At 41.0% G+C, this 72,089-nt stretch overlaps 3 protein-coding genes across 3 annotated transcripts in view; 2 read left to right on the forward strand and 1 right to left on the reverse strand.

Annotated features, from left to right (window-relative positions):
- APELA (apelin receptor early endogenous ligand) overlaps positions 1 to 7,664 on the forward strand; it is a 9,618-nt gene extending 1,954 nt beyond the window's left edge. Inside the window, exons 2-3 of the mRNA XM_050946735.1 lie at positions 326 to 415; positions 6,330 to 7,664. Of these exons, the coding sequence (XP_050802692.1) occupies positions 326 to 414 (89 nt within the window). The 3' untranslated portion in view covers position 415; positions 6,330 to 7,664. The remainder of the gene's footprint in view (positions 1 to 325; positions 416 to 6,329) is intronic.
- Positions 7,665 to 12,765: 5,101 nt separating this feature from the next.
- LOC127047777 (E3 ubiquitin-protein ligase TRIM39-like) lies at positions 12,766 to 18,726 on the forward strand. The gene has a single exon (XM_050946518.1). It carries the CDS (start codon positions 13,590 to 13,592, stop codon positions 15,012 to 15,014), a length of 1,425 nt encoding a protein of 474 aa, XP_050802475.1. The 5' UTR covers positions 12,766 to 13,589; the 3' UTR covers positions 15,015 to 18,726.
- A 5,101-nt stretch (positions 18,727 to 23,827) lies between these two features.
- TMEM192 (transmembrane protein 192) lies at positions 23,828 to 56,947 on the reverse strand. The gene is made up of 6 exons (XM_050946634.1): positions 56,841 to 56,947; positions 52,120 to 52,266; positions 41,018 to 41,282; positions 37,900 to 38,034; positions 29,874 to 29,976; positions 23,828 to 25,756 (listed from the first exon to the last, which is right to left on the reverse strand). Exons 1-6 carry the CDS (start codon positions 56,883 to 56,885, stop codon positions 25,633 to 25,635), a joined length of 819 nt encoding a protein of 272 aa, XP_050802591.1. The 5' UTR covers positions 56,886 to 56,947; the 3' UTR covers positions 23,828 to 25,632.
- Between the last annotated feature and the right edge of the window lie 15,142 nt (positions 56,948 to 72,089).

Consider the following 72,089-nt stretch of genomic DNA (forward strand, 5'->3'; position numbering starts at 1 on the left):
AGGGATGTTTTTAACCCAAAAAGGTGGCGGGGGGGAGGGGAGCGAAAGGCTGTGAGGACAATTAGGGCGAATATGGAAGACGCGGTATGGTTCAGTGAAAAGACTTTTGATCTTTCTTTCCGTTGCTTTGCTGCTTAATATCCAATAGCACTTGCCAGAAATTCAGCAGGGGAAAAATGCAAAAACAAACAGGTTGGTGTAGGACATCAATGCCCGCAGTGATGCCTGAACAGCAGGTTCTTTTGCATGCTGAGTATACACAAGTGTAATTGTTGAAGTTTTCGATTCAAACCGTGTGGTTTCAATTCCCGCTTCTGCCTTTCAGCTAACCTGGCCCTGCGCAGAAAGCTGCACAGACACAACTGCTCCCACAGGCGTTGTATGCCTCTCCACTCCAGAGTGCCGTTTCCCTGAGGTATCTGAAATCCAACCTCTCTTTGCTAAAGTCAGGAGAGTCTGGTAATAAAACCAGGCGCCGAGGATGTAATTATCAAAGCTTCCCAATACATTTCTTTGGAAACACTGCTGAACATGCTCTCCAGAATAAGCACATTTCCAAATTCTGCTTACATTTCAAAACAGTTTACGCTGCATTTTACTAACCAAACCACAGACATGATTTCATTTGGTCTCCAGTCCTTGCGATTTCTTTGTTCTGAAAACAGGGCTTTGAAAAAGCAGTGGGGAGGAGGGGAGGGTATGCTTTATTTAAACTCCATGGCAGGATCCCAGATGTGCTAGAATTATTGGACTTGATTACAGTGTTTTCAGTATGGCAGATTCTGCACAAGAAATTAGCTCGTTTGGATAACGTGCTGTCCCACATTAGCGTTCCCTTATACTTCTCCTCTAGGCAAATTCCAACTCCCTCCCCTCCTTACACAGGCTGAAAATTCTTGAATCTGTTATATCTGAAACGTTGCTGGGCTAGAAACACTTCCCACTGTACTATTGTAGTTCTGAGTACATCTCTCTATGTATTAAAAGCTAATCCCCAATGTTTAAAAAGGAAGTGCGGGACAGTGATGAGAACTTCAGACTAGGCACCAAGAGTACTCGGTTATAGCTGTAACTGATTTGCTGTGTGAGGTGGTACAAGTCACTTGATCTCACTTACTCTTTGCCCTATGTTCACCCCTCACTAAAATGGAGATACCACTTACTTACTTCAAAGAGGATTGTGACACTTAATGTCAGCAAGGGGCTTTGAGATCCTTGGATGAAAGACTATGCATGAGAAAAACATTAATGCTCTATAGCAGATTACAGAATGTGCATTCAAATATGTGCCTATTCAAACGCATTCCTGTGACTCCAGAAGCATACAGGTAGCATATGTAAATATAGTAGGGTAGGCATCAAAAGGATATCAAGACTCCCTTTCAGGGAAGCATGGAATTTAAGAATGAATAAAACATGCAGTCAATAGTTTTGCATCTTTTAAACTCTTTGTTATAGTAAAGATAATGTGCTAGCCCTAGGCATGTCAGCATAATTAATAAATAAATGACAGAATCTATACTAGGAGGAGCCAAGAGGTTTCAATTTGCTAAGTAAGCATTTGACTGTATAAAACAAAGACCAAAGCAGAGCTTCTGACAAAGCCATGAATATAATTTCTATTTTGCATAAAGCAAACACACACCACTCCCAAAGCTACCTATCCAAGGGCATCCTTGTTTCTCTGCTGCTACCATGACCAAGTAGCAAATGGCTACGCTGGTCTATAAACACAATGGTATGTGTATATGACATACATAGAAAAAGCACAGAAAGCTGGAAAACTGCAAGCCTAAGGAATGATTAAGAGATATCTTCAGCATAACCCCTGATTTACTGCCAGGCTGCATTGAGGCAATAACTAAAATATTTTCAGGATGCAGGTTTAAAAAACATGCTCATATTAAAGTGTTTAAAGAGAGATCTGCCTAACTGGTGCTTCAGTATTGAGCACCAAGGCCAACCTGCCTGCTCATTTCAAAGGACAGAGTCTGAGACAAGATCCCTCATCAGTATCAGCATAAACATAACCAGCTAAGCAATCAGATCAGCTCACTCAGCAGGCAGGCAGGCGCTAAGTGAGCTGAATGTAGAGAGGGATAGTAGAATTTAGTTTAGGAGCAGGGGGTTTGTTGAGTCACTCCTGAATGACTTGCTTCAGTTCTGATTACGACAGTGGACTCAACACCCCTTCCCCCCAACCCTGCATCTATAGGCTAGAGTCTGTGCACAGACTTATTTACATTTTCTCTAATTTGCCCCCAAAATAGTATATCATACATTTGGCTTCAGATTGCACTGTCTGGGTGATAAATATGCACTTATTCTGGTTTTTTCTTCCCTTCTTCCCCGTACAGTATATCAATTTGCCAGACTAAAAGCTATTTTCAAAGTTATCTGCTTCGTTCAGGGAGCTGATTTCTAGTAACAAAAAGTCAGTGACATAGCAAAAAAGGTACTCATTAATGCATACCCAATTTTATAGGCGTTTAGCTAAAGATTGTTATAATTCTGTTCTGTCAAGCTGTTTAGAAGTCCTACAGGGCTTGATTTTGGGAGGAGGAGGGATTTAGCATCTGCAGCTCTTACAGATGTCAACTGGAGCTGTGGGTAACTGCTTTTGAAAAAAAAAATCAGGCCTTATATCCTAAGGGGGCTTTACCGTTGAGTTCCAGTTCCTTTCCAGTTTTAAACTGGAAATTTATTTTTGCGTATTTACTACAATTGTAATTTAGCATCTTTATTTACAGTGGCATCTAGAGACCCCAACCACAATCAGGACCACATTGTAGCTGGATATACCTATAGTAAGAGACAGTTCCAACCCCAAAGAGTTCAGTCTAAACCAGGGGTGGCCAACCTGAGCCTGAGAAGGAGCCAAAATTTATCAATGTGCATTGTCAAAGAGCCACAGTAATACATCAGCAGGGCCCCCCCCCCCCAAGCTGCCCCCTACTCCCCCCCATTCCCAGCACCTTCAGCCCACTGGCAAACCCACTGATCAGCACCTCTCCCTCCCCCCACCACCTCCTGATCAGCTGTCTGGGGGAGGACAAGGAAGGGGGGGGGCAGAGCCAGGGATTGAGCAGTGAGCACCCCCTGGCACATTGGAAAGTTGGCACCTGTAGCTCCAGCACCGGAGTCTGTGCCTATAAAAGGAGCCACATATGGCTTTGGAGCCACAGGTTGCCCCTGGTCTAAACAGACAAGAAAGACAAAGCAAGTATTATTATTCCCATTTTACAGACAGAGAATTGAGGCCTGGATACACAGAGAGACTGAAGTGATAGATTGCAACCTAACCTTAGGTGTCTTGAAAATCACTGGGATATACAAGTTGCAGTGAGGCACCTAGGCTCCCTATACAAGGAAGCGAGAGAGAGAGAGAGAGAGAGAGAGAGTTGCTTTAGAATGGGATCCATAAAAGCCAGCATGCTGGGCAGCAGTCGCCTAAGCTAGCCAATGGGAGGTGGTGACAAGAGGGGTGTATCCTAAGCCCTGCCCCAGACAATGTTCAGCACCTAAGTCCAGCTGCAGGAAGGAATCTAGCTGGTGATCCACAGCTGGACACCTCCTTCCTGGAATCAGGCAAGTTAGGCCTTGAAACAGCCAGTTCTTGCAACACCCAGCTTAGGAACCTGCCTGCCTCTACACAAGCTTGTGACTCAACCAAGATGTGGAAGACCCCACTTTCAATTCTCACCTATGCTTGATGAGTTGAATACTGTAACCACTGGCCTGCAGAATGCTTCACCTTCTCTCTCTCTCTCCCTCTCCCTCTCCCTCTCACACACACACACACACACTCATATACACACTCTCTGACCCAGTTAATATTTAATTTCAATGGACAGGCCTTAACAAGAGAGACCCACATCAGAATATCCCACAGTTTATTGGTTAGGGCATTCTCCTGAGAGATCCTTGTTCAAATCCTTTTTCCTCATCAGGCAGAAGGGGGAATTAAACCATGGTCTCCCACAGGCCAGGTGAGTGCCCTAACCACTGGACTAACAGTTTTAAGGGAAGCCACTGCTGTCAGCATCTCCCCCCACCTTTTTGCACAGAGTTGGGGCCCTACTAAATTCATGATCCACTTTGGTCAATTTCCCAGTCAAGGGATTTGAAAAATCATGAACTTCATGATTTCAGGTATTTAAATCTGAAATTTCACAGTGTTGTAATTATGGTTCTCCTGGCCCAAAAAGGAATTATGAGGAGGTCACAAGGTTATTGAAGGGGGGCTGTGGTGCTGTTATCCTTACTTCTGTGTCACTGCTGGCAGCAGCGCTGTCTTCAGAGCTGGGCAGCAGGAGAGTGGCAGCTGCTGGCTGGGAGCCCAGCTCTGGAAGCGGAGCTATCGCCAGCAGCAGCACAGAGGTAAAATAGGCATGGTATGGTATTGCTACCTTTACTTCTGTGCTCCTGCCTGCAGAACTGGGCCCTCAGTCAGCAGCCACGACTCTCCAGTCACCCAGCTCTGAAGGCAGCAGCGCAGAAGTAAGGGTGGCATGGTATGGGATTGCCATTCTTACTTCTGCACTGCTGCTGACAGGACACTGCCTTCAGAGCTGGGCACCCAGCCAAAATCTGCCACTCTGCAGCCACCCAGCTCTGAAAGCAGTGCAGAAGTAGGATGGTAATACTGTGACTCCCTAAAATAACTTTGCAACCCCCCTACAACTCCCTTTTGGGTCAGGACCCCCAATTTGAGAAATGCTGGTCTTCCCTGTGAAATCTGTATAGTATAGGGTAAAAGCACACAAAAGACCAAATTTCAAGGGGGAGGGGACACCAGATTTCATGGTTTGACATGTTTTTCATGGCTGTGAATTTGGTAGGCCATAGCTATCAGCTACACTTAAAATGCTGCAGCTGCGCCGTTGAAGCACTTCAATGTACACTCACTACTGTGACAGAAGGGGTTCTTCAATTGCTATAGGTGATCCACCTCCCCAAGAGGCAGAAATGAGGTTGACAAAAGAATTCTTCTGTTGACCTAGCACGGTCTATACTGGGGGTTAGGACAGCATAGCTACGTTTCTCAGGGGTGTGGATTTTTTTATACCCCTGAGACATATAGCTATGCCAATGTAAGTTTCCAGTGGAGACCAGCCCTTTGGTGTGCTCTAAGTAAACCACCAGATCAGGCCCTGCAGGTGAGCTAGAACTATAGGCACCTATCTTCCCTAATTTGAGAATCGCACTGGGGCTTAGATGGGAGATAGAGAGGCACCAGGATGCCTAAGGCAGCAACGTGCATGCCCAGAGGCAGAAACTTAGGCACCTAGGAGACTTTTTTACAGCAAAAGTTAGGCCTGTGTGAACTTAGATCCCTACAGAGTTAGGTGGCAGCCAAGTGGGGATTTTGTGGCTCACAGTGGTGCCTAAAAGTAGAAGTTAGGTACCTGAATCTCTCTGTAGATCTGGCCCTAAGCGAGTTCTCCACTGTGGTACAAAAATCTGGGGCAGAACTCAACCCAGATCTTCCAAGTCTCACTCCAGTGCCTTAAGCACAAGACCATATTTCTTTCTATCTAATGAGCTGTTATTGCAAAGCTTACCATTTGTTTTCTGGAATCTGAGCTGTCACAGGAGACAGTTGTAATGTATCTGGGAATTCAGTAGTTGGGATCTATTAGCCCTTCCTAGCAGACCACTTGAAACAAAATTATGAGACTCACAGGCTCCTCCAAGCCTACACAAACAGGATGGCTGTTGAATGATTTACTTATTTAACAGATTTAAACAAAATGAGGCCCACTGGGTGAATATCTACTATTTACCTGATTCAAATGAAGCAGAATAAGCAAACTATGACCACTTCATCTAAGGATATTGGCTTCCATTACAAACACCCTGTTCAACCAGTACAAATAAAAAACAAACCACCAAAGAAAATAATTGTTTGATTAACCTTGATTTTCTGTAGTAATCACGTCCTCTAATTAAAAGGAAAACACTATTGGGAATGTGGCACCAGAGTGAAAGAGAAACTTAAATAAAAGAAAGCCATTCCTTCCTGGGCCAGAGGTCAAGAATGCATTTGATTTTTTTTAAATCCACACACTTCACAGCTCCTTGCAACCACACATCAGCAGAGGTGAGGTGCCTAATTCTTGCAATCAAAATAATGAGATGAAATTCTGGTAACTTACAAACAAAAACAAAAACTATGGTGGCCTTGTAAAGTCAATACACTTTCTCTGTGTCAAAATGTAGAGAGCTACTGAACATCCATGAACCTCTTTAAAGATTAATGGAATTGACAGTGCAACGATTTTAAATCAAGTATGATTTTTGCCTTCCCAAACCATACTTTCTAACAGAAAGAAGAATGAAAGAGGAAACCAATCAAGAAAATGCGATGTGATAGCTGCAGCATTCTAATCAGTGCAAGTGTCCATGTAAAAGCCATCACCACATTCAGAACCTTATCAGACTCCTCCTGGAACAACTTCACACGAGTTTCAGATTTCTCTAAGTTGGGAAAAACAATGGAATCACAAAGGACCCCTTTCAGGAACTTGGGAAAATCAAGAGTGCCATAAAAAGATAAGTCATTCTTTCTACATACCAACAAATAGCCATGTGGGTAACAGCAAAGCATTGTAGCTTTGAACATTTTCAAATATTAGACCAACATTATACCACTGAAAGAGCTAATATAGTTATTATTTACCGTTCACATATGTCTGTGTATTTCTATTTAGATATAATACCTAGTAAAGAACATGAAAAAGAATGGTGAAAAATATTTAATAGTTACATTTTTTGGACAAATATATGGGTTTTAATGTTTATGGTAGTACTGGATGTTTATATGTAGACATAATTATGCAATTAACTTTACTATACTCCTAAGAAAAGCATAATGTATCTATCAGAAAGTTGTAAGTGCTAAACTCTCTTAGGAAGCAAAAATCTTCGATCTAGATTTTAGAAAAGAATCCTGAATGTCTTAGCTCTGTTTTAAGTCATGTTGCATACGATAAAGACATAGGTCATGATCTTTGATGGTTATTTATGTTTATAAAATACCTATGTGCCTGTATATTTTGTAAAAAACTAATTATGCTCTTCAATTAATGTCTCATTTTTAAATAAACTTTGTACAATTTGTTTTTAATTTTATATTCCTTATGTGTAAAGGGTCCTGCACCCAAAGAATTTACCTCATTTCTTTTGTAAATTTCAAAAGGGGTCAATGTTAAACTTTTCCTACTCAATTTCTGACATACAGTTAAATAAAAATCAGTTATTCACTTGATATTACATTTTCAGCAGACTTTTTCCCTCATTTTTAATTTGCATTCTGAAAGTATTAAAAATAATTCTAGTAATGTTGATACATATAAACAACTTATTATGAGATTCTTGCATTTAACCTATAGGACAGTATAGTCAAAGCATTATACTGCATCATGTCCCTTGATATGATAAAACAATGTGATTTGCGTTGGGATGCAGACATAATTCCACATCTCTAAGTCTGAAATAAATGTGAGTCTTTTAACTGTCCTATAAACTACACTGGACCTTGAAAACTGACATTGTCCTGTAAATAAAATGAAATGTCATTGCCCTGTTTTAGGGCAAGCAGCAACTCAAGCAGTAAAAGAGGTGGTCCTATTTCCAAATTGAGAGCAAAAGCCAAAATCAGCATTAACTCATTCCTGGAAAGGATGAATACTACAAGTAAATAATATGGTGCTTAATAGAGTCTAAAATGGAAAAAAAGTGGTAGTAGCCATTGAAGTCAACAGGAATTTTGCCATCAACATTAGTGACAGCAGAATTGGAACTTAACAGGCCTGCTAGTCAATTGAGCCTCAAATCACCCTTGACTTATGTACAGGGGTTTTGTTTGTTTGTTTTTTTGTGGTTTTGTTTGTTTTGTTTTTTGTTTAAGGTGCACTTTCACTTGGAATATACACATGCAAGCCCATTTAGACCAATGAGCTTTTACATGTGAGAATCTGATATCACCCACAAAAATAGGAGACATTTGGCCCCCAATCCTGCCACAACAAACCCACATGAGTAATCCAACTGAACTGAATCAAATTATTCATCTGCCTGGGTGTTAACAGTATTAGAGCCATTGTGTATGTATACACCTGCAGGGTTGCACACACACAAATGGAAGCTGCTGAAAAAAATCAGAACTCAATTACAAAAGGAATTAACCTAACTTGAATTTTAAAAAGCCTTAATTAAGTAGTGCTTAGTTCTCAAGCTGCCGCAGTCAAAATGTGGGTTTTTGAAACCTAAATAAAAAACCCAAAATAGAGAAGGAATCTGAGATTATGTGGGACTATTTAACACATTTTATCTCCAACTCCCTTTCATCAACTCTTTAAATTACATTAGCTATTTAGAGTGAAATTCAAAATGATATAAAACCAGGTCAGCAGGAAATAGGCTGTGGTGAGAAACAGCAGAGCGGTATGTTCACAAATGATAAACAATTCACCTCTTCCCTTTCCAGTATAGAAAAAGGAAATTATAGAAGAATAAGTCTGGTAATGCTTCTCTTTTGCACACACACACACCCTCCCCCAGATGTCTTAAAGCTATACACAAATTCTGTTCTCGGCCACAGTACATTTATCCCAGTGTAACCTAGAGCAGAATTTGACCCACAAATGCTAGGGTTAGTAAGCGAAACTCAAATATTTTAACTTCATAGCACAAGTGAAACAAACTGATACAGACCAGTACTTTGTAACTGATCTCCTGCTAATATTTATCTTATTTCTTTCTAGTAACAGCAATCAATATATTTGTCAACCATAGCACAATTCTGATACAAAAAACATTGTAACATACCTTTTTATTCAGGAGCAATGCCTAAGTGCTTAGCAAAATCAAGTAATGATGGTGCTTTTTTGCCTAACTCTCAGAGTTAGGCTGTTGATAGACTTGTCAGCTGAATGGCTTTATTTCTTGATTACTGTTCATTAAAGTGGGTTAGTCTTGATCAGATTAGAGTCTTGAAATAGTAGAGATTTGGTAAAAGATCATTTACTGCAAGAGATCATTCAAGATACATTAATAACTGTTTAGGTAGAAAAAAGTTATGTCTTCACAAAGACATAACTGTACACCAATGTCTACTGCGGCGGGAGGGGGGGTTGTTTTGCTTTACCTAGCATACATACATGACAGCTCCTTTGAGCAATGAATATCCCTTGTTGAATGTTTAGAAAGTGCTGAACAGATCTGAGCAGCACCTCAAACTATAATAAAATAACAAACAATAATATTAATACAATATGTGCATTTTGGTGCAACTAGATTTTGTATGTACTTTTTGCATGGTTTTTATAGCACTATTTTTTCTGGAGAAATAAAGACATTTTAAAAAACAATAAAAAATCCTGAAAGACACAAAGCTTTTATTAACTGCAAACCAAAATACATACTTTGTAATTTACTTCATAGCCACCACTTCAGTGTTAATGATTAATTCTTAATGTTTATGTTCATACTATTCTGGCTGTGATCCTACAGATCATACAATTTAAGGCCTCAAACCTGCAAACATTTATGCATTTGAGTAGCTGCATACACAAAACTAGTGCCAATGAGTTCTGTAGCTACTTGTGTGCAAGTGTTGGCAGGATCATGCCAAGTAGAGTTGGGCTAAATAGTTAGATTTCTAATTAACAAGTAGAGCGCAAAAGAAGTAATTCATTAGATGCCACTCTTCTTGCCCATGCCTTAAGCATGGAAACTATGCCCCCACACTTTTTTGTGGAGGTTTTTCTGTCTTGGCTAAAATATTAAACCCAGAGCACGACCACTGCAGTCATTAATTATTCTAGTGCATGTTTCACAAGAGCACAGGTGTTCACCTGGCTGTTATGAATAAACTCTAATGACATTTTGCCTAACCAAATACATCCTGTGTTTTCAATTATGCACCGTTAAACAGCTGGCATGTATGGTCCCAAAACTGCCTGCACTTCAATAGCAGATGAAATGAGCAGTGTACAGTTTAAATGAACAGAACATTCTGGAATGAAGAGTTCTATCTAAACGTAAAATGCAAGAGAAACAAAAAGAAATGAACCAGCTGATTCAGCATCAAAGCCAGGAGCTGTGGTGTTTATAAAGCAGTGATTCAGTATAATTAGTATTTCTCCACTACAGAATTTTAGATTGTTTTCTTTTTAGTTCCTCATTTGGTGGCCAAACTAAAGATGACCAGACATCTTGTTTTATACTTTCAGAAAGTCATCCGGGTTTGTGCTGGATGGGGAAAGGTGGAATTTCCCCTTTCACTGAAGAACACCAGACAAAAGAATACTTTTACAGCCATTATTCTATCATGTGGCTCATTGGGGTAGTATACTGCACTTAAAACTAATTCCTCTGCTCAACTGACAAAGGGGGCGGCAGGGAAATCATGTTACTGGATACCCAAAATGATATTAACTATCGTAGGAATATACAATTCTTCTAGAGGTAACAGAAGTATGAAGTTGATGTACCCTAAAGGTTCAGAAACAAAAAGGCAAATTAAAAGAAACAAAAACACATTTTTTTTTTAATTTAGTGACTTCCAGGTATAACACTCAAATTGGCAAGTATAAGAATTAAAAAATCTTATCTTGGGGTTTTAGATCTATATTTAATAAAAATTACAGTATAAAATTGCCTTTGAGAAGGATTTTATACAAAACAGTGTAGTATTCCTTAGAGCCAAATCTTTAAAGGTATTTAGGAAAATAGTGGGATTTTCAAAAGCATCTAGATACTTTTGACCAGATTTTTAAAGGTTATTAGTGAATATTTCGGAACCCAAATTCTACACACAAATTGCAACATGTAAAAAAAAACCCGGCACATTAGGGTGCTAGACAGAGGTAAGATAATCATTGACAAAAACAATCTCCGTTGGTGAATCAAAAAACAAAGTTTTGAGACCAACCCAGGAAATTAGTCAGCCTTAAAGTGACACCATCCCAAAGAACAAACCTGCGCATGGTGTCACCCTACACCCCATATTCTTCATAGACATATGCTTCTGATATGAATATGGCATAGCTAAGATTGTTTTATGCAAGATGGGTCATGTAAGGCATCATTGGAAAGGCTATGATTTACTGAATAGAATTATCCTATTTGTATGCAGGTATCATTTCTGTATCTGAAGTTAGGTATTGACTATGTAACAATTTACAACTGTTTACACTTGGGGAATGCCTACCAGACAGTACGCAGTCAGCCTGGATGGGCCATTAGGAAGGACAACAGGACTTTGAAGATGCTAATCTCCCTCCTTCCTGAGAAGTTTCCGGGGATGCTGCTTGAACAGTGCAGGATCAGGTGATCATATCATCTGGTACTGAACACCATCTTGGACTTCTAATTTTTCCACTGAGACAGTGAGAGGTCAAACTGGGAAACAAAGGAATTCCGCCATACGCAAATCCTATTTAAGGCTGGGGACTGAGTTAATCTTCGTTCTTCTCCACTGCCTCCCTACCCAAGAAGGAAGACTGCTGAAAACACCTGAAGAAACAAAGGAATTAAATGGGAAGTAGGGGCTGAGCCCAGGCAAAAAAGATCTAACCTGTGAAGGAAAACCTGGAGATTTAAGCTGCAAGCAGTGCAGTTTACCTTTGAGAAACTCTGCAACCTGCATAAAACAACATGTAGGATGAGAATTTGCTATTATTAAGCACTTGATTTAGAGTAATAAGCTTAGTTTGTGTGTTTTGTTTTATTGGCTCAGTAATCTGCTTTGTTCTGTTTGCTATTCCTTATAATTTAAAATCTACCTTTTGTAGTTAGCAAACTTTGTTTATTCTATAACTAGTTCGTGTAATTCATAAGGGGGGGGCGGGGAAGCATATCTTACTCCAAATTAAGGGAGGGAGCGAATTTAATGAGCTTATGCTGTATAGCTCTGTACAGCGCAAGACAATAAAACTTGGGGTTTACACTCCAGAGGGTGTGGGCACTTGAGTGCAAGGCAATCCCTGAGCTGTCTTCCCACACAGATTCTGTATGATGCTACAGTGGAGAGTGTCCCCACCTGTGTGTAAGCAGCAGGACAGGATGAGAGCCCAGGCTGGTGGAATAGGCAGGCTCAGTGGAACCCCAGTACGTCAGGTGGCACCTTAGAAGAGGGGACCACCCACCACACACGAGGAAAACCACCACGCATTTAGAATTAAAAACTAATATAGCAATATAAACAGGAAGTGTTATACCAGAACTACTGTGAAATGTGATTGCTGAAGCTCCCAGTAACTTCAAGGATTCTTACTAAACCTATGTACAATTATATTCATCCAATAGTCAAAAATGTAAATGATGAAGTGCTAAGAATAAGAAATGCATTTTAAAAAGTAAACAAGTTAAAGGAGCAAAACCACAGTTACAGTGCATCACGAGAAAAAGGCAATCAGAACAGCAGCTCAAACGCATTTGGGAATTGCTGTGACGCTCTATGCAGTCATGGGAGCTGATAAAGGATTCTTGTAAACACTAACGCCATGTATAAATGTGAAAATGTTTGGACGGGGAGGGAGACTGCATGTAACTATTTCACTGGTCTCCTTGAAAGCTCCAGCACCACCTCTGACAGTGAAGAGCTGCCTTGTCTAGACACGGGGGTGCACACAGTCTGGGGAAAGGGGTGCTGAGCTGTGCCATCCTGCGAGGGTGAAAAGACGCCTCTGGTCCTCATCGTACGTTTGCAACCACTGTAGCGAGATTGCCTCACCAGCTGGGTAACTTATCCCCTCTGCCGTCCCCAGTGCCTCGTTCACGGTCCCGCCTGCTTGCGTGTCTACTGTGCATTCACACCGCCCCTTGGCCCCTCTGCCCCCCTTCTAGCCCCGCGCACAGTAACGCCCACGCACCAGTGCAGCCGAAGTTACTGCGCAGGCTCCACCCGCCGCCCAAAGCTGCTCAGTAACAGCCAATCAGCAACGTGCGGTAGCAACAGACTGTAACATTCCTCCGGCAGCCCCCACTGAGACTACAATTCCCAGCGTTCCGCTGCTCCCGGCAGGCAATGCTCTGCCGTGGGCCCGGCCGGGGCTCGTGCCCGTTACATTCAGATCTGTAGTCTCCGGCGCACGGAAGGGTCACCGTTGTAATCTCCTCCCCGCGGAAAGGCGCACGGCTGGGGAGTGCTCGTGACGGGCGGCTCCGTTCCAGTCCCGAGCGGAGAGGGCGTTCTTCGGAGCAGCCGGAAAGACTCAGCTAGGCTCGTCTCCGCCTTTCACAACTTCCGCTGCATTGGGAAGCCATGGAGGAGGGAAGAGGTTATCTCTGATTGGCTGAAGGGAAAGCGAGGGGCGGGAAGAAAGACCGTTAACCCCGGCCGCTCTCCATTTTGATTGGATACAGGGCCCGAGGCCGACGCGGCTGCTGGGGTGGAAAGTGCTCTTACTGGCTGCGGCGTCTCCCGGAAGGGAGGGGAGAGGTGTTGGGCCCAAGGAGACGTGAGCGCAGGGCGCGAGCTAAACCGGGGAAACTCCGGGACTCGTCACGTGCGGGGCCTGTCTCAGGAACGGTCGGTCTAGGGCCGTTGGTGAGCGCGCAGGCGCTCGGCGGGGCTGAGCATGGCGACGGCCCAGGCCCTGGAGAGCCTGCAGGTAGAGGCCAGCTGCTCCATCTGCCTGGACTACCTGAGTGACCCCGTCACCATTGACTGTGGCCACAACTTCTGCCGGGGCTGCATTGCCCGCTGCTGGGAGGAGCTGGAAGGCCACTTCCCCTGCCCAGTCTGCCGCCGGCGCTTCCACCTCCGCTGCTTCCGTACCAACCGCCAGCTGGGCAATGTGGCTGAGATCGCCAGGCAGCTCCGTGCCAAGCGTAGCAAGCGCCACCGGCGCCCCCGCCCTGATGCCGCCAGGGCTCTCTGCAACAAGCACCATCAGGTCCTCAGTCTCTTCTGCGAGAAGGACCAGGAGGCTGTGTGCGTAGCCTGCCGTATCTCCTGCCACCACCGTGACCATGCCGTGGGTCCCCTTGACAGGGCCGCCCTGGCCCATAAGAAGAAGCTGCGTGCCTACCTGGCTCCCCTGAAGAGACAGGTAGAAGATGCTCGTAAATTCCTCTCCAGTGAGCAGAAGAAGCCAGCTGAGCTGAGGGAGAAAGTTGAGAGCCGGCGGCAGAAAATTGCATCCGAGTTTGAGAGGCTGCACCAATTCCTGCAGGAGGAGCAGCAGGCCGTGCTTCGGCGGCTAGAGGATGAGGAGAAGGAGATTCTGCAGAAGCTGAGTGAGAACTCTGCCAAGCTTGCCGACCACAGCACCAGCCTTAGTAAGCTCATCACAGAGATTGAGGAGAGGTGCCAGCAACCAGCCATTGACCTACTGAAGGGAATCAGGAGCACTCTGAACAGGTGTGAAAACATCAGGATCCCCAAGGCCATCTCCATTGAGCTGAAGAAGGACAGTTGCAATTTTCCATTGCAGCACTTTGCCCTGAAGAAAATGATAAAGAAATTCAAAGCAGATGTGACGCTGGATCCAGAAACAGCTCATCCTAATCTAATACTCTCTGAAGACCGCAAAAGTGTGAGGTTCGGAGAGACCAGGCAGGATCTGCCTGACAATCCTGAGAGATTTACTTACTATCCATTTGTTCTGGGCTCAGAGGGATTTGTCTCAGGAAGACATTACTGGGAGGTGGAGGTGGGAGATAAGACTCAATGGACTTTGGGAGTTTGTAGGGACTCTGTGACTAGGAAAGGGAAGATTACACCATCACCTAAGGATGGATATTGGAGACTCAGGCTGTGGAATAAAGATGTTTACACAGCTCTTACTTCCAGTCCCACACCCCTAGTGTTGAGAGTGAAGCCTAAACGGATTGGGATTTTCCTGGATTATGAGCTAGGAGAGATTTCATTTTACAATCTGAATGACCATTCTCACATCTTCACTTTCACTGAAACTTTTACAGAGAAACTCCGCCCTTTTTTTTATCCTGGAGTCCATACAACTCCTCTGATAATCCGACCAGTTACAGAGTGGGAATAATGAAATCAGGACATTTAAAAAAAACCTGGTTTTCTAAATTTATTTTATTTTAAAGTGGTCATCTTCACTTCTAATAATGAACTGAAGACATGGTGGTTTAAGGCCAGAAGGGACCATCAGATCATCCAGGCTAAGTTCCTGTATATCCTAGGCCACCAACTCCACCCACGACCCACACATTGAATTAAAAAAAAACAAGAGTTCAAAACCATTAGAACAGTTGTTGACCTTCTCACAGTAATTTCTTTCTACGAACTGAAGGCATATTTTCTTTTAACTAATGGAAGAATTGGCTTGTTAGCTGCTGGTAGATATCCCCTTCTCCTCCAGAGTGGAGGGGAGAATCCAGGATATCAAGGAGTAAACTGATACAAGATGACATTGTCTGCAAGTTTTATAAACAACACTGATGTATAGAAAGTTACATGCGTTGATGCTAGTATGGCTCTTTTGTTAGCGGAATGATATATGTTAACTTTTGCTGGGAGTGCAAACAGCAGTTAAAGTTGTATTTAGGCTTCCACTATAAGTTCTTGTTTTCAAATATTCATGATTTTTTGTGTAAAGTTCAGGAAAATCTGTCAACTTGTTTTTTAACTTAGGAATCTTGGGGATAAAATGGCTTTTTTCTACCCTAAAACATGGTATTAGTTTCGGGTGATTGTCAAATGGTATAATGGAGTTTCATGTGTTTTACTAATTCTAGACCAAATTTGTTCAGTTTAGAAGCTAATAAAATGGGTTTTTGTTCATTTTTGTGTCAGTCCTGCAGACTCACTCTTAGCACTGACAGTCAATCTGTCTTTTGTTTAGGCATAATCAATAAAGATTCTGCAGATTAAATTATAATCCTATTACAGATCCAGTTCAGTTATCTTTAAGAGGTTTGTATACATACGTAACTGAAGGCAAAATTTGTCCCTCCAAGTGAAATTTTAACAAAACTGTTTCACCATAATCAGACTGACATTCACAGCATCAACCATTCCTCTTCCCTCCTACTCCCCCCCCCCCCCAAAAAAAAAATCTTACAGAAAGTTCTGTGCTTAGGGTAAACTGAAAAAGGAAAAAAAAGCAAGAGGATCCAAGTAGCCTACTAGGGCCTGTCAACATTTGGAAGCTTATGAAAATGCCCATTCTGGAATAATTATTACCGAGTAGTAACTTTGGTATAAACTGCTATGTGGATACTCTTTTTCCAGGATTCATCCCTCCTCATTCCATTACTTTTGATGAGGTGGGGATCTCCACATCTGATTTGGAGCTACAGGAATGCTATGACATTATTTATGGATTCCCCCCCAAATGAAACTGAACGGAAAAAACCCTAAATCAAAGCAGCAGTAAGGTCACAATTTAAATATGCACAAAAGTATAAAGAGCATGCTGCCCCTGCCCCTCAGTTCTTTCCTCCCAGAAAGACATGGACATGGAATGGACACGTGCAACACATCTCAAAGAACACAAGGGAAGGTAGATAATTTTTTTCTTCAAATGATTTTACATATGCATTCCCCTGTAGGTGACTCACAAGCAGTTTGAACTGGAGGTAGGCTCAGAGTCTACTTGAACAAGAATTGTAGGACCCTGCGTCAGCATCTTTTATTGTGTCTAGGTTGATAGGAGATGGCATAAGAGGAGGCAAACGTATGGACTAATGACCAGATTGCCAACCTACAAAGGTCCAATATGGGTACAGAAAGGATGTGGAAGCTGCCTGCAACCTGGTTGAGTGAGCCACATCAGCCAATCAGTAGCATAAATGAATACAGGTGGAAATCCAGGAAGAGATCCTCTGGGTGGTTTAGGGTGGCCCCTTACTCTGTCTGAAACCACAGTGAAGACCTGAATGGTTTAGTCTGATCCAGGTAAAAAGCCAAAGCTCTTCTAACAGCTAGAGTATGAAGTTTTTCATCCCTTTTTCTTGAATGTGGCTTTGGAAAGAGTTGGTAAATAAATTGCTTGATTAATGTGAAAAATCAGAAGCCACTTCAGATGGGAATTTAGGGTCAAAAGAAAATCTTGTCACTGAAGAAAATTGTATAGGGAGGCTCTGATACTAAAGCTTCTAGCTCTCTTGCTCTTCTGGCTGAGGTTATAGCAACCAAGAAAGCCACCTTTATAGACAGGAAGAACAGAGAACAAGTCACTAGCGGCACAAAAGGGACCCACCAGCTTTGCTGGAACCTAAATTTAAACAACTCTGTGGAACCAGACTATGAACCTTAGAGTACAATCTGAGAAAACCTTTTAGAAATCGGATGGATGGATGGATATAGGTTTTGAAAAAAATTGATAGTTATCCACAGGAGGGTGGAAAACAGAATTCATCTGAGTCCATCAGAGTTCATCTGGCAGCTAAGGGCTAATCCTTGCTGTTTCAGAAAAAAAAGATAGTTCAAGATTTGGCAAATCAGAGCCTGAGCTGGAGGGGGGTACTTTTTTGTATGAGACAGAGAAACTCCTCCATTTAGCTAGTTAAGTAAACTTTGTTGAAGGTTTTCTACAGTTTAGCAGCGCTTCCTGCATCCCTTAGAATAAGGTGAGCAGACCCTTGCTTGACTTTTGACAGGAGCAGAACTGGAGGGAAGGCATACAGCAGGCCTTTTGACCGGGGTATAAGGAAAGTATCTATCAGTGAACTTGGGCCATGACCAGCTCAGGAACAAAAGAGACATTCTTTTGTTTCCTCTTGTTACAAATAGGTCCATTTAGGAAATTCTCCACTGCTGGAAAATGGCCCTAGATACATCTAGGTTAAAAGATCACTCAGTGGTGACCTGCACATGACCCCATAGTGGTGACCCAATCAAGTAGAGGTGACGTGGGATGGGCAGCCCCCAGATTTCTGCCATGGTTTATACCTTTTTCTTCTTTTTTGGGGGTGGGGACTTGGTTCAAAATACAAGTTCTCGCCCCCCTCCCACTATCAAGAGTTATGTTTCACTTCTGTGCTCAAACAGTCTGCTAGAGTGTTTTGAATTCTCATAACGTACGCAGCTTTCAGGGTGATGGAACTGGAGAGGCAGAAAATCTAGAGGAGAATTGCCTCTTGGCATAACAGGTCCAAGCACTTAAGAAGTGGGAAAGGTAGTTGGAAAAATTGGGGTGGGGAAAGATGGCACTCATTGATAAGTGGTAAACAGCTCTTGAGGACCCAGTTTGACTAGGAGAACTGGCAGCTGCAGAAGAGGGGGAAGAAGGAAGATGCCTCTTGTAACTTCTGCTCCTCTTTTTGGGTACATGACAAGAAGGGCTGAAACTGTTGGGGCTGCTGTAGTTTTCTTTTTGTTGACAGTGTGTAAATCTCTAGAGACTTAGGGGGTCACCTATGAAACCTTAAGACTATAAAGCCGTCTTGGAAAACAGCAAGGAGCTTTCAGATGGGAGGTCTTGAATGGTTTGTTGCACATCAGGGGAAGACTTGATGACTGCAGCCAAGATGAACACTGCATCGCAATGACAGAAACCATAGCTCAAGCCGCAGAGTCCACTTTATCCAGGCTTACTTGCAGTGCTGTTCTGGCTACTAATTTATCCTCTTACACCATAGCAACTGAATTCGTGTTTTGCCTCATCAAGAAGCTTGTCTTTGAACTTCAGGATATTATCCCACAGGCTGCAATCATATCAACTCAGCACAGCCTCTTGGTTTGCAAATCCCAATCCTAAAATGTAAACCTGTGGAATAAAAAGTTACCTGCTAACCAGATCTAGCTTTTTAGCTTCTTTCCTTTTGGAAGTAGAAGCCTGGTGTCCCTGTCTCTATGTTTCATTAGCAGCAGTGACTAGCAGGGAGCATGGAGAAAGGTGCTTAGAGAAGTGCTCAAATCCCTGTGAAGAGACATCTCTTTTCTCCATCCTTTTAGCAGAGGGAGGCAGGGAAGATGAGGTCAGCCATAAAACCCAGGTTCCAGGATACCCTAACAGGGAGAGCTACCCAAGAGGCTTCTGCAGAGGCTATAATGTCCATGTGTCTGAGAGACTCTTCTTACACCTCTTCTGGTTGGATATTCAGAGCAGCAGCCAGCCTCCTCAATATGTTTTGATGAGCTCTGAAATAATCAGGAGGGGGAGAAATTGACTGTTATTACCACCTCATCAGGTGGCAAAGAAGAGGCTATGGGTTGTTGAGGAGGTTTTCCAAAGATTTTCAAAAATGTATTAGTGTTTCTTTGAATGGGTAGTTTAGTAAAAGTCTAAATGTGCCAAAGTACCCACTGCCACAACTAAGGTCTGATTTTTAGAGCCTTTCTTCCCCCTGAAGTACTCTGTCTCTGCTTGGATGGTCTTCATCCAATTAGGAATTTAAATTTCTAGTTGGAGGATTGGAAGAGAATTTTAGATTTTTCTTCCCCAACCCTTGACCTCATTAAGAGTTAATGCTGCCTAGGATCAGGGCCTTTTTCACAGAGGTAGGGTCTGACTAACATTCTTTCCCCTGGCAGATCAGCACTTGGATAGGAATGTGGTGGTAGGTGATTTTGAATAACATATCTGTTGGTCACCAAAGATGGCAATTGTTTCAAGTAGGAAAAGGATCTGGAAAAAAATAAACAAAAACCCCCTAAGAACTGTCTCATCTGGCACTTGAAATGTTCACCCAAAGCTAATCTAGTTCATGTCCTGAGTTGGACAGCTCTGTTCTGCAGAGGATTTTTCTTCTTTGTTACTGTCACATGGACCCTTTTTTAGTTAGGGTAGCACACAGATTGCTTCCCTCTTCCTGCAGTTTTAAATGTATCTTGTCTTAAAGAAATAGACTTCTCAGTGAAAAGTAAGAAGCATGAAGCTGAAGAAAAAGCAGCACAATACCTGCCACAAAAATCAGAAGGGGACAGTAATACAAAAGACACTGCAAAACTTAGACATATATGGCTTTATTCAGTAACATTCACAACATTTGTGTATCTGGTCACATAATAAACTGCTTGAAAGGGAAAACAGCTACTTTAACTCTTGTATTAATTTGCACAACTTGTTTCAATCCTTAGATATGTTTTGAGTAACTCAGATTTGAGAAAAGTAATGGTTACTAGAACAAATGTTGTAAAACACGTCTAACAATTACATGTTACTTATAGAAAGAGATAGATCCTGTTCATTCAGTTTGAATGCATGTGACATTGAATGCTGGTGTAAATTGGAAAGTCTATGCTCGCCTTAGCTTTGTGCCCATAGACTTTGGTACTCAGTTATATGGGTACTCTAATCATTTCCACTAATGTGCTTCATATTAGCATAAATATATATGCAGAGCAGTCTTCATTCTGGAAACAAACATCAAGCTGCTGTGATGAGCATTTATAGTTAAAGGTTAGTATAAACAGATTACTTAATCTGTAAAATAGTGTTATAAATTCATAGATTCCAGGGCCAGAAGGGACCATTCTGATCATCTAGTCCAGGGGTCAGCAACCTTTCAGAAGTGATGTGCCAAGTCTTCATTTATTCACTCTAATTTAAGGTTTCACGTGCCAGTCATACATTTTAATGTTTTTAGAAGGTCTCTTTCTTTAAGACTATAATATATAACTAAACTATTGTTGTAAGTAAAATAAATCAGGTTTTTTAAATGTTTAAGAAATTTCATTTAAAATTCAGAGTCCCCTGGACTGGTGGCCAGGACCCAGGCAGTGTGAGTACCACTGAAAATCAGCTCGCATGCCGCATTTGGCACCCATGCCATAGGTTGCCTACCCCGCTCTAGTCTGACCTCCCATATAATACAGGCCATAGAACTTCCCTAAAGTAATTCTTGGAGCATATATTTTTTAAAAAGCATCCACTCTTGTTTTTAAAATGTCAGTAATACCGAATCCACCAAGCCCCTTAGTAAATTGTTCCCACTGCTAATTATTCTCCCTGTTAAAAATGTACACCTTATTTCCAGTCTGAATATCTAGCTTCAGCTTCTAGACACTGAATCATTTTTTTTCCTAAAAAAAAAAAAAAAAAAAAAAAAACCCACACAAAACCACTTTTTTCTGCTAGATTGACGAGCCTATTGTTCAATTTGTTCCCCACATAGTACTAAAATTGCAATCAAGACACCTCTTAACCTTTTTGTTAAGATAACTAGATTGAGCTGCTTGAGTCTATTAGTGTAAGGCATGTTTACTAATCCTTGAATTAGTCTCTCAGCTTTTCTCTGAACCCTCTCCAATTTTTCAACATTTTTCTTGAAGTGTGGACGCGTTATAGGTGAAACCACATTATATTGAACTTGCTTTGATCTGCTGGAGTGTGCAGCCCCGCCCCTCCTCAAGCACTACTTTACTGCATTATCAGAGTTCATGTTATATCGGGTCACGTTATATAGGGGTAGAGGTGTATATGGAATCCTCCTTCTTGCTGTAATTCCTGAAAAGATGGGCTAAACCACCCAAGTTAATTGGATATGTTGCTCTTTTTAGCTGTGTGGCCCCAGCCACACTCTGAGTGGACTTGAGCTGCTGTCCATATACTCTGCCTACCATATCTTCTCACATATTGACCGGAGAAGATGGGCCCCCAACTGATCAGTAACAGCTGTATAAGACACTGGATTCAGACCAATATTAGTAGACCCTAAACCTCCAATTGCCAAAAGCTGGGCTTGGGTCACTCGGTAATTGCCCTGTTCTGTTCATGCCCTTTGAAACACATGGCCACTGTTGGAAGACAGGATAATGAGCTAGATGGACCACTGGGTCTGACCCAGTATGACCATTCTTATGACCCAATGGGTTGCTGTAGAGAGCCAATGGGGTGGGGGAGGGAAGGGGGAGGAGAGAGACAGAACCCAAGGCTGTAGGGTTGGGAATGAGGGAGCCTGTTGGCTGGAACCTGTAAGGCCATTTGTTGAGATGCTGGAAAGCCCAGGCCTTGGGTTCCCCCTCCTTCATCTCCAATACCTGAAGACAGCCAGTGTGTTCTGTGACCTGCTGTTCAGTCCTCTTATGGTTCCCTACAGGCCAGACCCTGAAGCCACCTGGAGCTTCTCCCATTACTTCCACCAGATGTATTCACCTGACATCATAAGGCCTCAGTGAAAGAATATGCTGAACTCAAAACACACCCACTGAGGAGGCTGGAACCTGGGGCCTCCCCCCTGCCCTCATAGTGGGCCCCAATTGTTTGTGAAATCACTCTGCTGCAAGGACAGAGGTGTCACATTGTGCCTGCGCATTGTCTTCCAGCTGCAGGTTATCTCCACAAGTTGCCCTAACCCTGGCTGTTTAGGATGTGGTTCCCTTCCTAGCCTTTTGCTGTTTCCTCTCACCTTCCTGACTTTTCCCCATTGCTTTCCCACCTGGCATAGGCAACAGAGCCCCCTGCATCAAGCAGCTGCCCCAGGTCTGTTAGCCCATCTGCTGCCCCACAGGTTCTTGGTCCCAATGCTGCAGTTGGCCAGCCACATGCCCTGCATACTTGAGTTGGTTTTGGTCATTGCCAAACTGCTGCCTCTAATCCATGTGATTATCTCCATACTCTGTCTACTAGAAAACACAGGAAGTGGCCTTAAGTACAGAGCTCCTATCATGGTTCCAAATCTCCTGCAAAATCTCACAAGATCTCCAGCCCACTCTGGAAATCCTTTGGGGGCTGGAAACCTCATGGTACCTAGCCCCTCCTGTCCCTTTTTGCCCTCTGCCATTGTCTGAGCCACCAGACTCACCCCTAACAAGGCTCAAAGACCTCTTATGATTGGTTTTCCTGGGATCTTCTAAAGGAAGCTTCTAAGAGATTGAGCAATTAGTCTCAGAACAGGACTGAAAAGAAACTGAGGTCACAGAAGGCAGCTATAGCTGAACCAAATCTGAATTTAAGATTCAATCTCCTATTATTACACAGCAACAGCAAAACCGAGGGCTTGTCTACACTTGCAGTGGTGAAGCTGCACCACTTAATGAGGATGCTACCTATGCCAATGGGAGAGCTACTTCCATTGGTGTAGGAACTCGATTTCCCCAGGATGTGGTAGCAGCCCTCCCATTGACAGTACTTTACATCTAGGGTTAGATTGGTGTAACTACATTGCCCAGGAGTGTGGATTTTCCACACTCCTGAGCAATGTAGTTATACCGACATAGTTTCCAAGTGTAGACCAAGCCCTAGTTCCAGTGAGATTGTGAAGAAGTGCTAGATTCTAGTCTGCGAGCACTTCATTCAGATCTTAAAGTTTCTCCATCGGTGTGGAGCTAGAGGATTCACTGTAAACGAAGCCATCAAGTGCTCTGCTTGGGCTATCCTCTCACTTACGTAGGTTTCCCACATGGCTTAGTATCAAGTATTACTCTAATGGGCCATGTGCAATAGTTTCTTCCACTGATGCAGTGGAGAAGTTTGCTTTAAGGACAGCCAAGTAAGTGACAATGGTATTACCTAAATACTTTGCTACAAGCTAGCTTCAGCAGGATGCTCCGGTAGAAACCAGCTGCATCAAGCTAACCCAAACTTACTATTTTCTGGGCAGCAGGAGTTTAGAGGAACTTATCCATGACAGATAAGGCTGCCACCACCTTTGTAGGAACTTGCTGGAGACAGATGTCCTTAAGAAGTTTTTACTAGTCCTCATGGTACCTTTAGAACATAGGCACCTGGAGTATTCATAAATGAGTAGATTCTGTTCTTCCTCTTTGCAGAGTTTTACTGCAATCAGCAGTTTAGGAAAGTGCCTTCTCCATCTAAATGCTGCTGTCTGGTATTACAGATTAAATGGCAATATCCAACTCTTGCTTTTCCAGACTGGTCCAAAATCCTTAAATTAAGAGATTCAATTTTAAATATTTGAAGAGTAGATATGATCATTGTAATGAAAGGCTTTAAACTTTTCCTCAATTGCATTTATTGTGCATGAACTTCAGTCACATTCTCAGCTTTTCAGACAGATATATGTACAAACAGTTATATGCAGTTACATCAAAACCTGAGTGTTCTAAAAACAAAGATATTCATATATCCCTCAAACATTCAGTATAAAAATCAGCTATATTTTGAAAAAATACAGCTAGGGAGAAAAGAACAATGTTGGATAGCAGCAGGTCTCCAATTTTCCTATTGTCCCTCAACTACAAGTATCATGTTATTAATTACTCTGAATGATTACAATAGAATTGGACACTAAGTTGTGTCCCAGAACCAAGACAAGATGGGGTAATTTTCCTTTGGTGTTCTGAGATGACCACCACTCCCAGCATTATACTGAGATTCTTCCTACTTTGCTCAGAGGCTAGCCTGTCTCTCCATGAAATACTGAGTAGGATACACAATGGGTAGGGTAAGGTATGGAAAACAAGGTGGCAGAAACTCAGAAGAGAATGGTTCTCTGGCTTTTAACATAAGTTTCAAGAAGTGGTCTGGGTATACTCCACTTCCATCTGAGTAGGCAAGTGTTCAGGCTTAAAGACTAGCTTCTCTAGAGAATTCACTGTAAATACATAGAGGTGGAAGTTTACAGACAGACATTGAGTAATGGATTAGAATTTTCAACTCCCATTCATGGTATGACCCCATTGGCTTCAGAGCGAAAAATGACGACACTTTAGAGAAAGGTTGTCAAACTGTATAAGCTGCTATCATTGCAACTGCAATAGTAGCATCTTTTACAGCATCTAACTTAATAGTGCACCATCCTAAGGGGGGTGGGGGGAAATAAATACTGTAAATTCTCATATATTGAACTAAAGAGTCAACATGAAGTTTAGAGAGTAGTTTACAAAAAAGCTCTCTCCAAATATTTATATTTAATGCAGAATAGTTCCTGGGGAAAAAGTTCAGCAAAAAAGCCACAAATACTTAGGACAGCTCTAAAAATCAGTTTTAGACATTGTACACTGAAATTTTGTTCAGATGCTTGATCAGCCATCAATTTGATCCAATGTCTGCAAACCTAGTTTTTACATACTATGCTTAGTGAAGTGAAATCCTACTTTTCCTGCATACAAAGGAGAGATGCGTTTTAGACCAAACATCTGATTCTTCATCTTTGCTTCATTTCCACATTTGTGTAGTTACCCTTTTTAGGGCAAAGAAAAAATAAAAAAAAACCCAAACACACCCCCAAACAGCAAAAGACACTGATCCAGAAACGGAGTTTCTTCAGTTTGCCCTATAGACTCTTCCACTCCAACTGTAGAAGCGTGTTTAGGGAATATTGAAATAAATAGCTTTTAAAAACTCAATGAGCACAGTTGTTATAGCATGTTACAATACTTGAGTTCATCTCAGCCTCTACCATAAGAAACCCAGAAAGTCAGGTGGGGCCATACTCTGCAATGTTTCATTCTGGAAAACAAATGTTTGAGTTTGAGAAGCACAGAAGAGTTTGGTAGTCTGGAGTTTGTTACAGCAGTGCAAAAAATCTCAATTGAACAACATTAAAACAAAGTTTAGTCAGAGAGCTCAGGTCCATCTTCAGCCCAGCAAAAGTTAATATCCTCAGAGAAAGTGTTTGTTCAAAATAGACAGCATCTCCAGCTGCAGATTTTACACTTCTAATAGAATTCATACTTCCAACTTGATTACTGTCTTTAATGGAAGTAGTACAGGTCTCAAGTGGAGTTATCTGTCCTCCAGATCAAATTACATTGCTTTGGATTCCTCTTAAAATGCAGCAGCAGGTTCCTGGATATCTCTAACCTCTGATTTGCTGTGATGTTAGTGCTAGTAGTCTCTTGCTGAGCTGCGCATTGTGTCGTTGGAGATAGTCTATCACATCTCCTTGCTTTTCAACTATTTCTTCCAAACTTGAACTTTCCCTTGAAGACATAAGAAAAGGAAGAAAGTCATTCACAATTTGTGTTACAGAAGATTACAATTTTTTTTATCACTACACATAAAGGAGATTGGAGATAAGTTATGATACTTCTACAAACCCCTTAATGACTTTTGTTTAGTTCCTCTTGATTACTTTCCTACTCTGAGACAATAGTTTGGGCCATAAGAGGAATATCTGAGCCTTTAGCAAAACTATGTGGATGTTAGGGGATTGGAGAGGCCCCGTACAGGCAGCACCCTTAGATCTTCCTGGGTCCCTGAGGCAAGGCACTTTTGCCCTCCTAGTTCATCCCATCAGCATTTTACCATGTGTTTTGTTTAATGTTGTAGTATATGTCGGAGTTCCATATTCTTTGGTAGCAGGGGAGACTGTGGTTGGATCTGTCTGGGAAGCCTATGCATATGATGATTACAAGGCACATGCATAACCCCTCTCTCTCTCTCTCTCAAGTTAAAAGCTTCTCCGAGTGGAGAGAAGAGACTCTGAACAGAGAGGAAGGTTCATCTGCCTGGGGGGGGGAGTGAAATTGATCCCAGGATACCATGCAGCAAGTAAAGTAAGCATTCATTTGGATTCTACTGTGGTTTTCCAATAAAGTGGTTAAAAATCCACCTGGTCTCTCAAATTTAACAGAATTACCCTAAGAGGGAAGGGTAGGGAGTTAGCCATTAAACACAGGCCCTCTTCCAGGGCCTGGTTTGTAGAAGCAAATAGTTTAAAACTTTAGTGTTAAACATCTTCTGCCAAACTCAACATGGTTACGTGACAACATTACAATAATATTCAGAAGAGTTTTGGTAAAAAAAAGTTATAAACTTAGTTATGCTAGTGTTGTACTCAAAGATTTCTTTGGTGCCTCAATAGTGTATATATAAACAAGTTTGTTTCATTTTGTTGTAGCTAGCTTAATATTGTTTGCTCTAGTCTGCATAGAGCTTTTTAAGCTTCAAGCCATGTAGTGTACTTGCACTGAAATACTCTATTCTGGATATAAGTCTTTGAAATGCCTCCAAATATCTTGCTATCAAATCATAACTAAAATAGAACACGTATATAAATATACTACATGGCTTGATGTTAAGAAAAGGTTCTGTAAAAATGCTAAAGTATTGGGTGACTAGACAGGAAGTATGTGTGTGTGTGGGGGGGTAATAGGAGCCTATATAAGAAGACGACCCAAAAATCAGGACTGTCCCTATAAAAATTGGGACATCTGGTCACCCTACAAAAAGTATCAAATGCAAAGTGCTTTGCTGTTGGCTAGAATTAAGTCAGTTCTCTTGTACTAAAGGATGCTGTAATGGCTTCTTCCTATACCCTGAATTAAGAAGTTACCATAAAAAAGTCAAGAATAGACAGGAAGGTTTATAATTTAGTGGTCATTGCCAGAGCCCATTAGCTTCACTTAGACACCCAGGAAAATGCATTCCAATTTACAGTTAAACTAATAATGAACAGCACTTGTTTGTATGATGAAGTCTCTTGTGAACTATTTTCAACTGCAAGCAGCAGTGTCCTCCATACTAAGTGATTACTTGGATCAGTTTTTCCTTTGTAGTTCAGCACCAACACCATTATGCTAATAATTACATCCAAAAGAACTATATTTAAACATTAAAAGTTACGAAGTCAAGCACCTAGAATTAGCAAGTGCCAGATTTATGGTTACCTGGTGCAACTTTAATTCAACTCCTTGTGCTTATGTAGTATTATTTCCCCTCCACCCCCTGAACAAAAGCCCTGACAGTAATGTGCCAAGTTTTGAGTCCCTCCAGAGTATGGAAATACTACAGCTGGTCTGCCACACAATTAAAAAACAGTAATTCCTACAAATAAGCCATGGATAAGAAAAATCTTTCCCACATTCTTTCTTTGAGATGGCTGAACCACGTTTGCTGAAAATGTTCCAAAAGTTCAGAGGCAGGTATCTGAATTGGAAAATTTCAGCCCAAACAGCAAAAGTCTGGTAGTTATACAACAGAAAACAGGGTCTTTAACAGAGAATGTTGTGCAACCTTAACTATAATTGGTGCTAGTAGTGCCACCCAATGGCCTTTTTTCAGACATAAACAGTCAAGATTACATGCTAGCTGAAGTTTCATTCTTGTTGGCCTAGAGAAGAATTCTTTGGCAATCCAAAGGATTGTTTTTACTTACACACATTAGGAGGAGCACTTCACACTTAAATCCTAGAATTTGTGCTCTAATAAATTTAATAAATTTTATAAAGCTTGAAACAGGTGACTGAACATGCATATAGTCTTGTCCACATAGACCCAAATACATACTTTTATGGACTTCCAAGTACAATACTACATGTACCAGAGTGCAGTTCTACTCTGAAGAATGACCTGGCACAGAAGGTGCCACATTGAAGAAGCTTCACTAGTTTGTATTCTTGTTAACCCTACAGAACCAGCACAGCCCTGAGAATGGAACTGCAGTCTCTTCTTGTACATCAAGAGTTGTTGAATAGTTACAGTTCCAGGCCTGTCAGTTACACCAGTACAAATCCACTTAAGCCAACAGGGCTGCACAAGTTATTGAGGGCAAAAGATGGCCTGTAGGACTTTTACTACTGGTTAAATATGAGAAGGAGCGAACAGCTCTCTTCTCAGATCCCAACTTGGATTGTCAGCCCTGCAAAGTTATTCTTAAGTAGACATCTAATCTATAGAACAAGAAAGTGTGGAATTCTCGAATATCTCTGTCCTCCTTTTACAGAACTTTTCACAGTAGTCCTGCTCTTTAAACAATTTACTCAAGAGGTCAACAAGTCTCTTGCTCAGTACAGGTGGTCTTACGACAGAGTGGTGCAGAAATGTTCTCAGAATGTTTGAGACTGATGAGTCAAGAGGGGAGTTGAATCAACAAGGGTTGTGATCTCTTGCACACACACACACACACACACACACACACACGCGCATGTGTTTTATACCCAGATAGGCAGACACTGTGATAAGGTAACAGCACTGAAAACCTTCCCTACATCCTGGGTTTCTGCTCTGCTCAGTTTTGTTAGGGAGGGGCCACACCTCAGTTTCTCCGGAAAGTGCATGGAAGTTTGAAATTGTGATCATCAAGGTTCAGAAGAGACTGACTAGCAGAATTGTTAGATCTTTCTGCTGGGTTCTCAGCACCCCACCAACAGACTGTTTCCATGCTAGTATGCCATGACCTTTGGGGTATTTAGTCACAGATTTGATCTACATGTGCAATCTAGCAAGGAGGAGGAGTAGTTCCCCCACAACCAGTACACTAATCTTTTAATACAGACATTTGAACTCCTTCCAGTTGCCGAAATATGTAGTAGTCAAAAGGGTACATGGGTCAGGGTGTTTGTCAGGTTAACATAAGCAGGCTGAATGACTGGTCTCTACAAACAGGCTTATTCACAGTCTGTCTGCCCTCTGCCACCACACACAAAATATGCAATCTGTAGAATTTCTCTTAAAGTGGAAATATACTTCCCATCCTATACCAGCTGCCAGATACTCCTGACCCCAGCCTAAAAAGAGAAATCCCTGACCTCAAGCTGCACATCAACTTCTTACATTCTAGCAAAAAGCACCCAATTCACTTCTCTCCCAGGTATCAACCCACCTCCTTCTGGGCAAGAGCTTCTTGGTTTATACAGAGACACATTTGAAATAACATCCAAGACAGCAGTATTTCTCTGCAAACTGCTTAAAACCAACTACGTTAGGAAATTAAGTGCAGTTAGTTTAATAAGCACAGCTAGTTATGTTTAGCACATCATAGTAGAGACTCATATAAAATTTCACCAATAATGGTCAGATGGTCCCTATGTACCTTTTAAGGCAATGACATACAAAAATACTTAATCATGAAAAGGGTATTTTATCAAGTTACCATTGCTGAGGGGGGGGGGGGGGACTATCTTTACAGTTTCAGGTTTTTGTTTCTATAATACAGTAGCTGAAATGCTACAGAAGTCCATTAAGGATTTTATCATCATCACCTTTCTACTTTTCCTTACAGCTTTAAGATCCCACACACCATTCTGTACAGAAATTGATGCTAAGTGTTTATTCAGTTACCCAGATAAACTAACTGAAGATAACAGAAGAGGTTACCTGAATCCAATCTCTGAGGTAATGTGACTGGGGTAAGCATACATCTTTTCTTCTTCAATTATATCAGGCCTTGGCCTTGCCTTGTTGAAATTGCTTATTTTCACTGAAATAAAAAGAGGTAGTTAATGCAGACAGTTTTTAATAGCATGGTCTGGCTCCTCAACTCAGAGTCCTACACAGGGTTAAAATCTGCCTCAAAAGGTAGCAGTAAGGGAGATAACCAGGAAGCCCAACAAGAGGGTCAGGTTACACATCAGGAATTGGCATTTCCTTTGGTCCTGCTGCTCAAAATTCCATAAGGTCATGCCTGAGAATTGTGGTGCTTGCACTAGCTGCAGAGTGCTGCTTGGGGCTCTCGCTTGTACTTAAGGCTGTTACCAGGCATCCTACCCCAAGAGCTAGGGAATGTTATATTTCCTGAAATGATAAGAGGCTCTTTGAAAGAGTACTTTTGAAAGGAAAAAAAAAAAAAAAAAAGATACAGGAAGATGACAAAACTTGCTTGCTCTCACCTGTCTGTACTGTCTTGTTCTTAACTGTGTACAAATCTGCCAAGTTTACAAAACAACTCTTTAGCGAGCAGGCTAGGAGCCACATTGTCTGTATCATTAGCAGTCATTTTCCTTTTCTATTTGCAGCATTCCAATCTCACGTACAACAGCATCTTGTGTGGGAGTGCTGTATAGTTACGATAAACCAGTCCTAATAACGATATTAAATTTCAGAGAATCCCCATGAAAGTCCTGATATTTGTGTGGCGTTTCACTCTGTATTGTTAACATACATTATTTAAGGACTTACTAGCTGCTCAGATTGTGTCAGTTCCTGAAGAGTTATGATTGTGCGCCCCATGTGTGCATTTATAGGACACCACTTAGATGAGTCTCCATTATCATAGTCCATGCTGAATATGCTTTAAACTAAAAGCAGATTTTAGTCAGTTCTTGATGCACTTTACCCTTTTCATATTGGCCGTAACAATTATTAGAAGCTATCACTTTTAAACACAGGAAAGGGTAGTGTAGCTGGGGCCAGTATGCCCCAATCTGATTTTAGAGGACCAGTTACAGGGATAACGTTAGCTCAATCTTCATGCCTAAAATCAATTCACACTCAGTTTGCTGACAAGACTGCCATTAATGGCGCCAGCTGGAAACATGTCCATAATCAATACTTAATAACATATTCAGAAACAGTTAGGTTACAAATTTGATCCAAGTGCAAGAATAGTCCCCCATAAGCATGTATAAATTGTACTAATTTTTCCATGACAGTTTAAAAGACATTTTTAATACTATTCCCCAGCAGTTCTGCAATTCAAATACTGCAGTATCATGCAAATGCATGTGAAGCAGTGTAATCTCTACTAAGATACAGTTTCAAGTACAGAGACATCAAAATGACTTTAAACATTCAGCTTTAAAAACTAAGCTAATAATTGTAACAGACCTTTCTGAAAATATTACCCCTTGAAAGTGAACTGAGCCCCAGCCTCCGATCCTTTCTAGGCTATCCAGGTTAGTGTGGACTCAGACCCTGGTTAAGCTAGAGACGTATCACATAGTATATCTGGTTAGAAGAGGGACATTTAAATAAGAGTTTGGATGACCTATTTTATGCAATAGTCCATTCTCTTCTATTCCAGCCTCTCTAGCGAGGAAAGGATATTTCTCTCTCACCCCCCAAAATATTACTAGGCCACCTGCTATATAGAAGCAGGTTGTCTGACTGATCATAGGAATAACTAAGGCTAAAGTGTCTCAGCAAGTTGTAAAGTCATCAAACCAGACTGTCCCTCAGTGGTCTGCTTCCACCTAAAACTTTATCTGAGAAGGGCCATTCAAGTGTGGGAATGAAGTTTACACCTATTGCAAGTTCACAGGCACTGAGGAAGGAAACATAAGTCCTTCAAATGGTCATCTTCGTTGTATTTAATTGGGGGAATAGAACAATATGGAATTGAGAGGGAAGTGTAGAATTTGTCATGCCTGTTAGATATACACTAGATATATAGAAGGCTTTGTTCTGATTCCCCACATATGCTCCAATCTTGGAAGGTGCCAAGCACCCTCAATCCTCTTTGAAATCAATGGGAGCTGGGATTGTGTAGATCTTAGCGTCATTACTCTGAGCAGAGGTAAACCATTAGGAAGACATATTGTTTACAGGCCAGACGGACACTTCAGTAGGGCGGCTGGTGGAGTAATGTTAGAGTAACTGAGATTATCTGGAGTAAGGCATTACCTAACTGTGAGGAAGGTTATCACAATCTGGATCTACGAAAATGAGTCAAGCTACTTTGGCACTTAACTATGTGGAAGATATTGTCCTTTACCAGTCAAGAATGCTGTAGGGTTTATTAAAAGGTCACTTTGCTAGAATACTACAAGACCCTCAAGAGATTAGCCATGTCAGGCTAGGAAGTTATCACACCTATCATAGTATTATACAGACAAAACCAGCTTTAGGAGATACCAGGAATTTCCAACATGACTTGTCCGTGAGATTATTAATCTTTTATTTGGCAGTAGCGCAGAGTTTAAAGAATTACATCTCTGCTGACAATAGAAACAAGTCATAAGGTGCCTCCCATTGCTGCCAAGAGCAGAGAAAAATAGCCAATCATTTTAGTTAAATACAGATTTTAAAATTTCCTCTCACCCCTGCCAACTCAGGAGGATCAGATATCAAGTCTCACATATATGTCACTACGTTTTACATCAGCTCTATATTGACAGTAAGTTGCTACCATTTCATTCAATGACCTAATTAAGGACTGAAAGTAGCATAAAAGTGCAGACAAGTAAGTAGCTATTTTGGTTAGGGGGAGTGATTTTTCTGCCAGTGTAGTTGAAGTAGTACAGTTTGTGTGTTTAGACAAGGCCTTGGTGGACAGGTTCCTGCATTGCAACTAGTACTTATTAGCACCCTTCAAGATGACTCACCAGTCAGCAGCTAGGGAATTAATGGGACTGGATACAAAACTGGTCCCATCCTCCAGAGGTGGTTCCTCCAGAAGAGGGAGGCACACTGACAGGGGAGAAAGAAAAGCTGGCATTCAGTGCCCATGATGTACCTGGTTTGTAGAAAGAGGATTTACAGTATCTTGTCAGTGTCACAGAGAAACAAGGAGTGCTTCATGTAGGGAAATTTGATTTGGCCTATGGTATTAGGCATTAAAATAGTATTACAGCCCAGCTTGTTCTGCTTGGACATGAAATTACACCACAATTGCTTGTAGGCAGTCTACTCTTTTGTATACAAGGAAGTTTAAAGATTCATTGCAGGAAGACAAGTTGGTCTGGGACACTGCAAGCCTCTGAACAGGCATTCAACAGTTCAGCAAGAAGTATGTAGGGCAGAGTGTAACCAGAAGCTTTTAATGCCTGCATTTAGGAAGTGTTTTAAAAGAGGATTTAATATTGGTGTGATAAGGAAATAAGCTCTCTGAATTTTGACTCCAGAGTAGTCTATTAAATGTTAGCCTGCTTTTATAGAACTCTTTACATTACATTGTATCCCATAAATCAAGAACATCTCAATCCAAGAGATTCTCTGATATTGGAGATTACTATGCAGTGTATGATAGTCAATACTGATTCCATATCAATCGTCTCCCATGGCAGCAAGAGTGGCAGTGGGTCAACTAGGAATACAAAGCTACTCATTCCTTAACAAGCTTGTGCTGGAACAACATGTTTGACCAACAGCAAAAAATGGGATATCACAGACTTCAAGAACCCATGTAAAACTTGCTTTACATCTACTACTGCATACTGGATTTTAATGCTTGTGTTGATACAAATGCATCAATGCTTCACAGATTATTAAATATACTAATGAACTGTATAGCTAACAAATACAAGGAAACAGGACAATTATGACTCAGTGCTGTTTGTTTCTGTACTAGGGTTTTCTGGCTTCAGGGCTGTATTTTCTTAAAAAATAGGAACATGTTGACTTCTTCCCATCCCACCTTTTTCCAGATAGTTTTCATTCTTGAGCCATATAGTTAACTGAACTCCAGAGCACAAAAAAGATGCCAACTAGAGACATTGATGCCTAGCCAGTATAGTTACTGTATGCTCCATTAAGAACTAAATTAAGTTGAGCACTGAATAAAACGTGTGTAAACTCTTCAGGGCAGGGAATATTTGGGATTGGTACAGTCCCCAGTATGTTTTGAGGACAATTGCAAGACAATCCTTAACCAATGTTGTGGTACTATTTCAAGTGACAGTGCAAGTGTTTTGTTAGCTATACAAAAATCTACCAACTCATTCTGGCTCACACCTGTTAGAGAATAAGAAAGTTTACTTTCTGGTGCAAGAAGAGGTAATATGTTTGAGATTAACTCATCTGAAAGATCATAAACAATGTAATTTGTAAGTGAAAAGATTACTTTAGTTTAAAAACAAATAAGAAGGCTACATCAGGAATAGATTAAAGTATAACACTTCTGGAGGGGAGAAGAAAAGCTTAGCAAAAGTAGTTTATCATAAGGAGAATTACCTAACCTGAGAGGCTTCAGAGTTCCTTAGGCCAGGTCTACACCTGAAGCTATAGTGACAGGTATAATTTTGCCACCAAACCCTCCTAGTGTAGACACAGTTTATACTAGCTTATGCTTGTTTGAGGGAAAAGCTGTATTAGCAAAAATATTTGTATGCTTGTAGAAACTGCATCTCCATAGTACGATTTGCTGGTATACACCTGTTGTAAGAAAATTATGCCTCCAGCCTATGTTACTATACTGGCAAAAGTTTCTAATGTAAACCTGTCCTCAAACTGACTTAAAATGTTCATCAACACTGCTTTCATCTTAGAGCCACATACTTTAACAGACATCTGTGTACTAAAAAGAATGCCAGACAAATGTTTGTTTTGGAGGGGGAAATTCAAGCATTTGAGAGAAAAATGCTTCAAGTTCTGCGATAAGAAACTAAACATCCTGCCAGAGAGCCTTAATACTTGCACTCAGGTGGTATTTCTGACAGCAGAGCACTAAGATAGAAACTGAGGGTCTATCCCACCATTTAGTTTATGCCTTTTCATTGCTGTAACCCATCCCAAATTAGTTTTACTTCAGGAGTTTGGCATTTAACAGAATTTGTGCATGAAGTTACTATCTGTGGTTCCATATCAAGTTAAGTCTCTCCTGCTCCTCCTACCCAAAATGCCCTCATTTGCTTTTCCAATTTTGCAGTATATCTTGAACTGACATCAATTAGATGGGGTTACAGAGACTCCTTGTCTTTTAAAAGGGGTGTGAAGCTCAGTTTCAACGAATGTGTGTGTTAAGGCATATGAAGGTTTAGAGAATGAAGCTCTGCTTCCAACACTAGTATGGAGATCAGCTTTTTCTTGGTTGTTTATCTAGTTAGAATAGGACAACAGATCAACGCTGAGAAAGAAATACCTAATTCTCTGCTCTTTGAACAGCAGTGTGTGCAAGGGAAGCAATGGAGTACTTTGTTTAGAATGTAACGTTTGCAGTAAGAAACCCTTAGGTCTATCGAGCAGTTTGAAGAAGTTTGAGGAATATGACAGTTCAGAAGACAGTTTGGAAAAAACAAGTGCTTTTGTGGAAAGCCCCAAAAAAATCGAGAGAGTGGAGGCAATCACCTTCCCTTCCCCGATACCCAGGATGAAAGGTGCAAGTTGCGTAATGGAAGGGGGAGCAATGGCGTCCCACTGGGTTATTCTGCTTTGCTACTGCACCATCTGTGCTATAGTTTTTGAGGCAGTGAATGATGGCTGTTTCTGTCATGCAAGTCTTTGTAACTATGTTCCAGCCTCTCTCTCTCTCTCTGTGTTTAAATCAACTCTCACTATTTTCCATTAGCATATTTGATTTACTTTAATGTGCTGAAATGGAGAAAACTATTTCAACAATATCCACATATTAAAAGTGGATATCCAGAATGGAAAATATACTGACTACAGCAGAATAATGGTTCTGCTATAAGAGAGATTTTATTCTGGAGTAATTACTCTACTTCCAAAGTCACATTTGCTCCAGACTACAGTGTTCACCTGAGGAAGTTATACCAGAATAGCTATGGAGGAATACTTTGCTGCAGCTATGTTGGTCAAATTCCCCATATACATAAACCTAGTGTCAGAGCTTCTATTATAGCCAAGGGAGGTAGATGGGTACATTTGAGGCTGTAGTCTCAATACTACTACAAGCACAAGTTAAAAAGAATAGTAAGTCAGATCTTGAAACAGTGTATTCAAAGCATTAATAGAATTTGGTAGTATATCATTACACTGGGAATAACTACACTTTGCAACTTTATAGCAAGTCACTAACTAGGCTTTTCTCTAGTCATGAAGTTTCTCCTAGAGTAGAGTTTTAAGTTGACACCTCATGGGTCAGTTACTGACAAATACTGGCTATTGAGAAGTCACTTTGGCTTTCAGCATTGTCCCAGGAGAATCAGAAGCATAATGTTACAGCAGCTGTTTCCTCTCCCCTCCCTGAAATTACTTTGTTCCCCTTTTCAACTCAACCTCTTCTCATCACTTTCCTTCTTTTGTCAACACCACACTTCTACTTTTGTAATTGGTTTCCTTTCTAACTACTGGGAGGAGATCCAGAACTTGAATTCCACGACCACAGTAGTTTTGCTGAGCTACTAGCAACCACCTGATACTTCAAGCAGCGTTCATTTTGTTGTGTAGGAGACACTGGGGCAGCTCAATTCCCGCTGAAGTCAATTGGTCTGTCTCGCTTCACACTAAGCTGTGTACACCAGCCCATTAGGAAGTAAGCAAGTACAGCTGATAAAAGTCTATTTGGTTTTATTTAAAAAAAAATCAGTACCCCTCCAATTAAAAAAAATATATAATGTAAAGAAAATGAAGATTCCCAGCTGTTAAAGGACAATGATGTTTACATGGTGTTTAAAAGCAAGATATAAAAATAGATACCACTTTGCAGTATTTGTCTGTGTATTTCCCTGTAGCAATAAAGAATCTATGTGCAACAGCTCAAGAGCAGATGGTTTAAACCAAGTGCATAATCTTATTTAAGAACATGAAACAATGTCTGCTTTTAAAAATCAAACCACTAGTTTATCTGGATTTGTTGTGTTTAAACACCTTTTGTTTTCCTTAACAGTGGTAGCCAGGAGTAAAAGTTTTATTTCATGTTGTCCTATGATCTTTTAGCCTGGCATACAAGCAATCTGGCCATCTAAATTTGAGTTCTTATTGTGATGGTTTAATAGAGTGAGCCAAGACAGAAAAACAAAAACATGGCCCTGGAAGATTAGACCAAACCCATCAGGCCAGTAATGCTATGTAGTATTCTACACTAAAAGTTATGTTGTACTAGCTATTAGTGTTATAGTGAACGTGGGCTAGAGATACATATTGCTTCATATAATTAAGTAGGGACTCCAAGAGTCGGAGTGTTACTTTACAACTACTATCCTTCAAGAAATACCACAGGAGATATGATTGGTGGGAGAGGTAGATAAGAGGAACTGGAAGGAGACTGCAAGTTTGAAGATGGAGATATGCTATATACCAGCTTAAACATAAGTGCCACATGCCAAAGGAAAGTGGTTTTGACTAGACAAGAAAAAATATTACTTCTCTTCCAGTCACAGTATAAAACCACACACACACACACACACACCCCATATCTGTGTTTGACAAAATGGTCATGAAAGCACACTAGCAATCTGTGTTAGACAATTACTTCTATTTTAACTACTGCAGTTTCACCATATCACTAACTTAATGGGAAAGTGCCTTACACTCCAACAGCCAGCCTAGTTTTAGTTTAGCAACATTTAGAGTTCAAGCCATGACAATGACTTTCCAGTTTGTTTTAAACAAGAACATCTGATTGTCTGCAATGGCACAGATACCGAGAAGCCAGTTTTACAATCATAGCTGCAAACAAGTCTCCTAGTGCCAAAAGTTATTGTACTATGTTAAGAGAACAGAGAAAATAGAGTTTAGTGCCTATTGTAAGGCAGTCACACAACAAGGCAACAATTGCAGTTTTTACCTGTGTAAATGACTATGCATGTCAAAGAACAAATCAGCTCCAGACACAAGACTCCAAGGATAAGGTAGAGATACTTCTTACTGTAGTTAGGAAAGGAATGCTGAGCTGACAGTATGAGAAGCAAGGCTGCATTTCCTTAAGAGAAAAAAAACACAGACATGACATTTATGTGTTTTAGTCTAGCTAATAACCAAAAATGGCTCAAAAATTCCCTTCTCCAATATCTACATCCCAGTGGACCCTTGTTTGTTAGGCTAGATAGATTATAGCTATGGAATGGAAAAACATAACTGATGTGTGATTCAAATTGCATAAAAGTAAGAAAGCTATTCATAATTACAGTTATTTGTGAAAATATTAAGTTAGAAGTCCTACTGGACGAGACTGCTTCATTCTCTCGTTCTTGAAGCCTTCAGGCGATTAAACAAAATTCAGTGACAGCCAAGATATACAATAAATCAGTAATGTTGTCATTGTTTGACATGAATGTTAAGCCTATTGTCTAATATTTGACCTTTCAGTACATCAATCTCATTCTACATATCCAATATAGAACTCCAATTATGGGTCTGTCTTGTACTACAAACACATCATCATTTCAGTTTAACTTTAAGAGGAGTTGCAAATTTGAGAGAATTTAGTTCTTAAGTTATGTGCACATTTCTAAAAACCACACACGCAGATCAGAAGTTTTACATACATAAATGTGTACAGTTATACTCACTCAGCTGTACAGCCCATTATCTAAATATGATTTTTATTTGAGTGATGCTTGAAGTTATTTCCCAAATCTAGTATACCAAGGCACTAGCTTCATTTAATTCAAATCCTTCTTACTTATATAAAGTGCAATAGCTCCAACAGGAGAAATTGTGAGACCCACCCCAAAATATCCAGTAGCCTAGTAGTTAGGCTGCTCACCTAGGATGAGGGATACCAAGATCCAATCCCTGTTCCAAAACCAGGCAGAAGAGACATTTGAATTCCCATTCTCCTCCCATGTGTCATCATTTCCATCCCCAACACTTCTTGTGTCAGATATAAAATAGAAACTAAGTTATTCAGAGTAGGAACCATATCCTTCTTTTGTGCTGTAGAGTTTTTACAACATTCTAGAGAACATAAGACATCTTTCAGCTGTGAGGTAGGTGTAGAACTCATTTACTACACCTCTATCCTGATAGAACGCTGTCCTTGTGAGCCAAAAAAAAAAAAAAAAAAAAAAAAAAAAAAAAAAAAAAAAGTCTCACTGCATTATAGGTGAAATCGCGTTATATCGAACTTGCTTTGATCCGCCGGAGTGCACAGCCCCCCCCCCCCCCCAGCACTGCTTTACCGCGTATATCCAAATTCATGTTATATCAGGTCACATTATATCGGGGTACTTTAAAGCAGAGCACAAACAGTATACTATGTTGGATGACTGAACTGTCAAGGCCAAATTGCCACTTTATGACATGTGGCATTACATTTAATTTCCACCTTCACTTCTCAGTAGTGTTTGAGGGAACTTGACCTTCACCCCCAACAAGGAAGTTTGGCTTGGGTGTTTACACACTCGGAATTTTAACCATTACATATACTAGAAGCCTTAAGCTTGCCAAAGGAACAGTTAAACATAAGGAAATTAGTACATCAAACTGCAAGACCACACACGTTATCAAGTTAACTGAGAGAAGAAGTTTCCATTTCAGCTATTTGAAGCATATTATGTACTCAGCTTAGGTTTTATTCTCCACAATCAGTGCCTTCCTATAAAGAGGACCCATATACAAACAAGAGCCATGACCATTTGATTTTAGGCAAGAATTAAGTTCAGTTTCTGGAAGAAGCTGGACAGCTGCTGCTATCGTTCTATGCTTGCCACCACTAAGAAAAAAAAGTAAAACTAAAGAACGTACAGAGTTAAAATGCTGCCAAGAATCTTCTTTACCCCAGGGAAAGTAGGGATGAAGTAGCATTCATAACATGAATCCTGCTGCAAATTAAGGAGTTTTATTTTACTTGAAACTTCAGCAACATGCAATCTACGTCTGGGCTACACTAAAAAAAAAAAAAAATAAATAAAAAAATAAAAAAAAGAAAGAGCCATCAGATCAACCTTACTGTATCACTCAGGGCTGTGAAAAATCATCATTCCTTGACTGCCACAGTTATGTCAACCTAACCCCAGTGTATACATGGCTAGATCGATGGAAGAGTTCTTCCATCAACCTAATTACCACCTCAGTGGAAGGGGTTTCCTTCATTATCTCTAATACAGGAAGCATCTATGCTACAGCAGCACACCAGCAGTAGTGCTATAGCTGAGCCGCTACGGTGTACATATGACCCAAGACATATTAGAAGTTGGGGTAGGTGGAAAATGGCAAAGGGGGATGAGACCTCTTCAGACTTTCTTCCATTTTGCAGTTATGGAATGCACCCCTTGGAAACAAACACTCTTCACACATGCACATGATCTCTCCATACATTCAAATGGAAAAGTCTGTGTTGTTTCATAATGATACAGAGTAGACCGCATTGTTCCCCACCCCAGCCCAGCCCTTTTTGTAAAGTGGGGCATACTACATGACTGCTTTTCTCCAACCTGAACACCCTTTGCTCTTCAGTTCTGGAGTTTGACTGCAGAGTCAAGATCAGAAGCCTGCACACTGACTAAGTAGTGCAGACTCTTAATATATGAAGCCTACAATGGCTTCAGAAAGTAAAGTCAGACAAGAGCATTCCTGGGGTCCCATGGATGCATGCAAGTCAGCATTTTAACAGCCAACAGTCCATCAGAAACAGGTTAAAATTATTAGCAGCCAAATGCAGCGCATGTTTGCTCTAAGGACATTATGGCTATCACATTTAGTTGATGGGAGAAGACATCCAGTCTCTGGCTATTATTTCTGAATTTATTTCAACTCAGGTGCATTCTGGCCTGCTGCTCTAGTGATTAACAAAAAACAAGAGTATGGAGGTTTGTATTTAACAATTAAGCACAGCACTCAAACAAACTAGTGTGCCACACCTTAAAAATTATGAGTGCATAAAGCATAGATGAAGTAGTTCAGTTCACAATATTTGTTGATACAGAATCCATAAAAGAAAAATTCAAATCGGTTTCTCTCACCTGTAGACTGTATAAGAAGTGGCAGCCTTTTAAGATGTCTTGTTGATCGGTAGATCAGGAGGTATCCTCTGCATCTGACTTTACCGTGATGATGCTGAACATATCGTTCAAAGACAACATGCAGAATCCACAGAATTACCTTCGCAATGATTATGACACTTTGCACCTTAAGTGGGTTGGTGTAGTTTCCAGGGCATTCATCCTCATTTGGGTTTACATAAGAACAATATATACCTGCTAAAAATACTAAGACAACAAAAGCAACCTGTGAAAGAAGGGAAAAAGACCTTAAGGTTAATAGTTAGAATATAAACAATATTACCAAAATTTAACTACTATGCCTTATTTTCTGGACTGGTTCAAATGAAAGGGGGGGAAAAAAATCCCTAGAATCCCTAATACAGTCTTCTAGAAGATACTTCATCCTTGTACAATAAGTACATCATGTTGCTTCTTCCTGAATACAGAATTGAAATATTTGTTCTGCCTTTTTTGCATCATCATTAAATTTTACCACCTCCATCTACCCATGGACCAATAACACTGCTAAGATTTTTTTTTTTTTTTTTTTGGTTCCTAGCATACAGGACTAAGACTACTTAGTGTCCTCCACTTTACCAGCGATGGATTTTTCCCAGAAGTCTTTAGTGTGAAAGTAGAATGAATTATATAGTAAGAATAGAAAGGATTAAAGAAATGCAGTCTGTACCTTTAAGCAAAACTGTTGGAATGCTGCAGTCCAGGTGTCAGGAATACAGACATTAACATAGAACAATTGCACCGTTTAAGGGCAATTGGTGAAGTATTAGCCTTAAATCGATAACAGTTAGTAAGGAAATAGGATATGCATGCTGTGCCCCAGGTGAATTTTCCTGTTTTGCTTCCTTTGTCCCTTTGTCTAATTCCCGCTCTTTTATCTGTATAAATAAGACTGTTTGGGCCTTGCATGGCCACTCACATATTCTGAATGTTACTGGCGGAGCGCTGCGCTAATAAACAGAGTGGTCTGACAAATTGTGAGTCCTGATTCTAACTTTGACAATTTGGAGGTCCCACCGAGATGGCAACCGTCTTCACTGGGGCTGTGTGATTCCTAACTGTTTTTGTGGGATAACTGTGGCAGCCGGCACCTGGGCATTTGGCCCAAGCGGTCCCCCACTAGAGCAGAAAGGCGTACAGCCACAGTGAGGTCTACGCCATCGAACCTGTTGGTTCCCACTCTGTTCTGGTAGGGATCCTGGGATCTGACATCAGGAATCTGGTCAGGTAATTATTTCTGTGTTTTGTCCGGACTGAGGACGGTCCTGTCTCTGTGTCTATCTGTCCTCTTGTGGAGTGTTTGAGTCTGGGTGCCATCTCTGTCTGGGGATCGGCCGGCCAAGGGGTTCCTGTCCCCGCGGTCTGAGTGAGTGGAATCTGCACAATTGCAGCCGCACCGCACTTTGGGTAAAACCCTTGGTGTGAAAGCAAGGGCAATTGAAGCAGTAGCCTGTGGGCTCCTTTTGTGTGTTGCAGCAGGCATCGCTCTGACGAACCTGAATTTCCTTCTTGTGTGATTGGTGTGTGAAAGTCCTCCTGTACTGGTAACCAGACGTCTAAGTTGGGACAGTTCCCTAAATGAACGCCGGCTCATTTTATGTATTTAGGATGGGTCCAGACTCCTGTAAAAAGGGTCCAGACTCCTGTAAATTTCTGGGAAAATGGTCTAGGCTAACTCAGGGGGATCCCAAAACTCAGTGGCCACTGTTAAAATCTTGGAACAAAGACTGAGTGGACGTCTTAAAAGACAAACTCGGCCAACCTAAATCTAAATTTGCTAAAGGAGAGGTTAATTGTTTCATGCAGTGGTGGCAAGAGGCAAATCATAGGTGGACAAAATCAAAACTGGCCTCTCTCAATTATTCAAATAAGAAGTTAAAAGCAGGATCGGGCCCAGACAAGCAGGCAAGCAACAGATAAAGAAACTGAAAAACAGGTTGAAAGCCCTAAGGGAATAGTGTTAGAAGTAAGAAAAGCAGTAAGTGCAGGCATGAACCCCTGGAACAATACCTAAAATGGTGAAATCTGAGGAGATAAAGGTGTCATTTTGGGACATAAACAAGTGATTTAAGTAAAGAGAGTGAAAAATTAACTCTACAGAGGCTGGAGAGAATTAAGCAGTTAAACTTTGTGAAAATGTTAAAAAAGGACCATGTTAAAGAGAGAGAATTCTTGGTTTCTTTGCAGCCATTCTGAAGGGAAATGGGCCCTTTTCCAGAAGAGTGCCTGTAAATAATCCTTATATATATACAGCTATGCAAAAACAAAGCAGTGTAAAAAAAAAAATGTTAAGGAAAAGAAAATGTGTATGTATCTATTTGTCTGTGTATGTAAAGTTCTAAGAATCTAAACCAGCATATATGGTTTGTAAAACTACTGTTTTGTAGGTGTAAGATAAATTGATTTTGTTTTTGTTTTTAATGCCACTAAAAATTCATTTGACTCTTTAATTCAAAGTTGCAAAACTGACAGACCTTTTTGCAAGACACAGATAATTAGTGTTGTTTGGCTTTGGGATTTAGCATTTAACCCTTAAGGGGTAACTTGATTCTTTACAAAAATTAAAATGTTTTTAAATAAAGACCAAGTCACAGATGCAATAGGGCAGTCAAAATCAGGAGAATAGGTAAAGATTCTGGAGTCTGTTTGTTTGTTTGTTTTGTTTTTTTGTAACAATAGCAGATAAGAGCTGTAGTGAAAGAATAAGAAATTAACAGTGACCCTCTGAAGCAACAGCAGAGGTGAGGTGCACAAAACAAAAAGAAGCAATGTTAAAAACACTGAGCCTTAAAATGGCTCTGTGGAATCAGACTGTCACTTTGATAAGAATACATGAAAACTCTGTAAGAACAAAAGAAACAGTTATACCTTATGTAAAAATTAATATGGCTAATGTTTTTGAAAAGTTATAGTATAGAAAGAATGTGCATTTTCCGTAGGACATGTGCAGCGTATATTGTAGAAAGGGATGTAAAAGAAAAAAAAATGCACATGAAACATGCTGCTGAATTAAAATCCTATTAGAGCTCCAAAAAGAGCCGCAATAGGCTGTGTTTTCTTTTTCAGATCCCTGTGTGTTAAGACAGAGTCTCTGAGCTCTGCTGATGGCTTTGAATCCAAAAGCCTAGCCTGTGTTGATGCAAATTACCTAACTGATAAAGAAAGGTGAGAACTACCAGCACAAAAGAAGCTGCAAATAAAGAACATACCTGGTCAGCACACAAACTGCCTACATAAAAGGCATGATATAACAAGATACCTTTAATAAATTTGATGCTAATGTTACTGTTAATATTAAACATTAAAATAACTTTAATGTTAGTGAGTACCCCTGTAACAACTTGTAGTGTGTATGATTTTTGGAAAAATCCTTTACAGTAATATGGTACTGATGCTTCCCAGCTATTACCTCTAAATAAACTTAAAGCTTAACACAGCAGGAAAAACATTACAAACTTGGTCTGCTATATAAGAGGCAAAACTTGAGGTACACCACCTCATGAATTTAATAACTAAACAGTGGAATAATTTTTGCATAACCCTTAAAAAGTAGAAGCCATTAAAACCTGGCCTGCCTATAGAACAAAAACCCACAAGAAAATAAGGGGGTAATTCCTCTGTTTTGCCTGCAGTCAGGAAGGGTATTTGTAAAAGAATGGAATCTTTAAGCAATAATCAATGCCACCCCAAAAGGGGTAGAAAAATGTTCTTTTTGTCTTTCAGATAATCCAAAGTACTGTATAATGGACTATGTGTATGTGTTAATTCTTGGGGAAAAGTGTTTAAGAAGTGTTAGCAACTTACCAGAAGAGAAATGTGAATGTAATGTAAGTACTGTGTTTACCAATAATCACATTTACTATTTGCCACAACAACACCAAAAGAGTCTCAGCTTACTGTAAGCACTGATTTAGTTGAGTTCTCTATCAATCTTGGCATTGAATGGCAAACAGTTACCAATCATCTGTTAAAAGGTAAAAAGGTAACATGGTTCCTTAAAAAAAAAAAAAAAAAAAAAAAAAAAAAAAAAAAGTGGAAAACTGGACTATTCATATTATACACGCAAATGGGGACATGTTAAGAATTGCCACTGCAGAAAAGCATAACAGCTTACCATTGGTATAACATATTTTCTGGATGGTCTCCCACAACTACTGGCATACTAATGTTACTACCCCTAATTGTTTTTGGTTTTAAATTGTATGTGTTTAATTGAAATGTTTAAAATGTGCTGGTGGATAAAACAAATGTATGTAAAGCTAAAGCCACAGGCCCAAATCATCTCCCAGTATTTTCTATTACATGGACTAAATAAGAAGTGACACTGGCGATTAATAATCTTAGTGTCAAAAGGGGGATATGTAGGAGCAGGATTTTATAATATCCCATAAGAATTAAAGTATAATTTGATTTCATCCTGCTAGTCACTATTTTTAAATAGCAGAAAGAAATGACCCCCTGGGACTATAGGATTCTGTTTTCCCATATGCATTACAAATTGGGCCCTCTCTAACTCTTTGTTTTAAGATTTAGGTAGTAAGAGACAGGATTCTCTATTGTGTCTGTGTTAAGTAAATTAGAGAAACATTGAAGGCCTGGGTCTCAATGTAAATTGTCTTAGTTATCAATTGTAAAACTTAGCAAGGTTTAATTTGCAATGCTTTTTTTGATCTATATAAAATACTACTGTTTGTATTCTCAAATCTATTTGTGTGAATGAGGAATGTATGCATCAGGAAAAGAGAAGGTGTGAAGGCCATTGTTACAGCCAGAGTCAAGGGACAGCTGTTAAACTGTCTGGCATCTCAGAGTGGATACATGCTTCGCAGTGTAAGAATGCACAGACCCCAGTGAACCAATCACCACCTCAGGACCACGCAGAGTCAATTTTTTTGACTCCAGAAGAAGACGTAGAGGAACAGCCTGCAATACCTTACAATCTACGCTCTCGTAAGGGTTGCCAGAAGCAGATGACTACATAAAGCAAGGCCCAAGAAGAAGCAGTAGTGAGCCAAGCGCCTGCTGCCTGGTGGACATAAAACTGTGAGTGCAGTTCCCTCAGTTGAGGTTGTCAGAACCAGAAGGGCCTTGCCTCCAACATGCAGCTCTGGTAGCGCCTGTTCCTCGGCTGCTGGTATCTTAAGGTCTGGGGTGCACACAATGACAATTCTTTTATCCAGCAGCAAGTGTGGATAGCTCAGACCCTTATTATTTCTAAATGCTGGGTCTGCAGCCACATCCCAGCCCACTCTCAAACTGGTGTTCCTGTCCTGGCTATCCCACTCAATTCCCCAGACCTCACTGGAGGACCTTGTCTGTTTAACACAATATGGAACAGTAATGACACCTGGGAAGAGGCTATTGGCAGTTCCTTTATTCCACTTGGGGGAGCAATACACCAGGCAAAAAAAAAAAAAGGCTCCTAAGTAGTTAAATAATGGCAAATAAAACCAGAGAAAGTTTAAGAGCCCTGAGCAAAGAAACAGGGGCGATCGGACAGGTGGCCCTCCAGAACCATCAGGCATTGGACATAGTGCTGATGGCCAAAGGAGGGACCTGTGCTCTCACTGGAAAACAATGTTGTGTGTTTATACAATACCAATGAGGTAATAGATCGCTATAGCCACTTAGAACAAATCGCATATCTTCCTCATGAAGAGCTGAGTTCTTTATGGAAGTGGCTAAGTAACCTGTTCAATTTCTCTGGCATAGGAAACTGGTTGTTTCAGGGAGCCCTAACTATCCTGTTTGGAATCTTAGTGATTTTTGTATGCTTTCAGTTAATCTCCTGTTGTATCCAAAATTGTGTCACTCAGATGACTGCCCCAAAACAGAGTGCTAATATGATGATTTTGAATATCACTGATGAACTAAGAGATAAGGAACGGTTAATTTGTGGAACCCAGTAATTGTTGGTCATGGCGTACGCCTGACCAAAAGGAGGGATTGTGAAAGTAGAATGAATTATATAGTAAGAATAGAAAGGATTAAAGAAATGCAGTCTGTACCTTTAAGCAAAACTGTTGGAATGCTGCAGTCCAGGTGTCAGGAATACAGACATTAACATAGAACAATTGCACCGTTTAAGGGCAATTGGTGAAGTATTAGCCTTAAATCGATAACAGTTAGTAAGGAAATAGGATATGCATGCTGTGCCCCAGGTGAATTTTCCTGTTTTGCTTCCTTTGTCCCTTTGTCTAATTCCCGCTCTTTTATCTGTATAAATAAGACTGTTTGGGCCTTGCATGGCCACTCACATATTCTGAATGTTACTGGCGGAGCGCTGCGCTAATAAACAGAGTGGTCTGACAAATTGTGAGTCCTGATTCTAACTTTGACATTAGCTTCCCTTATTTTATACATTTCATGATTTCTACTTTATGTCAACTACTATCTATTTCTCTTTACATGTGCCATATTGCTTTTGTAATTTATAATTGCTGCCTTCACTGCACCAGAATGTACTTTTAGCCAAAGCTGTCCTCTTTCTGAAGCTGTGGCTTTCTGGCCACCTAATAAACTCAAAGGACTTTCCCATTTTTCTAATTTTTTCCTCCCAATCAGCGTTGCTCATAATTTTCCTCAGCTTTGGGAAACTAGCCCTTTTGGAATACCAAGTATACATTACTGTTTGGGACTGTCCTCTGGTTGCCCATATTGAATGTAATCAGGTCACGACGGCTGATCTGTAGGTAACCACCAACTTCCAGTCCTGTTAGTGCCATTTTTAAAAAAGCAAAAAGCCACCAGAAAGCAGCTTAGTGGACCAAGGCCTTGAGTGGCTGAAGAATCAGATAATAGGACACAGCTTTTTAGTCAACGGTATTAAGTCAAACATACTTCCTTGTACTGTCTACAAGATGTTTTTTGCAGACTAAGCTGATGACTCAGGCTTCTTCACGAAGCTGAAGAGGATAGGTATAGTGGCTTAAAAAAAAAAAAGATTAGTTAAAAGGAGGTATTTAAATTATTATTCTACTGCCTTATCCTCTTATGGGATTGTCGCAGTCAACAGTAAACTAGTTGTAGCAGAAGGGACCACAATCCCGTAAGAGTGCTCAAATATAATCATCCTGTGAGAAAACAAGGTTGGTCTGTTTTTAGTTTATACTGTATATACCAGGTACCTACAAAACTAGTCTACACAATTAAAAACCAAAAAAGTGACAGAGGTTTTGATTCTACTAAAATCCTGAACAAGAGCATTTTAAATTCTGAGGAGACCAAAACACACACAAAATTGGACTCCAAGCTCTCCAAACCTTTATCCATAAGTACTTATAATACTAAGCTGCCATTTAATAGTGGGTCCACTTCAGAGTGATCTTAAGTTTGCAGGGAAGAAAGTAAATGCCTTACATTTTTCCCCTCCTCCTATGATTTATATCTTCCATATCCTGTTACAATAATTCTCCACAGTATAAGCCCATGCATTCTAGACAGAGAACTAACAGGACAGACTTCTGCAAATTTTTTTTTCTAAGAGATGGTGCCAAAAGTTAATTTAAGTTTATAATCCAAGTGATTTCAGTTTAGAAATCATGAGGGAGAGATAACAGCTAGCTATTTTTTTCTGGGATATTTAATTAAGTGTCCAATAACTACATCTCTACTACCTTAATCCAAGTAATTAATTCTGGACAATACTTTGTTTTATACAAAACTTGAATTGGATCCACTCATTAAAAGAGCCCCTTGTAATGGAGATCAGCCAGAAATTGTTTTTATGTCTGGAGAGTGGAGATGACTTCTCACTCTGCATCTGTTTGAAAAAGTTAGTTATGGCACTAAACTACCATTACCAGTACTCATAGCTCTTCATCCTTCCATTTCCAAATTCATCCTTACACTTCAGAATACTAAAGAGTTTCATTGCCATTTTACAGATTAGAAAAAAAACTAAACAAAAAAAAACCAAAAAAAAAAAACCAAAAAAAACCACCACACACATAGAAAAGATTAAGTGATTTACCCAAAGTCACACAGCCTGTCAGTGTGAAAGTTGTGAATAAAATTCAGATTTTCCATCTTCCAGCCCAGTGTCTTGTCCACTAGTCATGTAATTTAGAATGCCATTCATTTTTATTTTGTCCAGCTACTTAAACAGTATTTTTAATACCTCTGCTGTTTCTCAGGTATTCCAACACGGAACTATAGGTATGTATATTTTAAATTACCAGGATTAGGATGGAAACTGAGCAAATATTATGCAGTGTGTACATCCTCAGAATTGACTGGAGAGGGAAGGATGGCCTAATGTTTACGGTAATGAGACTTGGGAGACCTGGGTTTGATCCCTACTGTGCCACAAATTTCCTGTGTGAGCTTTGCAAAGTCTCCTTGTGGCTCAGTTCCCCATCTGTGATAAAGAAGGGGATAATAGCACTTCCCTATCTCCCAGGAATGCTGCAAGAACAAATGCGTTAAAAATTGTTAAGTGCTTGATGTGACATTGTGCAGTCTATATGGTTTTATAAAAATATGGTAATGAGTGAATGTAATGTAACTGGAATATGCTTCATGCAAAAGGTCCCTTGTAAGGTATCATTACAAAGCTTAATCTACTAAGTGTGATCATTCTATTTGTATAAATGTACCATTCTTGTATATGGGACTAGAAATATGAAATAGAACTCTGAGGGCCATTAATGGTGGTTCGGAATCTTAATGGCTCCCATCAACCAGGACAATTGACTGGGGCTCTGTTTACAAGCAAGCCTTCCTGTGAGTCAGGCTGGGAGGAATGAAGGCTTGAGGTCTTACAGTAACATGTGATCATGTCACATGAACTGGAATCCATCTTTAACCTGGTGCTTTTCTAGTGAGGGGTGGTGGAAACCCAAAGAGACACCAAGGATTCTCGCCTTATGCAAGAGATATATAATGAGGTGGAACAGAACAAAGAGGAGAGCCATCATGAAGAATCCGCTAGCTACCACCTGAGCTGGAACAAGAGCTGTACCAGGGGAAAGAATTGTGCCCAGGCCTGGAAGGTGTCCACCCTTACTGAAGCATCTCTGAGGGCGAGATGATCTGTATTCAGTTTGATTAGACAGATTTGCACATTTTAATTTTATTTTGCTTGGTGACTTACTTAGTTTTGTCTGTTACTACTTGGAACCACTTAAATCCTACTTTCTGTATTTAATAAAATCACTTTTTACTTATTAATTAACTCAGATTATGTATTAATACCTGGGGGGGGGGGATAGCTGTGCAGAGCTCTCTATCAGTGTTATAGCGGGTGAACAAATTTATGAGTTTACCCTGTATAAGCTTTACACAGGGTAAAACGGATTTATTTGGGTTTAGACCCCATTAGGAGTTGGGCATCTGAGTGCTAAAGACGAGCACACTTCTGTGAGCTGCCCTCAGACAAACCTGCAACTTTGGGGCAAGTAATTCAGACCCTGGGTATTTGTTGGAGCAGACGGGAGTGTCTGGCTCAGCAAGACAGGGTGCTGGGGTCCCGAGCTGGCAGGGAAAGCAGGAGCAGAAGTAGTCTTGGCACATCAGGTGGCAGCTCCCAAGGGAGTTTCTGTGATTTAACTGATCACATTTGGATAATATGGTAATGGAGTGAAATAGATAGATCAATATTCCAGAAGGTCAACCGATCAATTTGACACACTCAGTAAGGGTTCAGTTTTGAGGTAAAGGAAAGTTAAATGCTTATGGATACATAGGTGAGAATGGAGCTGGAGTTTCTGGCAAGCAAAAAGAAGGTTGCAAAGGGAGTAAATCTGAGGTTTTAAGCATGCACATTCGTGAAAATTGATTTCAAGAGGACTATGAGTTTGACAGGAGGAAAAGCATTTGGACATCTGGTTTGGAGTAGCAGGACTCCCTCAGACAACCAGGTGATTGAGTGTTCCTTCCTTTTCCCTCCCTCCCGCTCCCCAGCCTTCTCTGCTCCCCAAACTTAGCAGTTTAAGAGCTACATGTACAAGTTACTGGGGAATGAATGTTCCCTATTCCCTCCTGCCTCGATGATATGATCCGTAAGACACTCATTTGGTTGCCACCATTTTCCCCTAAACCCTTGCCAACCTAGGTAGGCTCCTGCCATTCTCCCCCCAGCTTGGGAAGACCCCTCTGTCCCAAGTGATGAGTATCTGGATGGTATGAGAAAGGGATGGTGAGAAAAATTCAGATGGAGCTGTGCTTGAGAATACCAGCTAAAGCTTGTCAGAGAGAAGCTATATTTTAAATGTTTCTAGTTACCAACATGCAGGGAGTTTAGGGCTTGTCTACATACAGAAGTTACACCAACTACTACATTGATTTCTAAATTGAGATTATGCACTCTTAAAATTGGTTTAAGAGTCTCCACACAAGGGGGTTGCTCAAATCTAGTGAAGTCCATTTTAGGAAACTGGTTTAGTTGATATGTAGACTGAGCCTTTAAAACAAACAAAAAAAGGGAAGGAGTGCTGCAGATGTGACATTAATGCATTGTCCACATTAGATCTACCCAAATTCTGTTAAACACACTGATATAGATACATTAGTACAAGTTTCCTTACAGATGAGGCCTAAGACTTTTTTCCTAACCTGAGCAGATGGAAGGTGGGCTAGGACAACAACTCAGGAATCTTTATCAGGCACTAGAAGTAGCTGAGTACAAACAAGCCTAAATTTACTAGAACTAACTAAGAAGCAAGTCAAAAATTTAGATTGGATTAGTGTTTAACATTACTAAATCTTTTAAATCAACTCTACACAAGTTTAAGTACAAAGTTTTCTTGGTCCTTAGGCAACATCCTAATTTAAAATGTCACTTTGTAGTTGGACGTTATCCAATATACTCAAGCTAAATTACTTCTTATCTGACTAGATTAGAAATTACTTGCCATATCCATGTGAGTGAGACGCTTGTAGTGCTGGGATGGAATGTTTAAAATACAAGGTAAGAGGAGTATGCAACACAAGTTACTTCTCTCCATCCCCACAATCCCTGCTTTAGATCCAATACATCACAGCTAGAGAACCAGAATTTCCCATTATCTCCTCATACCCTAGTTAATTAAAAAAAAAATCTGATGATTCTTCCCCAAACTTACATGTATAAGCAACAGAAAATTGGCAACCAAGACTGTAGGAATAGCATGGAATCTCGGTCTCAATTGGGAATGTAATGCATGAGGTGGAAGAAGTGGTGCATCGAGTAGAGGGTCATCTTCTGTGCTCTGCGTTATCTCCAAGGAACCCTGAAATTTAATCATGAGTTTCAGATTAATTTTCCCACATTAATCTTTCAATGGGTGTTTCCAAGGCAGGCCATCATCTTGTACCACAAAATTTCAAGTAGCTTTAACTTTCTGGGAAAACGCAGAATTAAGTAATTTAAACTAATCGTTAGGTCATTAAGAACTGACATGGCAGATGATATGCCATTTGGCTAGTTCTAGAATGGCTGTACTGCTATGGAGAGCCTTTAGTCTTCAAAATACTTCTCAAATATTTGAGTGTAATTGAGACTTCTGACACCTCCACATTTAAGAAGCAGCAGAACACCTCTTCAACCACACTGAAATCTCAACCAAGGAAAAGACCAGCATCACAAGAGGTAACTTTACTGCTTCCAGCTCAGGGAACAGTGAAAAGCAAAGTAGCCTGCTGCCATATACTAGCTTGTCTAGTTTGGATGAGGTTAGAATTTGCATTTTAGCATGCTCATCCTATGATAAGTTAATAGAATGTCATGCCTTGTCCACACTAGAAGTCTGTCATGTTAAATAAAAAATAAAATAAAATACAGAGAAGCAGTCCTGGTTCCCTTCCCCATTTCTGCTACAGAAGAGATTTGAGTGCATACATATGCTATGAAGTGACAGATAACAGGAACCTAGCACTTATAGGGGTGAACAGACCTTCAAATGGAAGCCATGTCACCTTCCAGGAAGGCCTAGGAGCTGCAGCCCCACATGGTACCAGAATCCCCCAGATTTCTTGGGCCCAGTAACCTCACCCATCACATACGGTTTCAATGGCTCAATAGTTCATCTGATCATCTCATCCAGGCAGTGTTAAAATCCATCCTATCAGGACAGTGAGCAACCAAAGCCCTAAAGACTCCAGAACCCCCTAGGTTTTCAACTCTAAATATAAGGCCATCATCTAAATATAAGGCCAAGTTACAATAAGCTAATCCAGATACCTTACCCCAAGCCCTCCACATCAACCAAGAAAAATCACCAAGGTTCACAGATGACCTGTGGGAGATGAAGTGCAGAGTAAGTAGTTTAGAAAGCCACTGGAGCAAAGCAAAGAAAACCCCATACAAAACTCTGAACTCCTCTGCCAATAGTGCAGACACTTACATGACTGCATCACTGCCTTAAAGGAGGCAAAGCTAGCCTCTGCAATTAACACGGCAGAATCACAACAAGCAGAGCTATATTGCTTGGTCAACCTGCTAAGTCAACTCATAACCCCTCTCACTGTGGCTGAGGCTTGGATAACATACCTCACTGATATGGTCAGTGAAGTAGATAGAGAGCCAACTGAGACAGAAAATGCCATCCTAACAAGCCTTCCTAACTGAGTTTGTCCCACATGCTGAAGCTAAAGAAGCCGGGGTGGGGGGGGAGAAGAGAGTATTGAAGCCTCAACCTGTTGAACTGATTTATGCATCTCCCAGCTGGCGAAAACCAGTGAAGAACAATAGTCAATGCTCCTTCAGAGAAGCACATCAATCAAACTCCATGAAATATGAGCATTGGTCACACTATATTGCAAGACACAAATACTCAGCTCTGAAGATCTTTCCAGCAACAATCCTGTTTCCTAGCCTCTCATTCCGTCAAATAAAAAGCACTAACACTCTCATGTTACTATAATACAAATGAAATCAGAAGTGTGAATATTCACCTTCAACTGACTGAAGAGTACAAGATGTGGGTGTAATTTTGCAAGTTTCATGTGAACAGCAAAAAATACCTACAAGTACGTATCACTTCCCCCTTTTACCAGCACTACTAACCCATGACAAGTCTGTTTTCAGACATTACTCTTTGCTACTGTAGTCAGCATAGTACTCTTAGGTTTTACATGAATGGCTAAATCTGATGGCTTCTAAGATACCCTGATGGCATGAGAATTAATTGACAAGTCATCTGTCAGAACAAGTATCATCCCAGTGCATTCACTTATTGAGGCTACCTTTCTAGGTCAAAGCAAGCGGGGGTACCCTCAGGAGGAGAAAGATGCAGGAAGTCACATTTATGGCCTGCTACTGCAGTTATGGTTTCAAGAGTACAAAAACCATCTCTTTATACTAATTCTAGTTACTCTCACACCATAGAGCCCCAGCTTCCAAAACCCTCTAGTCAGATTTCCATGCCAAAAATCAGAAGTTATCTACATTTTGTTTGTAGGGATTGTGCATTTGGCTACCCAGATGCACAGATTTTAAAATTTTATTAAAGCTAATGTTAAAAAAATTATATAATATATAGGTTGGGAAGAGTGTCTGTACATCCAGGTATAGTGCTTATATTATCCACAAATATAAAGTTAGTTTGTAAAAGTCATTGATACATAAGAGTACATAATCAGCAATAACCCAAATTTAGGTGAATACATTTAACAATACAGTTAAGATATTAGAATCTGAGTATTTGGGTACAGCACTCATGAAAAGTTGTACAGAAATTTGGTTGTGGAAAGCAAAATATATCAATGAATGGAGATTGTCCCTCAGTAATTGAGGATTAGGTTGGTCGTCTATTTAGAAAATAGAATAGATGAGGAAAGTATTGGTTGCTTTCCTGACTGCACTTCTCATCTGCACTCCAGCTCATCCCTCCTGGTATTGCTGATGTTCCTTGACCACCTGACTGCGTCCGACACCATGAGTTCTGCATCAGCTGAGCCAAGTGTTGACCGATTCCACGTTCTCTAAGTACTCGCTCATTACTGGGGTCCCATGAGTCTAAAGCTCTGACAATCAGTGCAGGCGTCTGGACCTGCTAACCGTTAGCTCTCAAGGTTTCAGCTAAAGGAGCATATCTGTCTACTTTTTGAGCTCAGGCATCGTGGAAGGACAGGGTCCTGGTCTCGAAGGGCACTGTACTGTATCAACAGCTTATATATTTTAAGATCAGAGTCTTTTATGTATTAAATAGAGAACTTAAGTTTCATGGCCATTCCACTTCCTCCACGTCCTTCTTAAGGAAGCAGCATTACCAAGTTTGGTACTAGATCAGGGGTCCCCAACACAGTGACAACAGGTACCACAGCTCCATCTAAATGCGTCCACGTCCTGACTGGCGGTCAAGCATCCACCGAAATTCGGCAGCATTTCGGTGGTGACGCCTCTGGATGATGCTGCTTGCTGCCGATAAGCGATGTCATCCAGAGGCGCAGCTGCCGCAATGCTGTGGAATTTTGGCAGCATTTCAGCTGATGCTCACCGCCGCCACAGGTCTTCGTCTGGTGCCTGCCAGACAAAAAAGGTTGGGGACCACTGCTATAGATAAAATTTGGGTGGGGGTTGGGGTTGTTACATCACAGAAGCAACTCTGCTGCATAAATTTAAGTATCTGTCTTTCATATACAAACACACACACACACACACACACACACTATAGATAGATAGATATAGATGTGCATACACACAAAAGAGGTACCCTACAAGTGATGTTGTTTGAAAAATCAATCATGCATCAAAATAGCAGTCAGTATTTTACATGCTTACCAAAAAAAAAAGCAAATACTGTTCCATATTAGAGCCCAAACGAAACATGAAGAGATTATGTAGGAACATAAATAAAAAGCCTCTGTCCTAAAAGCCTTTTCAGAAAGTTTTAAATTGTTTAGTTTTGGAGTTTAACATAACGACCATTCCTTCCTATAAAAAAGCCCATTTGATCCACCTACAATTATCTTTTAGCTGCTCTCAATCCTGTTGACTCACCCCTCCACATGTATTTCAATTCACTATGGGAGTTCCCCACTGGCATCCATCCCCACAGGCCTCTTGAGCCCATCCATATAGCTTTCTGAAAACTGAGAAGCTAACCAAAACCACAAAGAGAAGACACCTCTGTTGAATAGACTTTGGTATAAATTTGTATATATAATAAATCTGTTTGTTTTCTAATACGCAAATAAATTCAGGATGCCTTTTGTTTTCCAACACATCAGTTTAAAAGACAGCCTGAAGGTGTAAGTTACTTGTATGCCGTTGGGCCTACCTTGTAAGGAAGATTTCTTAAGTCATTTAAAAATAACTAATAGTTAAAAAACCAGGGCAGGGCGAGGGAGGAGAAGAGTAAACCACCAACAGCAAGATTACCGGCTGGATGCTAGTTTGTTGTGATAGGCACTTCTGGCCTGTTTTTTTTTACAACAGCCTCCAGAGCACTTTTACAAGAGTAGAATCACTAGTCTGACTGTGCAGTTGGGGAAACGGAGGTACATGTCACATGATGAGAAGTCTGTGCAGGGCTGGCCAAGGGAGGACCCAGCCCCATGATTTCCCGTGCAGGAGTCCCGAGCCACGGGCCCCCGCTCCTAAGAGGCAGGGCAGACGCTGCCAAAAGTGAAAACTTGGATCTGCGCTGTGAACCCCACCCCTCCTTATGAGCCAGGGAATCTAACGATTGCCGCCAAGCCCGCGTTTGCGGAAGGCAGGACTCCACAGCGCGCTCTAGGGGGCTGCCACCCGAGCCCAGGGGCCCAACCCCCCAGAGCACATCACACAGCCTCGCCCCGGCGACCCCGCGTGCTGCGCCGGCAGGGCAGAGCCCTCATTGCCGGGCTGCGTCCCGGTGCTCACGTTATCCAGCTCCCGCTGCGGCCCCGCAGCTGCTTCCGCCGCCATCTTAGCCAGCTGCCGGGCTGGGCTCCCTGGCTGTAGCGCCCCCACTGCAGTCCCCAGCTCTATTAATGGGCAACTCCCCTCCCGCAGCGGGCGCGGCCTCCCGGGTGCAGCCCAGGCCTAGGCCCGCCCGCCGCTACCCGCTTTAAGCCCGCCCCCACGCCAGCCTAGCCCCACCCGCCGGCCGGCGCTCCCTGGCGATGAGTTCTAGGCAACCGGGCTCTTACCTGCCTCTTCTGCTGCCGGCTGTTTTAGCCGAGGCAGCAGCAGCTCTGTCATAGGTAGCTCACGGGGAGGTCGGGGCTCGGCCCTGCTGCCGGCCAGGTACGCACCCTTGGGCTGCACTGTTTCGGCTGGCTGGGAAGCTACGTGCAACAGCCAGCAACTGGCTTTGAGCTTTGCTGGTGGTTTGACCCAGCTATTTATTATAGTATTAGCATCACAGAAGATTAGGGTTGGATGACCTCAAGAGGTTATTAAGTCCAACCCCCCCTGCTGAAAGCAGAACCAACACCAACTAAATCATCCGAGCCAGGGCTTTGTCAAGGCTGACTTTAAAAACCTCTAAGCTTTGTATTCAGGGCTGGTGCAAGGAAGTTTTGCGCCCTAAGCGAAACATCTACCTTGCGCCTCCCCCCCCCCCCCCCCGCCAGCCTGTGGCAGCTCTCCGCCCCCTGCCCTGAGGCGCCCCCACCCTGCAGCTCCACCCCCCCCAGCACTCTGCTCCACATCCTCCCTGAGCACGCTGCCCTCAGTCTAATTCTCCCACCTCCTTGCTGATTGGCGCTGCAAGCCTGGGAAGCCGGACAAGTGGAGCAGCTACCGTGCACCGGGAGGAACTGCTTTTAAAAAAAAATTGGGAGCATTGCTTTTTGGTGCCCCCAAATCTTGATGCCCTAGGCAACCATCTAGTTCGCCTTAATGGTAACACCAGCCCTGTTTGTATCGAAGTACTGGGTCACAGCTCAAGCTTGGGTGCTTCTTTCTGTACAAACAGCGGAGACAGTCCCTAACCCCCACAAAATCAAAGAAAACCCCAGAGTGCTAAGCTCCCATTAGGGGAAACTGCTCAAGGTTGCTCAGCTCCAGGGCTGGCTTTAGCATGGGTTCATGTGCACCATGGAAATCATGAAACCCACGGTGCCAAACCCAAGTGGTGATCTGCTCCAATCCTGTGTGCCAGGTAGCAAAGCCTGGTAGCGGGAGCCAAGCCCAGCTCTGTCCTGCAGTAGAGGGCTTCTTGTCCAACCCTGGCCCCTTCCTCTCCATATCAGGCTGGGATTAGAAGTGAAGGGGTACTTCTGTAGGTTTTCTCTGTTTCCCCTTTACTACAGGATGGGGCACATATTGAATCAGGAGGCTACATCCACCCTTGCCCAGCTCAGTCACTCACAGAAGGGATGTGCTTTCTCACTCCTTGCTAGAGGGCAAATCCCATTGATTGCCATCTGCTACATGTGGCATGGCCAGTGGGTCTGCGACTATGCAGATCCACTCACCGAATGTGGGGAGGGGGTTGTCTCAGCACACTCCTCGACAACCCCAGTCATGCAGCTCTTGCACAGGTGATCTGTTACCCACTGTAGGATTTCTCCATCTTTCCTGACCATGACACAATTCCACTGCATGATGCTTGCTTGGGTTGATAGGCATGGAGGTGAAAGGTATTGATAGTTACAACACAGGCAACTGTAGTGCACTTTTCCCTACCAACATGCCTGTTCTGGAGCAACCGGAACTACTAGTTTGAGATGTTATTACATTTCCACACCCATTCATTCAGATGAGGCAGCTAATAAGGAGCCCTATAAGGACTCCAACTAGTGCCAATTATTATGGTGTTCTTGGGAATGTGGGTACTCTTAAATTGGCTTGAATGCGTTATTTTAGTTTAGCTTAAGTCAGTTAATTACTGACTTGTCAAATCAATATGGGGCATTTTAATGACGAACATTTCTAAACCAATTTAGTTAAAATGTACAATTTTTGTTTGCCGATAAGATCCAAAGCCCCCTAACATTGCTCTGGCAGTAGTAAGTGTAAATGTAATTTGTATCTACTTTAAGGCCTCTTTTTGCAGTGAAACTAAGAGCAGTGGCCTTAGTGAAAATGAGAGTCAGATTCAAACATATGAAGGAGGTATGAAATGTATTTACATTAGTTGGTAGCTGGAACTGTTCTTTTTTATTAATAAAAGCAGCAAAGAATCCTGTGGCACCTTATAGACTAACAGACGTTTTGGAGCATGAGCTTTCGTGGGTGAATACCCACTTCCTCAGATGCATGCATCTGAGGAAGTGGGTATTCACCCACGAAAGCTCATGCTCCAAAACGTCTGTTAGTCTATAAGGTGCCACAGGATTCTTTGCTGCTTTTACAGATCCAGACTAACACGGCTACCCTCTGATACTTTTTAATTAATGAAGTCTGGCTTTTTAATATTTCAGTCTTATATTGATAAATTCAGAGTAAGCCCAGATCCTCATCAGTATTTAGGCACCTAACTCCTATTGAAATCAATGGGAACTAGGCACCTAAATATCTTTGAGATTCTGGGCCTGAGAGTCTGTAGATGGAGTGTGTCTAGTAGTTAGACTAGGGAACAGAGAGTCAGGACTCTTAGATACTACATCTAGATTTGCACCTAATTTCTTGTGCCACTTTGGTTGCCACTTAAACTGTCTCTGCCTCAGTTTATCCATCCATAAAATGAGGATAATACATACCTCCTAAAACCATTGTGAGGTTTAATTCTACTTGATCATAACCAAAAAGTGAGAACCAAAGTTTGGCTTAATAAATATTTGTAAAGTGCTTTGGGGATTTACATGTGCAGATAGATAGTATATGAATACAAAAACTATTATTACATTAAGCAAGTGATCTATCACCATTTCAGATTCGCTTGTTCACAGGTAGAAGCAGCGTTTGTAGGTGCCTGTATCAGGCTTTTTTGCCAAAAAAAACAAAAGCAAAATACAAAAAAACCACCATTGCTACCAGTGGTTAAAGTTAAACAGAAGCATTAATAGTCAGTTTGAGCCACTATAGGCAGGAAACTGGTGCCACTTTAGGTGAATTTTATGTTTTCTATGCCTATGAAAAAAATTAGGACTTGTTTTGTAAAAGCACAGAGCTCACAGCTGAACAGCCTTGGATTTGGATTCTGAATTTAGTATAGGTGTCATTTGAGCTGATGCCAATGAAGAAATATGAAAGATAATCAAAGCGATTAAGTGGCTTAGCACAGTTGTTCTAAAAGCTATGAACAAAGATGATGAAATCCTGGGGCCTGATTCACCACTAGGTGACAAGTTTTTTCCCCTTGTACGTCCAATTGTATTAGAATTACAATAATATTTATAGAAGCATTTCTTTTCATCCTTCCCTCCTTCAATAAAAGTTGCTTTTTACTTGGTATATTCTGATCCCAAAATTTAAGTATTTACATATATCTTTTACAATGTTTTAAGATAAGAATATACCTATAATTCTTTTATAGCGATTCATGTCACCAGCAAATTAAAATATACTAATACATTAGCTAAGTAGCTGTCTGTTTTTCTATGCCAGTTCAGTGGAAATTGTGTGATACTAGCCCAAGATGGTCAAATAGTTAGAATTTGAGTCTATTCTCTAATCTACAAATACACACTGCTGCGTAATTTGAATAATCTACTCTGGAGGTTGCACAGGGATATGTAATAGAGAATTTACTTGGTGTAGCTTATTATGCAATTGCCTGTCTGAGACCTGGTCTACAGTTAACATTTAGATTTACTTAGTTATATCATTCAGAGGTATGAAAAAAATCACAATCTGGAGTACTGTAGTTCAGGTGACCTAACCCCTGGTGTAGAAATGGCTAAATTGAGGGAAGAATTATTCTGTTTACCTAGCTACCATCACTCAGGGAAGTGTATTACCTACTGTGATAGAAATATCCTTTCCATTGTTGCAGAAAACATATACACTATGGATTACAGCAGCGTTGCTGCAATGTCTTGATGTAGACCAGGGGTAGACAACCTATGGCATGTGTGCCGAAGATGGCACACGAGCTGATTTTCAGTTGCACTCACACTGCCCGGGACCTGGTCACTGGTCCGGCGGGCTCTGCATTTTAATTTAATTTTAAATGAAGCTTCTTAAACATTTAAAAAACCTTATTTACTTTACATACAACAATAGTTTAGTTATATATTATAGATTAATAGAAAGAGACCTTCTAAAAACTTTAATGTATTACTGGCACGCAAAATCTTAAATTAGAGTGAATAAATGAAGACTCGGCACAGCACTTCTGAAAGGTTGCCAACCCCTGATATAAACATACCCTTTGGGTTGCATGGGTTATAAAAAAAGATGTCCTAAAGCCTAGTGAATGTGCATCTATAAATATTGGCTTGAGTATGCAAAATTAATAATTCTTTCAATCAGTTATTAAAGAATATATTTTTGGAGCTAGAATTAAAAGTTTATTGTAAACTTTTCACACAAAAGTAAACATTTCTTGTACATACTACAGGTTATCTAGTGTTTCCAAAAACTGCAACTGTTGTTAAGAGCAGTTCAGGTTTGGTTTGTTTGTTTCAATCAGTTTATCTAAAGCACCAATCTTTGTAGTATCTCTGCTATTCTATTCTGGTTACACTGCTCTACAGCCAAAATGCTTCTGAAATAAATGTAGTCCAACTTTACTAATTCTGGGTCACTGAGAACGAAAATGATGCTTAAAATTGTTGATTGGCTCTAGTTTTCAAGATATGCTATTGGGTCAGTATATACGACCCTTGACTTGGGAATGGTGGAGGATAAGTGAGTTATAAAGGGAAGGGATCTCAATTTAAACCAGAAATGACTAAAATACATCTTTGACTAGATCTATGAATAAATCTATGACTGGGTTTGGACAGTACTTGCTTTTTAGGCAAAACAATGAATGATGCAATCTGAAGCTGGTATTGCATCATAAATGATATGAATTGCATCATGTTATTCCTAGAAGTCATGGATGATGCAATCATAACGAAGCTTAAATCACTCTGCTGAACAAATTGCCCTATATCAGCTCTAAAAATCATACAGTGTCATGCTCTCTTCTTTGTCAGTGTTTGATTTTGCAAAGGGACACATTTCTGTTTAGCCAAAGTGAGCAGAGATGCCTCGTACTTATGTGAACAGTGCAGATAACTTCTGCTATGTTTGTGGTGAAGTGACTTTTGCATCACAAAAGCGCAATCTAACCACTATGGTTAAGAAAGCCTATCACCTTTCTTTTGGCTGCAATATTGGAGATCAGGACAAGAGGTGGGCCCCACACATATGCTGCAACACTTGTGCAACAAATCTTGGCCAGTGGTTGAACAGGAAAAGGAAATCTATGCCTTTTGCAGTGCCAATGATTTGGAGAGAGCCAACAGATCATACCAGCAATTGTTACTTCTGCATGGTGCCTCCAGTTGGGAAAAGTGTGTCAAAGAAGAAAAAGTGGACTGTGCATTATCCAAACATTCCATCAACTATACGCCCAGTACCCCATGGAGAAGGACTGCCGGTTCCTGATGCACCAGAATCATTCTCACTTGAGTCAGACGAGGAAGAGGAAGAGGATGAAACTTCTGGTCCTGAACCATCAATGTCACAGGACCCACATTTTCTCGCATCCTCCTCCTCCTCTGAACCACACCTCACAACACAAGGTGAACTGAATGACCTTGTCAGGGATTTGGAACTACCCAAGAGTAAGGCAGAGCTGTTGGGCTCCAGACTACAGCAGTGGAATCTCCTGGCAGGCTCTCAGGGCAAATGGAGCCCATCAATGCTTGCAGACTATTGCTGGACAGTGACAAGAGATGCTCCATTTAATGAATACAAGAGACAAGCCAAGAAGCGGCAAGTAGACACTGAATAGGACTAAACTATGTACATAATAGTTTTTTGCCTTTTGTTTCATAATAAATTTTATTTATATAACCCTTTTGCTGATTTTTAAAGTGTTACATAAACAGGACAGGTGTTTACAGGACCTGTAAAGCAACCATAATCACATGAAAAGACCTAGGTTTACAATTTATGATTAAAACTCTACTATCTACACAATATACATAGACATAAAATGTAAAAACTTAAATATCTTAGAAACAGTAGCCAATCATTTGTTTTAATTGTCATATTTGAATTCAGCACATCAAAATACGTAATAAATAGCACATTTTATCTCTGAAGCAGATGACTTCTCAAAAATTGTAGGCCAGTGTTATTATGCCACACCCATCACCACTGTATCTAGGTGTAATTACTGATTTACCAGCCTTGTAGATAATTAAACTGAGACAGCCTACAGTGATATAAATTAGGCAGATTCTCTCTTCTGCTCCATCCCTATTGTACAACTCTAGCAAATGTCACCTGCAAATGTTGTCACCTGGATGTTAGTAGCCTATCTTCCCTAATAGGGATTGCCCCAGTGTTAGGGAGTCAACTATTAGCTGTACAATCAGTGTAACCAGCTCCTATACCCACCTCCCTTGCAGCCTTTACTACAGGGCTGGGTAATAATGGTAATAGTGAAGGGTCTGTTGAGGGCAAGGAAGAATAAAGAGGTGGCCTGAGTGTTGTACTATGACTATCCTCACTCAGCAGACAGTTCTTTAGGGACTGCTGTCAACTGACAAAGGTTAGAGAAATTCCCCAGGGTCTGCCCTGGCCAGGGCCTCTTCTAAATAACCAACAATTCCAATATTTGGGGACCAAATTTCGTAATTGCCACTTGACAAAGAGTTCTTACCACCACAGGGCTTGCTCTTACTCCCAATGAGGTTCCCTTTGACTTCAGTGGAGCAGAACTGGGCCCACAGGCTCTTTTTTTATCAGGCTGTAATAGACTCATAGACTTTAAGGCCAAAAGGGACCAGTATGATCATCTAGAAGTCTGACCTCCTGTAAATTGCAGGCCACAGAACCTTGCCCAACCATTCCTGACCCATAGACCCATAACCTCTGACTGAGTTACTGAAGTCTTCAAATCATGATTTAAAGACTTCAGGTGTGTAGTTATTACTATTACTACTATTTATTGTTCAGACTGCAGTCCAGGGCTGGCTCCAGCTTTTTCGCTGCCCCAAGTGGCGAAGAAAAAAAAAAAAAAAAGGAAAACCTGATTGAGCTGCTGCCAAAGTGCCGCCAAAGAGGAGGAGATGGAGTGAAGGACCTGCCACTGAATTGCCGCCGAAGACCTGGATGTGCTGCCCCTTTCTATTGGCCGCCCCAGGCATCTGCTTCCTTCGCTGGTGCCTGGAGCCCGCCCTGTTGCAGTTGCAGTCTGGACTCAATTGTTTTAGGCTCTATATAATAAAAATATTCCCCGCCCCAAGTTCACAATATGAGAGTATGACAAAACACAATATGTGGATAAACAGGCACATGGGAGGTAAGGGGGTCAAGGTATTAATAAAGACAATAATAAATATGTGGTTATAATGGTCAGAGTAGAGACAGTGCAGTTAATTATGCCTGTAATCTAGCCTCAAATTAGAGACAGTTTATCATTTGGGGGTTTAAACTTCTACATAGTTTTACATTTCTACAGAAATTAAGTACCAATTTACTGGTAAGTATTTATTTAAAATAAAGGAAAACGCCTATTTTTTTTAATATAGCTCTTAATGGCTACATAGAATCAGCTTCATTTCTTGTCAGTTTCTCTCCGGTGAGCAGCACAGGACTTATAACCAGGAGTACTCACATTAATGTTGAAACAAAAGATTGACAGAAATATCTAGAAACTTTTGTTTCATAGAATAACTTTACTGAGAATTCTGCTGTCCAAAATTTGTATCTGTTTAAACAAAAAATATTGAAAAGAGGAAAGCGTATGTATATATTGATTATCGTAACACTCAGTGTTACCTACTTAGAAGAAGAGAATGTAATGCTGTTTAAAAAAATCTTCCCACAATCTTTCAGGATTTTCAGGGTAAAATTCTAATCTCAGACATTCAGCATGGTGTTTTACATATTTTTATTGCTCTGCTACTTTACTAACATAAATAATTAGCAAAGTGCATTGTTCACGTTTAAAAGAGTCCAGAGATGGGTGACAAAAATTATTACACATGAAAAGACTTCCATATCAAGAGAATTTGAAAAGATTTGCACTGTTTAATTTGGAGAGGATATAAATAAGAGTCAACATAGTGGAGGTATATTAAATAAATGAATAATAAAGATAATGTGAATAGGCATGCCTATTTACTTTTTCTCGTAGTACAAAAAGAGGCCATTCAATTAAATGCAAAGTAAAATTAATTGAAACTGAAGAAAGGAAATAATTTTCTAATGTATAATTTGTGGAACTCAACGCCACAATATATTGAGGCCAAAGCTTAGTGTGATTCAAAACAAATATCTAATATTTATAGTCACTGTTATTTTAGATAGTTTAAAAAGAATTAGAGATATAAATCTTCAAATTTCAGGCAATAAGACAACCATTAACTATCTGGGGTTAAGAAGAAACTTCCCCTTTTGTAGGTTATTCCAAAACTGTCCATTATATAGTTTAATAGAATCATAGATATGCATGGCTGGAGGGGTCAAAGTTGGAAAGTTGGCTTATTTTTGATAAATCCATGCTGGCTATTCCTTATAACCCTGTTATCCTCTAGGACAGGGGCAGGCAAACTTTTTGGCTTGAGGGCCACATTGGGATTCTGAAATTGTATGGAGGGCTGGTTAGGAGAAGCTGTGCCTCCCCAAATAGCCAGGCATGGCCCAGCCCCCACCCCCTATCCGACACCCTCCCCCCTGCTTTTTGCCCCTTGATGGCCACCCTGGGACTCCTGCCCCATCCAACCTCCCTGTTCCCTGATGGCCTCCCGCCAGGACCCCTGCCCCACCCATCCCTTGTCCCCTGACTGCTACCAGACCCCCCACCCCTGACTGACCCTGCCACCCCATCCAACCCCTCCTCTCATTCCTGACTGCCCCTCCCAGGACCCCTGCCCCGACTGCCCCTTGCCGCCCCATCCAGCCTCGTCTCCTTCCTGACTGCTTCCCTGGGTAGGGTGACCAGACAGCAAGTGTGAAAAATCAGGACGGGGTGGGAGGTAATAGGAGCCTATATAAGAAAAAGACCCAAAAATTGGGACTGTCCCTATAAAATTGCGACATCTTGTCACCCTACCTCCGGGACTCCTGCCCCGATTCAACCCCCCTGTTCCCTGCCCTCTGACCCACCCAATCCCATCTACACTCCTGCCCCCTGATGACCACCCTGAACTCTCCTGCCCTCTATCCAACCCCACCTGCTCTCTGCCCCTTATCGCGCCGCCTGGAGCACCAATGGCTGATGGCACTACAGCCGCACCATCCAGAGCACCAGGACAGGCTGCTGTGCTGCCCGGCTGCAGTCAGCCACGCCACTGTGCAGCACAGAGCACTGGTTCAGACTGCGGCTCTGCAAGAGCCCTGCTGCCCAGAGCATTGTGCCAGCGGCGCAGTGAGCTGAGGCTGTGGGGGAGGGGCAGGGGGTGAGCCTCCTGTTCCAGGAGCTCAGGGGCTGGGCAGGAGGGTCCTTTGGGCTGGATGTGGCCCACGTGCCGTAGTTTGCCCACCTCTGCTCTTAGATCTTAGAAACTGATTGTTAAATAATTTATTCCAGTATCTTTTCAGGTATCAAAGTTAGGCTGACTGGTCTACAGTTCCCTTGGTTCTCTTTGTTCCTGTTTTAAAAGATAGGTACTATGTTTGCCCTTTTCCAGTCTTCTGTAGTTTGTCACCTTCTTCTGAAGCATCTAGTACTGCCATACCCAGAGACAGGATAGATGGATCCAGTATGGCAGCTCCTATTTTCCTATTAGAATTTGTTTATAGCAGTTGAGGTGTTATTATTTGTATGACAGTAGCTCTTAGAGGCACCAACAGAGATTAGAGCCCTGATAGTTCCTGCCCAACATACTGTCCCTGCCCCAAAGAGCTTACAGTCTAAATAGATAACTTGTTTTACTGTTTTATTTAATCCAGTGTGTTCAAGTTGAAGTGACTGGGTAAATCCATTTGGGGTAACATAATGTGTGCATATTATTCCCTTGAAGGAATAATGGATTCAGTATATTTGTACTGTCCAGGAGAGGGATGGGCAGTACAGCACATGCATTTATGAGGGGAAATCTGGAACTGGGAATGTGTTTGGGATCATCCTGTGAAAGTCTTTAAGGCTAGCAAGAGCCAACGTGTGGCTGGCTGGCTGCAGCACACACAGACGAAGTTGGGAGTGACTTATGTGCTGAAAGCTGTTTGTGAGCAGTCCAGGTTGGTGGCTACAGTAGCAAGGTATTGTAAAGGGCACCCCAGGTTACAGGGCAGGGATGACACAGCTACGCATTAGTCTCGATTGTACCCTGCTATGTCACACTCACATTGCTACCTATAGTACAGCAATTAAATAATTTTACAGCTTCACTTGATGATACAAAGCTATTACTATTATTATGCCTTGTGACAAGCAAGGTTAAATACCCTGTGTAACTGACAGTGACACACAAGACAGATAAGCTGCATGAGGTAATATCTTGTATTAGACCAACTTCACTTGCTCAGTTACCTTATATCTTTCCTATAACTTTGTGCACTGAAGTTTACACAGGTTTAACTGTGTACAATTTAGGTTGAAAAGGAATGTACCTTCTTAAAGAATTACCTCACTGTAATCATCTAATTACATAGAGGACCTTAGCTATGAAGAAAAGTTTATATGCCTATACAGTTGATGAAGAGCAAGCTAGGTGGATGGGATCTTTTCTGCATTTTATAAATATTTTAAAGTGACATTCTATTAATGACTGACTAAAATTGGGGTGTTGAGAGGTCCCATATCTTTCAGTGACTACTAAATCAGCTTTGCTCAATTTACAAATAAAAAGAGTTTTCTCATTGTATACTTTATAAAGGCAGCCTGAGATGTGATAATCAAGCTAAGTTCTTTTTGGCTGTGGCATCATCAAAAATAAACTTTAGCAACTGGAACTTTAGTTAATAATTTTACTGTTGCTGTATGAGCCAGTACAAATTACAGCTCACTTGCCCACATAAGTGGGGGAGATTCTCAGCTGGTATATGTTCTCTGAAAAGTGTGCAGATATGACTTGCTAACACACGGAGAGCTGATGTGTGGAGTCAGATTGTGCCATTTTTCGTAATTGGTTTTCTGTGCACACTGCATTTAAAAGGGAATCACAGTTGGGTAGCAACTATATGAAGTCATGAAAACACATGGGCACTCTTGGAAATAATTAAATATAGGTTATATTATATACACACTAGAAGATCATAAGTGTTTGGGATACTTTGCCTCAGAAACTAGCAGAAATTAGATAATGGGGATCCAGCAGCAAATTGGACCCTGTTTCATATTTCTAAATGTTTTGTCTGAAAGCCATCAAATGGACATGATATGGACTAATTTGCATAAACTAGTTAGAGGAATTTTACAATACACACTATACTAATATTCACTTCAATGGAGTTATGCCAGAAGAAAACTTGGCTTATAGGGTTATATATATTAGCATTCCTATAGGTATTAGACTCTCGGGATCTCAGACTTCCTCTCAACTATATCAAGTCTGATCACAATGCTCTTCTTTTGCACAGGAGAATTGATAAGAAACTTTCTCTGTGCCGGTGAAAGTGTTACTCCAGGAAAGCTACAGAATTTTCATATTATTAGCATATGCCATACCACTGTTGTACTGCTACTATTCTGTTCGGAATTTTATGTATCTCAATTAATTTTCTCCTTGATCGCCTCTATTTTCCATTTTCTAATAATAACAAATCTAGTTTTTCTGGACATTCTGCATAATTAAGCTTCCTGATTCCATGAATCACCTTGTTAACCTTCACTATGATCTCTCTATAATCCTTCAGTAAATTCTTCTTATATGATTAAAAATCTAACAGGTTATTCCAAACACACATTTACCCAATTCTTTCTATTGTGTATACTGTTCCCTTTGTGTTTATACCTCTGTTCATAGACTCCAAAATTATATTCACTAAGCACACAGCTGAATGTTCACCCTCAAGATCATTTGTCTATATTCTCTTTTCCTATTTTTGTCCCTAAGTTCATTGCCTGTTGTTGCTCTTTGTACACTGAATTATATATGCCGCATGCCAGCAATTGCTCCTGACCCACAAAAGCTTTCTAAATTTGGCTGCCTCCCTTCTCTACTGACTGATCCCCAAATATCATATCATCTGCAAATGGTGTTTCCTGAATCCAAATTATGTGTAAATAAACAAAATTAGCTCCAGTACTGATCCTTTAGCATTCCACATCACTTTTCATAATTTTTAGCAGTTTCCACTTATTATTATTATTATTGTTTTCAGATGAGTTCACTACACATCTGAGTCCATTCTGCTGATGACTTTGTACTCCCTTTATTGTCACAAGCCACATTCTGCTATCAAGAGTCCTATTATAATTAAACAAAATTTCCTTTCAAACATTTATTCACTGACCACTGGATGGCACTATAACAATTTGGGAAAAGTAGTAATTTTAATTGATTGCACTTATTCATTACTGAGTTTAAACATACACACATATGTATATACTCTTTTACCTTCAGTATAGTACAGAAAGTTGGATTTATTTTCTACATTGCTAACAAAGATGGTTAAAACAGTGCTAACAAAATGCTATCTTAATGAAACTCCAGAGGAACTAGCGAACAGGGCTGTTTTGCAAGGCAGTTTTAGAGAGGGAGTGTGAGAGCCAGATACAGAGATTAACATTCTCTGAATTAAGGCCAATTAAAAAAAGCATCCGACGAAGTGGGTATTCACCCGTGAAAGTGCATGCTCCAATATGTCTGTAAGTCTATAAAGTGCCACAGGACTCTTTGCTGCTTTTACATAATATAACTATATTTAACATCATTGGGGGAGGGCAGGAAAGGAAATACTAAAGAAGCTCACCACAATAGTATTTATTTTTAGAAAGGGGAACTACGCAAAAATAAGGAAGCTAGTTAAATGGAAATTAAAAGCTACAGTCACAAGAGTGAAATTGCCTGCAAGCTGCATGGAAACTTTTAAAAAGCACCATAATAGAGACTCAAAATCAATGTATAACCCAAATTAAAAAAACATAGTAAGAGGACCAAAAAAGTGCCACCGTGGCTAAACAACAAAGTAAAAGAATCAGTTAGAGGCAAAAAGGCATCCTTTAAAAATTGGAAGTCAAATCCTACTGAGTAAAATAGAAAGGAGCATAAACTCTGGCAAGTCAAAGCGTAAAAGTAGAATTAGGCGGGCCAAAAAAGAGCAAATAGCAAAGGACAGAAAAACTAACAGCATTTCTTTTTTTAAGTACATCAGAAGCAGGAAGGCTTCCAAACAATCCGTGGTGACACTGGATGATCAGGGTGTTAAAGGGGCATTCAAAGTAGACCAGGAAGACAAGGCCATTGTAGAGAAGCTAAATTAATTCTCTGCACTGGTCTTCACTGCAGAGGATCTGAGGGAGATTCCCACACCTGAGCTATTTTTTTTAGATGACAAATTTGAGGAACTGTCCCAGACTGAGGTGTCAATAGAGGAGGTTTTGGAACAAACTGATAAACAGAAATAAGTCACCATGACCAGATGGCATTCACCCAGGAGTTCTGAGGGAACTCAAATGTGAGATTGCAGAATTTCTAACTGTCGTATGTAACCTATCACTTAAATCAACTTCTGTACCAGATAACTGGAGGATAGCTAATGAGACACCAGTGTATAAAAGAGGCTCCAGAGGTGATCTTGGCAATGACAGGCCTGTAAGTGTAACTTCAGTACCAGGTAAATTGGTTGAAACTAGTTAAAAACAGAATTACCAGACACTTAGGGCTAGCCTACACTAGCAATGCTAAAGTGATGCCGCGGCAGCGCTTTAACGTGCCTCGTGTGGTCGTGGCACAACGTTGAGAGAGAGCTCTCCCAGCGCTCTAAAAAACCACCTCAGTGAGGGGCGTAGCTCCCAGTGCTGGGGCACTGTTTACACTTTGGCCTTGGCTACACTGGTGCTTTACAGCGCAGCAACTTTCTCGCTCAGGGGTGTGAAAAAAACACCCCCCTGAGCCCAGCAAGTTACAGCGCTGCAAAGTGCCAGTGTAAACAGTGCCCCAGTGCTGGGAGTGCAGCTCCCAGAGCTGCAAGCTAATCCCCATGGGGAGGTGGAGTACCTGCAGCGCTGGAAGAGCTCTCTCCCAGTGCTGGCTCTGCAACCACACTCGCACTTCAAAGTGCTGTCGCAGGAGCGCTCCTAGAATTCAGTAGTTAAAAAGTGTTCTTAAAATGTACAAGTCTGTTAGTTATATACTTAGGGGTATATGTAACGGTGCATGTGTTGTATTAATCTGTTTATTTTCAAGTTCTAGAAGGAAATTGCCGCCAGTGAGCTTCCCCACTGTCTGCAATTTGGGGGGCGTGTCATAAACAGATAGCTAAGGGTTAATGTCTCTTTCACCTGAAGCACCTGACCAGAGGACCAATCAGGAAACCGGATTTTTTCAACTCTGGGTGGAGGGAAGTTTGTGTCTGAGTCTTTGTTGTCTGTCTGCCTGCTTTCTCTGAGCTTTGGAGAAGTAGTTTCTACTTTCTAGTCTTCTGTTTCTAAGTGTAAGGACAAAGAGATCAGATAGTAAGTTATATGGTTTCTTTTCTTTGGTATTTGCATGAATATAAGTGCTGGAGTGCTTTGATTTGTATTCTTTTTGAATAAGGCTGTTTATTCAATATTCTTTTAAGCAATTGACCCTGTACTGTGTCACCTTAATACAGAGAGACCATTTGTATGTATTTTTCTTTCTTTTTATATAAAGCTTTCTTTTAAGACCTGTTGGAGTTTTTTTTACTTCAGGGAAATTGAGTCTGTACTCACCAGGGAATTGGTGGGAGGAAGAAATCAGGGGAGAGCTGTGTGTGTTGGATTTGCTAGCCTGATTTTGCATTCCCTCTGGGGGAATAGGAAAGTACTTTTTGTTTCCAGGACTGGGAACAGAGAGGGGGAGTCACTCTGTGTAGTTTCACAGAGCTTGTGTCTGTGTATCTCTCCAGGAGCACCTGGAGGGGGGAAGGGAAAAAGGATTATTTCCCTTTGTTGTGAGACTCAAGGGATTTGGGTCTTGGGGTCCCCAGGGAAGGTTTTTCAGG

This window comes from Gopherus flavomarginatus, chromosome 3, assembly GCF_025201925.1.
Source record: "Gopherus flavomarginatus isolate rGopFla2 chromosome 3, rGopFla2.mat.asm, whole genome shotgun sequence".
Taxonomy (NCBI): Eukaryota; Metazoa; Chordata; order Testudines; family Testudinidae; genus Gopherus; species Gopherus flavomarginatus.

Bases quoted from the DNA above. Each gene is read 5' to 3' on its own strand.
- LOC127047777 (XM_050946518.1), top strand. From the start codon at position 13,590: ATGGCGACGGCCCAGGCCCTGGAGAGCCTGCAGGTAGAGGCCAGCTGC.
- TMEM192 (XM_050946634.1), bottom strand. From the start codon at position 56,885: ATGGCGGCGGAAGCAGCTGCGGGGCCGCAGCGGGAGCTGGATAAC. The intron at 52,267-56,840 runs GTGAGCACCGGG...ATTAAATTTCAG, and splicing joins CGCAGCGGGAGCTGGATAAC to GGTTCCTTGGAGATAACGCA. The intron at 25,757-29,873 runs GTAACCTCTTCT...TATGTCTTCAAG, and splicing joins ACCTCAGAGATTGGATTCAG to GGAAAGTTCAAGTTTGGAAG.